The sequence below is a fragment of the Dreissena polymorpha genome, chromosome 1, assembly GCF_020536995.1.
Source record: "Dreissena polymorpha isolate Duluth1 chromosome 1, UMN_Dpol_1.0, whole genome shotgun sequence".
Taxonomy (NCBI): Eukaryota; Metazoa; Mollusca; class Bivalvia; order Myida; family Dreissenidae; genus Dreissena; species Dreissena polymorpha.
Genome location: NC_068355.1, coordinates 168,422,538 through 168,494,626, shown reverse-complemented (window position 1 = coordinate 168,494,626; position 72,089 = coordinate 168,422,538). Strand labels below are relative to the sequence as shown.

The 72,089-nt window shown below is 34.1% G+C and overlaps 2 long non-coding RNA genes across 3 annotated transcripts; one reads left to right on the top strand and one right to left on the bottom strand.

The window, feature by feature from the left end:
* The first annotated feature begins 4,475 nt into the window (after positions 1-4,475).
* On the top strand, positions 4,476-6,602 carry LOC127860286 (uncharacterized). Its single transcript, XR_008039677.1, has 3 exons — positions 4,476-4,785; positions 5,343-5,453; positions 6,073-6,602. It is a non-coding gene; the product is annotated as an uncharacterized LOC127860286 (long non-coding RNA).
* Positions 6,603-43,293: 36,691 nt separating this feature from the next.
* Positions 43,294-67,457, bottom strand: LOC127860276 (uncharacterized). Of its 2 annotated transcripts, none has more exons than XR_008039671.1 (3): positions 67,198-67,457; positions 43,956-44,390; positions 43,294-43,810 (listed from the first exon to the last, which is right to left on the bottom strand). It is a non-coding gene; the product is annotated as an uncharacterized LOC127860276 (long non-coding RNA). The 2 variants fall into 2 exon arrangements; XR_008039668.1 differs by lacking the exon at positions 67,198-67,457 and adding an exon at positions 44,513-44,558 and having other exon boundaries at positions 43,956-44,472.
* Between the last annotated feature and the right edge of the window lie 4,632 nt (positions 67,458-72,089).

Sequence of the window (72,089 nt, the reverse complement as noted above, 5' to 3'; positions counted from 1 at the left end):
TCATGATCAATGCACCTATGAAGTTTCATGATCCTAGGCCTAAGCGTTCTTGAGCTATCATCCGGAAACCATTTTACTATTTCAGGTCATTGTGACCTTGACCTTTGACCTAGTGACCTGAAAATAAATAGGGGTTATCTGCGAGTCATGATCAATGTATCTATGAAGTTTCATGATCCTAGGCATAAGCGTTCTTGATTTATCATCCGGAAACCATTTTACTGCATTGGGTCATCGTGACCTTGACTTTTGACCTAGTGACCTGAAAAAAATAGGGGTCATCTGCGAGTCATGATCAATTTATATATGGAGTTTCATGATCCTAGGCATAAGTGTTCTTGAGTTATCATCCGGAAACCATTTTACTATTTCGGGTCATCTTGGCCTTGACCTTTGACCCAGTGACCTGAAAATCAATAGGGGTCATCTGGGAGTCATAATCAATGTACCTATGAAGTTTCATGATCCTTGACATAAGCGCTCTTGAGTTATCATCCGGAAACCATGAGGAAAACAATATACCCCCTCTTTTTCGAAAGGGGGGGGGGGGCATAATGAGAAAACTGCCCCCCTCCCAGCAGCCATGGTATTCAACTGACCGGAACCACTTTTTAACTCAACTCTAGTATCAAGGAAACAAATGTTCTGAGCAAATTTTATGAAAATTGGGCCAAAAATGTGACTTCTACTGTGTTCACATGTTTTCACTATATGCATATAGAGAAAAATGCCCTTCCCACTGGAGGCCATGTTTTTTCACCGATCCCGACCATTTTCATAGTCGTCCGAGATATCAATAAAACCAATGTTTTGACCAATGTTCATGATGATTGGGCAAAAATTGTGACTTCTAGATTGTTTACAAGGTTTCTCTATAGCCAAATAGGGAAAACAGCCACTATATACATATACAGAAAAATGCCCCGCCCACTGGTGGCCATGTTTTTTCACTGATCTCGACCATTTTCGAACTCGTCCGAGACATCAATTGAACCAATGTTTTGACCAACTTTCATGATGATTGGGCAAAAATTGTGACTTCTAGAGTGTTTACAAGGTTTCTCTATACCCAAATAAGGAAAACTGCCCCGTCCACTGGAGGCCATGTTTTTCAACGGATCGGAACCACTTTTGAACTCAACCAAGAAATCATTAAGACAAACATTTTGACAATGTTACATGAAGATTGGGCATGAAATGTGACTTCTACAGTGTTTACAAGGTTTTTCTTTTTTTTGACCTAGTGATGTAGTTTTTGACCCGGCACAACCCAGTTTCGATCTCAACTAAAATTTCATTGGGACAAAGCTTTTGACCAAGTTTCATGAAGATGGGACAAGAAATGTGGCCTAGAGTGTTTACGAGCAAATGTTAACTGATGGACGGACGGACATACGACGGACAAAGACCGGTCACAAAAGCTCACCTGAGCAATCAGGTGAGCTAAAAAGGGACGTCAACAACAGACAAAGGGCCATTATTCTGACAAAACTCATTGCAGCCATTAAGGTGAATCAACTAGGCAAATTTGAGCAAGATCCATTCAGAAATCAAAGAGGAGTTCAAATTACAATCTTCGGGACATACGTATGTCCTTACTGATTTACAAATGCCATTCTTAATGCCTCCAACTCGTTAAGGCATACAAATATTGCCTCTAGGGTGGTGACTATCTAAATGTTGACAAAGTACACTGTATGATGCAAGCCAGACAATTATTGACCCAGTGCATAGCAATAGCTCCCCTGCAGCACTTTTTCTCAAGTAAGCTTATAAATATGCAAACGATTAGTGTTTGACAAGCTTTTTTCTAAGGGTTTTACCTGATGACCTAGTTTGTATACGCAAGTGATCCAGAACCATAATCAGGGTAGGAAATGTAAAGATAAACATTCTAGCCAAGTTTCATCAGGATAAAATAATAATTCTTTTTTGTTAGAGTGGTAACAAAGTTTTTCTTAGGTTTTACCTGGTGACCTAGATTTTGAACACCCCAGACACTGATTCAAACTTCACCAAGATAATGTCAAGATATAAATTCTGACTTATTAAGACTGAGTCATAAATGTGGGCTCTAGAGTGGCAAAAGTTTTTCTTGCATTTGACCTTGTGACCTAGTTTTTTGATGCACATGACCTTGCTTCCAAAATGGCCACAATATTGTCACACACAAAAAACATTCTAATCAAGATTTATAAAGATTGAGTCATTAACATGGCCTTTAGTGGTAACAAGGTTTTTATATTTTTTGACCTAGTGACATAGTTTTTTGAAGCAGGTAACCCACTTTCTTGCAGACTAGTTGGGGTCTGCGGACAGACAGAAAGGCCAACTTCATAACTGGGGGTATAACAATATAACCAACAGTGTGTTTACAAGGTACATGGACAGTCATAGGAAAGCAACAACACCTTATTAACTTGTGTCTAAGGCCTAAACAAGTTATTTGAATGAAGTAAATGTTATGCAACATTCTCAAAATGAGTATGAAATTGAATCATTTTGCACCATCACACATATCTGTTTAACATGTTACATTAACGTAACTGTTGAGAACAAACTTAAACCCCACTTAAAGAAGACATCTTCACTCATTAACATTTATGACCTTAATTCATCAAAGTTTTCTGGTTTAAATCAATATAACCAATAATTTTCAGGACAGAAATTCACAATCACAATCCACACCATTATTTTCTCTCCGATTCACTACTGTAAAAAGAAGTTAATGTTTATAGAAATTATTCGGTGTTATTCAGCAGTTCAGATGGATTACCATAGATTGATGATAATAATTTTAGATTATCATCAAAACAGTCCCTTTTCTCACTGATAAAACAAAATATATCATGTAGTCCCCGGGTGTACATTGTCCAGGGTAATCATGGAACTTAGGCTGGAAATCCATGGTATAACATGGAATTCCATGGAAATCCCTGGAATTTGAAACAGTTTCCAGGGTTTTCCAGGGTTTTGTTCTAGAAATGTCCATGAAACGTGGACTTTTTTTCCAAGCATTTTCCAGCCTTGGATGGAAAAGCATGGAAAAGGAATGGAAAACGCTGGATTTAGGCTGGATAACCATGGAAAATATTTCCAGATAGCATGGAAAGTGGAACATAGAATTTTTTAAGCATGGAAAAGACTCTAACATTTTCAGCTGACCCTGGAAAAAACTTAGACTTTATAAGAGGAGAAAATAACTTATAAAAATGCAACACATTTTATTCAAAGTAAATCAGAGTTCAACAATTTACACAACATATGAATAAAACATAAAACAATGTGCATAGTTTGGGCAGAAATAGTAGTAGTTATAGTAGTAGTAGTAGTGGTAGAAGTAGTAATGCTGAGGCTGGCAGTAGAATATGTTGTAGGAGTAGAAGTAAAAGTGGTTGTTGTATAAGTTGTATAAGCAGTTAAACTACTGATAATTATACTATTGGTGCAAATTTAAGTGACAGTAGCAGTAGTAGCAGTTATTATTGTGTTGTTGTTTTAGCATTTACAGGAATAGTAGCAGTAACGGTAGCAATAGTAGTATAAATAATAATAACAATACTAGTAGCAGCAGTAGTAGTAGTAGTTAAGGAAGTAGCATTAGCAGCAGCAGCAGCAGTAGTAGTAGAAGTAGTAGTAGAAGAAGTAGTAGTAGTAGAAGTAGCAGCAGCAGCAGCAGTAGTAGCAGTAGCAGCATCAGCAGCATCAGTAGCAGTAGTAGTAGCAGTAGTAGTAGCAATAGTAGTTGAAGTACTAGTAGTAGTAGTAGTAGTAGTAGTAGCAGTAGTAGTAGTAGTAGTAGTAGTAGTAGTAGTAGTAGTAGTGGAAGTAGTAGTAGTAGTAGTAGTAACAGCAGCAGCAGCAGCAGTAGTAGTAGTAGTAGTCGCTGCAGCAGGAGTTGTAGTAGTAGTAGCAGCAGCAGCAGCAGTAGTAGTAGCAGCAGCAGCAGGAGTAGTAGCAGCAGTAGCAGCAGCAGTAGCAGTAGTAGTAGTAGTAGTTGAAGCACTAGTAGTAGTTGAAGCAGTAGTAGTAGTAGTAGCAGTAGTAGCAGCAGTAGTAGTAGTAGTAATAGTAGTAGTAGTAGAAGTAGTAGTAGTAGTAGAAGTAGTAGTAGTAGTAGTAGTAGTATAAGTAGAAGTAGCAGTAGTAGTAGTATAAGTAGAAGTAGCAGTAGTAGTAGTAGTAGTAGTAGTAGTAGTAGTAGTAGTAGTAGTAGTAGTAGTAGTAGTAGTTGTTGTTGTTGTTGTTGTTGTTGTTGTTGTTGTTGTTGTGGCTGTTGTAATAGTAGTAGTAGTTTTGCAGAAGTAGTAGTAGTAGTAGTAGTACTAGTAGTAGAAGTAATAGTAGTAACTTTCAAAGCAATGTCTACAAGTTTTAAATTCTTTAACCCTGTTCAAGGTGTATACACACTCAATATTTAACTACAGTCCATGTTTGCAATTAACAAACTATCTGATAAACCTGTGTGAGTCAGATATGTCTGCTGCTAATCTATTGGTTATAAAATATCACAGCCTTTTCTGATTGGCTGAGTTCAAATACAGAAAGTTTACCTGTTAGATTGAAATTCTGGCGTATTGTAGAAAATTTGCAGGTTAATCTTGTTGTTAAAATGAAGTTAATGTAATGTTCACAAACAGTAGAGTTAATGAGTTTTTCCATTAACAAGAATTTCTTAAAATAATAATGTATGGATATCATTTGGAAAGTGACATGAAATGTTGTTAAAAAGTGATGCATACAAGTGTTTCAGAAGTCTGTCTAGGAATAGAACAACAACTGAAGGTTTGTGCTTTTCATTATTTCTAAATATTCCTTTAAATTTATTCTTCTTATGTCATCATTGTAGACCTTTTTTATGTGACATTTTAGGTAAAAGTATGGCAAATATAGAAGTTTAAAAGCAGCTGTCACACACATTTTCACTAAGTGCAGTTTGCAGCTTGATAAAGGAAGTCCTATGTGGAGATATTAATAAGCTTGAATGTAGTATCGGAAGTTTATAATGCATGGCTAGGGAACTGAGGCTAAGGGAGTTATGTGCTGTGCATGATGAGAACTCAATGCTCATTAATGCTGTTAATGTTTATAAATAAATTAATTAAACCAATAGCATTGTTTTTTAGGTTTCACTGTGCATTTTCATACCAATAGAATTACACATCATTCTAATTATAGCAATAATAAATTTGTACTAATCATACCTACAAATTTTGTTATGCTATGCTTTGTGATGTATTAACTTCATTGTAAGTTATTATTTAAAGACAATTTTACTAAATATTTAAAACAATACTTGAATTATTTGCCATATACATTTTCATTATGTGCTTTAACTGTAGCTGACCAGTTGATGGAAGATACTGCAGAGTTTGGCAGGGAAATAACCCAAGACAGCAAAGCGGCTCTTTTGGCGCATTTACCAAGAGGACTAACATGGCCACAAATTCATGGTAAATATTGTTATGCCCCGGGCTCATATAAGTAATTAAGTGTTAACCACCTGAAAGTATTTTGTCTTTTTGGTATCCAATATTTTGGTCTAGTTTCAATTACAGGTTATTTTTATATGAATTAGCAAATTAGCATATCTTTCATATAGCTATATCTGAATATAAAATTCCTATATATGTTTGAGTTTCCAGATACATGCTAGTGTACCCCGTTTTGGGGCATTTAAGAAAACAACAATATAAATTTCAAAATAAAAGAGAGTCATATAAAAATATAAGTTAAATCACCAATTTATTCACTTGAAAGTCTCAGTTTTCCTGTGTGGTTGCCTGTTTGCAAGTAGATTAAAGCCCGCTTGCAAACTTTAAGAGAATAAATTTCAGTAAATGGAAAAGAAATAATTGCTAACTACTTAGGATCGTAAATGTTCGCTCAAATACAAAAAAGCCAGATGTACCGAATTGAGCAGTGATATGAAATATCTAAAATAGATTAAAATATGAATGAGCATTGAAGTATAGATATTCAATCATATGATTGCTGCACATTTACTTTTACAGATGAATGTAAAAAACTTATGACTTTCTTGTAATATTGTTTGCTTTGTTTTTCTTTCAGAGATCATGCAGGAGCCGTACAGTATAACAGCAGTACAAGTTCTATAAAAGATCCACGACCTACTGAAGCCCAGCTAATTAACAAAAAAGTTTTTAAAAACTGTAATTTTATCCCACCTGGGTACTTATAATTTACTAAGCTGCCTTCACAAGTTTTAGACTTGCAATTATATTTTAAACTGTCACTTGGAAAGTAATACATGTACATGCATTATGTTCTGAATTTCTTTGAACAATAAAATTATATAAAAGTATTTTAATGAAATTGAGCACCTAAATTGCATTAAAGTGAAAGTAGCTGAGAAAAATAGTATCCTTGTGCTCATGGGCAGCTACATATATTGTGACAAACATGAAGTAGCTAAAATAACTTAAATTTTTCATTTTGTTTCTTGTATATCGTTTGTACAGGGTTCGTGAATTGTTACTGTATATTACTTGACTTGCTTGTATTTTGTTACTTTGAATACATGTTGTTAAGGTTGCATTATACTTTTTAACTTTTAAAGTAGCGCCTGTTCTGTTATGTAAGGGCCTAATTTATGATAATGGACCTAGAGGCTTTGTAAGCATGTATTAAACAACACTTGTTTGATCTGAATAATTTGTTAAATAAATGTAACACAATTTGAAATCTGATGTTATATTTTGATGAATTGTGAACAAAATAATACATCGAAGAAACTAAGGCATTATGTTGATTTTTTGTTTTGTTTTAATCTAACCTTAAATTATGATTTATTTAAGCTGTGAGTATTGTATTCATTTAATACATGAATATTGTTTTTAGACCAGAAATTTCTTTTTCTATTCAGTGACCATGGTAAACGCTGGACAATTTTCCATGTTATACCAGGCATCCATGGAATATTAAACAAAGAAAAACCCTGGAACATTTTCCAGGGTTTTCCAGCCAGCATGGAAAAAATACCGTCCGAATACTCCATGTAATCTGGAAAACCCTGGAAAAAAATCCATGGTTTTCCAGATTACATGGAGTATTCGGACGGTATTTATTCCATGCTGGCTGGAAAACCCTGGAAATTGTTCCATGGTAATTATTCCAGGGAGCCTGGAAAACCATGGAAACTATTCCAGGCTATTTCCACATACCATGGACAATTTTCCACCCTTTTTTTAAATATCGCGATGGAAAAGGCTGGAAACTTAGTCCGAATACTCCAGCCTCATATTTTCCATGGATTTCCATGGAAAACCCTGGACAAAGTACACCCGGGTCCCTTGGGCCTCCGTGTCAGTTTTGACCCCAAGGCATGATTTTAGCAAACTTATTTTAGGATCCTGATATCATATGATGTTACAAACTAAATATTAAACACCAAACACTTACGTTTTCAGAGAAGATTTTTACAGCTGTTAACTTTATAAGTCTTTATAAATTATGTTAACGCTGGGACATGGCTAATTTTTTCCCCAAGGGGCATGATTTGAACAAACTAAGAAGATGACCACTAAAAGATTAAAATGCCAATTAAAGATTGTTTACAGTTTGTTTTTGTTTTGTTTTAGCTTTTGTGACCTTCATATGCAGCTGCCCTGGAACAACTTTGAAATAGGCCATACTTAAAAAATTGTTTGTTTGGCGTAACCCGACCCAGGTAAATTTGGGTGGGTCGGTAGGTAGGGATTTTAATTTTTTTTTGTAATTTTTTTCTGACATTGAACTCCGACATAAACCAAACTGAAAGGTAATTATCAAATAAAGCTCAAAGTCTTATGCCTCATGAAAGGAAATTAGTAAAGATTTGTCTGCACCTTCCGTATCACCGCATGTGTATTAATAAGTCTATTTTTTCTATAAAGAACTTCGAAAATATAATATAAATCGACGAAAAATATTTTATCCGAAAACGACAGACCGAAAAATTGTATGCATTTTGCACATGAAATAAAATGTGCATATCGTTTGACTACAGAAAATGAAAACAAGTAACAGGGCAAATACGTAATTAATATACTATGTGGTTGACATATTACTTTACCATAGCATAGTTTGTGAGTAAAAACAACAAAGTAATAATAACATTTTTATTTCAATCAAGAACAGAAAGGTGCAACATGTTACTAATTATTTAATTATCATCCTTTAATTCAGATCAATAGTCGGTAGAAATTTGTAAAGTGATAAGCTTACAAATAATTTATTGAGTGTTACGCTTCTTTTCATTTGCTTATTTTTTATACCACTTTTGCCATCGGCCGTTATATTGTAGGCAGACGACAATATCAACTGTGTATTCCATTATCTGTGCATGAATGACCCAATATTACCCGATAGCGAACTCAATGTTGATTGGCCAGCTACCATATGCGCTTCAAATTATTCATGGAAACAAAGAGAAAAATAGTTTTAAAAAAAACACTCCGGATTAAAATTGCGGATGTTGTCAATGAAATTTAACGAGATTTAAGCATATTCGCAAATTATAATTTTCTTGAGCCAAATTCCCTATACTTTCGCAAATGGCGAACGACAGCGCGAGCCCTGTAATAGTGAGCATTTATTCCAATAATAACACGTTCACAATGCTCGCGCTGTCGTTCGCCATTTGAGTCATTTGCGAAACTATTGAGAAATCGGCTCAAGAATAATCTAAATTGCGAAAATCTAGTAAAATTTCGTTGAAAACATCCGCCATTTTAATCTGGGCTGGTTTTCTATATTTGTCTCTTTGTTTCAATTAAAGTGTTCGCAATTCGAACAGTGAACGAAACCCGGTCTGTACCCGATTAGACATTGCTTGACCTTGTTGTTAATGAAGTGCACATGGTAGCTGGCCAATCAGCATTGAGCTCGCTTACACATGACATGACGTTGTCGAATGAAACGTGAAAACGGGTGGAGCTTTCGGATAATATTGGGTCATTCATGTGCAGATGTTGTATAATTTGAATACACATTTTTAATATCGCCGTCTGCCTCCAAAATAATGACCGGTCGAAAAGTCGTATAAAGAGATAAGCAAATGAAACAAAAACGTGACAATACCCGTCAATAAATATTTCTAAGCTGACCACTGTTTATCTTTCTACCGAATATTTACCGATCTGAATTAAAGAGTGATAATTAAATAATTAGTTACATGGCGATAATATTACACATCTCTGCCGATTGCCAAATTGAATTGAACGATGATAATTAATTAATTTGTTTTCTTACTCCTAAACTATCCTGAACGACAGCAGCGTATTTTTATTAGAGGGATACGAGAAAAACAGGAGCGGTTTAATTGTATTTAAAGTATTATAAATCGCTTATGCATATGTCAAATAAATAGGCGACTCAAATAAATACCGGTACGCGTTTTGTTCATTGCTATCTCCTTGAAAGAGCATTCAATTAAATGACGCAAATAACAGGAAAGGATAAAAAGCGGAAAGGAAAAATTTAGCGGAAAGAAGTTTCGGCGAGCAAAAAAAAATTAGTTTGGAAAGTAACAAAAAAAAATTAAGTCGGGCCGATTTTAGTGGGTCGGTCGGGTTATGCCAAACAAAAGAATTTTTAAGGATGGCCCAAATAGTGTCACAAAAGGATAATTGCTGTGTATTTTCGTCAAAATCTGCACACAAGTTTTGAATGAGTTGTTGTTAGAAAAGTTTACTCATGGCACACAATGTACAATGGCAAAAAGGCAGTTTTCAAAGTGATTGCACAGGTAAGCTAAAAAGGATTATCACAGAAGCTCATCATGAGTATGTTGTGATCATATGAGCTCAAAATGTCATGTTTTGGCCAAAAAAACGGTCCCTTGCTCTGATATTGGCAAACAAGAGGGCCATAGGCGCTAGTTTTTCATATATACATATAAGCTAAACAAGTTACACCCATGGTGAGGCCTATATGTTGACCCTTGGGGCATAATTTGAGGATCTTAGAGGATCACCACAAGATGCTATGTTCAAAATATTAAATCTCAAGAACTTATAATATTTATGGTCCATATAAATCACATTTCACTGGGGCATGGCCATTTTCAATGCCAGGGGCTTTATTTGAGCTATTTGAGTAGAGGACCACTATATGATGATACAAACCAAACATGTAACTCCTGACTCTTGTTGATTCACAGAAGGAGATTTTCAAAGTAGTCTATTGATATACAAATGCAAAAGACAAGAACAATTTGATCATCTGAAAGAGTTCACTCAAGTGTCATCCCTGTGAAGTCTTGTTAAAGTCCGTCAAGCGCTTAAGGAGGAGGTCATTTAAAGACAGATTAATGCATGCACACACCTTACGCATTTACAGACAAAGAAGATCACGGTATCCTCAAAGCTTCCTATTTGCACTATGTGCTTAGTTGAGATATAAATAAACCAGATATGGAGTTGCAAGTTCACCTTCCAGTTTATTTATTTTAAAAGTTTCATAATTTAAGCAGTAATACTTAGCGATACAATAAGCACATATAATAAATTAGATGAAGTGCCAGTAGGACAGATTGACAAGGGCAAAGTACATACACCTATCCCTGTCTATAAGTCGGAATAAACAAGGTCCATAACTGCAGTTAAAATGAACCAAAAAATACAGGTCTTCAAGTTCATGTGCTGGTTTATATGATAGTAAAGTTCATCAATCTACCAGTGATACTTTTTTGAGTTGTGCACATCAAAATATATTTATTTTTTGTGTGTGAAAAGTCAAATCTCTGGTATTGCCAAGCAAAAAATCTTAGTAAACAAGCGATGTGTTTGTGAAACACTATGTCCCCATATATCTGACCTTTCACCTTGAAGGATGACCTTGACCTTTTACCACTCAAAATGTGCAGCTCCATGAGATACACATACATGCCAAATATGAAGTGCTATCTTCAATATTGCAAAAGTGTACATTGAATGAGCGATTTTGACCCATATATTTGACCTTTGACCTTGAAGGATGACATTGACCTTTCACCACTCAAAATGTGCAGCTCCATGAGATACAAATGCATGCCAAATATGAAGTTGCTATCTTCAATATTGCAAAAGTTATGGCAAATGTTAAGTTTGCACAAACAAACCAACAAAAAAACCAACTGACAGGGCAAAAACAATATGTTCCCCACTATAGTGGTGGGGGACAAACTTGTGAATATATTTGTAAAGTTTCATCACCCTAGCATTATTTACAAAAGACACAAGTTCAAAAATGTCATTTTATTATTAAACAAGTGCTGTGTGTTTAAAAGATTAGGCCTCCTACTGCACTTTGAAGCTTTATTTAAACTTTCTAAAGACAGATTCCCCCCAACAGGGCCTTGACACCCATCATTCAATCCTTTAGTGACATTTTAAACGGAAACCAATTAAACATTTAACGTCAAAGTGACCTTGACCTTTGAACTAGTTACCTTAATTTCAATAGGGGTCATCTACTGTCCAAGGCCAATGCAAATGTGAAGTATAAAGCCAATCGGTCAATGCGTTGATAAGTTATTGATCAGAAACAATTTTCACACATATTGTGACATTGATCTTGACCTTTGACACAGTAACCCTAATTTTAATAGGGGTCATCTACTTTCCAGGCCAATGCACATGTGAAGTATCAAGCCCATTGGTCAATTCTTTTACTAGTAATTGATCTGAAATGATGTTCACACTTATTGTGACAATGAACTTGACCTTTGACCGAGTGATTCCAATTTCAATAGGGGTAATCTACTGTCCAAGGCCAATGCACATGGGAAGTATCAAGCCACTTGGTCGTTTTGTTAACGAGTTATTGATCGGAAACAAACTACTCACTGACAGACCAACCGTCAGACCGACAGACAGACTCACCGACTGACCAACATCCAGCAAAACAATATACCCCCTCCTCTTTGAAGGGGGGGGGGGCATAATTAAAACAACAAGACAAAGTTACAGTCCAATGATATTTGTAGGCCCTGGACCAGAACAAAAGTCAGCCTTGATCTGAAAGTCATACAGTAAAATTGACCAACAAGAGCACCGCATAACGCAGGGTTCGACACTTAGGCACGTCCGACAGACATTGTCTAGTAAGATTGGTGGTCCGGCTAGTAAAATTGCGGGCTAGCTTGTCCGACTGGTCGTACATAAAAAATCTATACTGATACATATAACTATAACTAACTGGTGTGAAAACCTTTTTCCTTATTGTGTATAATTTCTCTCATATCCGTTATTTACATCAGAACAAAACTAGCGCATATAAATATATGCAGAGCATTCACATGATTCATCACTATTTTTACACGCGAAGGAGAGCTTCCCGCAAGAATTGCTTGTTTACATTGGTCAAGTTGTCATGAATATTAATAATTTTCTGCAGTGTCGTAAAACTGTACAGCATGTTTTTACGACTTTTATCAAACAAGAGCACCGCCTTGCAGGTGCAGACCGCTCATCTATTTTTCTTTTTAAAGGTGAAGGGACCTATCTCAATTTCAATCACAAAGGAAGGAGGGGTGGAGTGGAGGGGGGTGTATAGTGTGGGGGTGTGGTCATTTATTACATTTTCTTCCAAAAATGCAAAAAAATGCTTTTTTGGGGGGGGGGGGGGTGGGGGATTCTTGGGTGGGATGGTTGGACAGTATTTCAAAAATAAAATAATACAAAAAAATATTTGTGTTTTTTAACCATGTTTAAAAAATATATTTATTTTTTTGGAGGGGGGGGTTCGGGGGGTGGCTTGGGGGGATGGTTTGGGTGGAGTCTATTGTGGTATGTCAGGTAAGAGTTGTTTTGTTATAGTATCAATCAAATCTAGTCATAAATTAAGAAGTTTTGGCAATTTTAGCAAAATTTAATAATTTGACCTTGAGAGTCAAGGTCATTCAAAGGTCAAGGTAAAATTCAACTTGCCAGGTACAGTACCCTCATGATAGCATGACAGTATTTGAAGTTTGAAAGCAATAGCCTTGATACTTTAGAAGTAAAGTGGATCTCAACACAAAATTTAACCATATATTCAAAGTTACTAAGTCAAATAAGGGTCATAATTCCGTAAAAATGACAACCAAAGATATGCAACTTGTCCTTTATTGTCCCCTTAGGATAGTTTGCGAGTCATCCAAGTATGAAAGCAATATCTATGATACTTTATGGGTAAAGTGGACCAAACACAATCTTAACCAAATTTTCAATTTTCTAGTATAAAGGGCCCATAATTCCGTCAAAATGGCAGTCAGAGTTACATAACTTTTCCTGCACAGTCCCCTTATGATAGTTAGTAAGTGTTGCAAGAATGAAAGCAATAGCTTTGATACTTGAGGAATAAAGTGGACCTAACCACAAAACTTAACCAAATTTTCAATTTTCTAAGTATAAAAAGGGCACATAATTCTGTCAAAATGCCAGTCAGAGTTACATAACTTTGCCTGCACAGTCCCCTTATGATAGGTAGTAAGTATTGCAAGTATGAAAGCAATAGCTTTGATACTTAAGGAATAAAATGGACCTAAACACAAAACTTAACCAAAATTTTCTATTTTCTAAGTATAAAAAGGGCACGTAATTCTGTCAAAATGCATGCCAGAGTTATCTAACTTTGCCTGTCCAGTCCCCTCATGATAGTAAGTAAGTGTACCAAGTTTGAATGCAAAAGCATTGATCCTTTATGAGAAAAGTGGACCTTAACGCAAAACTTAACCGGACGCTGACGCAGACGCCAAGGTGATGACAATAGCTCATAATTTTGTTTTCAAAAAATAGATGAGCTAAAAATCGGTATTGTCAATGAAAACATTTTTGCGTAGCAGACAATATAATGTAATTTAAAGAATGGCTTTGTTCCAGTTCGGATTTTCATCCAACAAATCAGTTAGTAAAAAGATTTAGACGGTAAAATTGACAGGAAACGTAAATATGTAGAAAAACGAAAACGACAAATTTATCCTATGGAAAATCGAGTCAGTTCCCATGGCTTGAATTTGATGAAGAATAGCAAGAATATAGTTTTATTTTATTGTTTTACTCTATGCATCAAAATAGCTTTCTGGTGTTCACTGATTATTTACTGATAAATCATGATAAACAGTTACATGATCCAATTGTGTTTATTTGCTATGTCATTTATGGTCTAGTAGACATCAGATTCGGGCTAGTACATTTTAAGAGGAGCTTGCTGATGGTCTTGCTGTAAAAAAAGTTAATGACGAACCCTGCATAACGGGTGCCACGCTCAGCTGCGGTTGCAGTTTTGAATAAATGAAAGCCTGCCAGATTATTTTTTTTAAAGGTCACAGTGATCTTGACCTTTGACCTAGTGACCCACAAATGGGTGTGGCATGTAGACCTCCTCAAGATGCAGCTTCATATGAAGTTTCAAAGTTGTAGATTGAAGCATTTTGATTTTAGAGCCAATGTTTAAAACCTTAACAAAATGTTAAATGCTATGAGAATACCTCGGGTTTTCTCCGAAAACAGCTGAGCTAAAAATCAGTAAAGCATGTGAAAGGGTAACTTCAGAAAAAATCCGGAAAAGTTAAAGGCCCGTACCTTATCAAAAATAAATGGACTGGAACAAAACTCTAATTTGATCTGTAAGTTATTCAGGTAGACCCACACACCAACAATCAGGTAAATATCTCAAAATAAATATATAAATAAATAAAAAACGTCATGCTCTACTCCACATTCTGTAGATGAAATGTGCTTTGAGGTAAATATGCGGTTACCTGAAACCTTTAAATCTGCTAATATAGTGCTACTCTAGTTTCTTCAGTTTTCCAATATAACAAGAGTCAAAATAGACGTTTACATAATTATTTATTGATACAAAGACAAATAATAACTATGTGCAACAAAGAGACTCATACAACAAGTTGTTTGCAACTGCCAGCTTTTCGGTCATTATAGTAGGGCATCTTCATGGGGAATGCATTTCAATGCCAAAAAATGTTACATCCTGAGCATTAACAACAGATCATCTTACTTCTATGAATTAAATAAACACATCCTCCAACAGGTCGAAGAAAATCCATACCTAGGCGTCACAATATCCTCCTTAACTTAAACTGGGACACCCACATCAATAAAATAATCAAGAAAGCTAACTGTACCCTAGGATTCATACGTAGAAACCTCAAACACTGTCCGATCACCTGTAGAAAAACAGCTTACTTAGCGTTAGTCAGATCAACACTTGAGTACAGCTCTGTGGTATGGGATCCACATCTAGCAAAGCATATTGACAAGATCGAGCGCATCCAAAGACAAGCGGCTAGATTCATCACAGGGGATTACCGCTCGCGGGACAAAGGCATCTTCAATGTTGAAAACACTGGAACTTCAAAGCCTACAGGACAGACGAAAGACCAATCGACTCACCTTCCTGTACAAAGTTGTCGGGGGGAAGGTGCCAGCCTTACCTTGTCATGACATACTAACACCAGCAAGAAATAAAAGAAACGTTAAACCTAAATTATTTAATGACTATCAAGCTACAAACATTCTAGAAAACCAAGTGACAAATAATACAAAGTGCTTCAAAACTTTTGTGTGCAAAACCGAACAATTTAAAAACTCCTTCTTTCCCAGAACTGTATTAGACTGGAACAAACTTAGTGACAGTGTTGTGTGCGCGGCTTCCGTCAATAGTTTCAGGACTGCGCTGCTTAATCCACAATTGGACTAGTCTCTCTCCCGTTGCGACCTACGCCCTACAAGGCCCTGCAACGTATCGATTCAGATTCAGATTCAGTAGAGTTTACACACTGTACACATGTGACACACAGCGGCAGTCTCCATGTTTGTTTACAATTTACGTAAATAATACAAGAAAAGTGTTATAAAAGTTTCTAAAATCAGTTTTTCTTGATGTGTACAATGTTCATAAAACTGGATCATTTCTATGAAACTGATGTGATAACAATAAGGAGGTATTTTTGTAACTTCTAAAAATGAATTTCTTGCAATCGTCTGTTCTAGATCTTGACTTAAACTTAACTAACTCTTATTTTGACTTATTGCTGAATGTCATTTGGCCCAAACAGGGTCAGTGACCAATATTATGTTAATTACTAACAATAATTCTGGGCACTCACTGCCAAACTTGGCCAGTCATGTGACTGACCAAATGTTTACCACACGTCATAACAAAAAGAAAAATGAGCGCCTTATTAAGAATAACTATGAAAAATACGAAGTAAGATAGATTAACTTTGATGTGACAGATCTTGCTTTTAACAACAAAGTTAAACTCCCAAGGAAAGGATATTTAACATAATTTTATACAACAAATAGCTACCAAAATTATAAAGTGCCACTAGAAGTAAAAAGACTTTCACAAACTATAAAACATTGGAATGCACTACAAAGAAAAAATAAACTTATTTGTGAAAATAAGACGATTGCGATAAAGTAAATCTTGTGCATGCAACCACTTGAATTAAGCAACCTTTGTCTTATGTGACCACTTAAAATCCCGGTGTGCTGTAAAAATGCCATAGGTAAATATACCAGAGGTAAAAATGCCAGAGGTAAAAATGCAAGATATAAAGTGGTAAAAATGCCAAAGGTAACAAGGGCTGTTTGTAAAACATGCATGCCCCCCATATGGGCTGTCCGTTGTAGTGGCAGCCATTGTGTGAATACGTTTTTTGTCACTGTGACCTTGACCTTTGACCTAGTGACCTGAAAATCAATAGGGGTCATCTGCGAGTCACGATCAATGTACCTATGAAGTGTCATGATCCTAGGCAAAAGCATTCTTGAGTTATCATCCAAAAATCATTTTACTATTTCGGGTCACCGTGACCATGACCTTTGACCTTGTGACCTCAAAATCAATAGGGGTCATCTGCGAGTCATGATCAATCTACCTGTGAAGTTTCATGATCCTAGGCATATGCGTTCTTGAGTTATCAACTGAAAACCATTTTACTGTTTTGGGTCACCGTGACCTTGAACTTTGACCTAGTGACCTCAAAATCTATAGGGGTCATCTGCGAGTCATGATCAATCTACCCATGAAGTTTCATGATCCTAGGCGTATGCATTCTTGAGTTATCATCCGGAAACCATTTTACTATTTCGGGTCACTGTGACCTTGACCTTTGACCTAGTGACCTCAAAATCAATAGGGGTCATCTGCGAGTCATGATCAATCTACCCATGAAGTTTCATGATCCTAGGCGTATGCGTTCTTGAGTTATCATTCAAAAACCATTTTACTCTTTTGGGTCACCGTGACCTTGACCTTTGACCTCAAAATCAATATGGGGTCATCTGCGAGTCATGATCAATGTACCTATGAAGTTTCATGATCCTAGGCCCAAGCGTTCTTGAGTTATCGTCTGACAACCACCTGGTGGACGGACCGACAGACCGACCGACATGAGCAAAGCAATATACCCCCTCTTCTTCGAAGGGGGGCATAAAAATGCCAGATGTTAAAAAAGTAAAATAGAGTTTTGAGCAATATTTTTTAAGGATATTGAGTATTGTACGGAAACATTTCTTATTGAACATGTTATTTTTATTCTACTTGCCTCACTAATAAATTTAGACTATAATTTTGTTGTTGTGCTTTATTCGTTCTGTTTACTGGTTGGATTTTTTTGTTTCTTTGATGAATCGGTCATTAAATAACACTTGTTAAATTCCTTTTAAAAGCTATTTTTATTGATGTAATGGAATCTTTTGATTTTTGAGGCCAATAAATTATTAAAGCAATGTGACAAACAAGCAGGGTTTTGATGGTGATTATGTTTACATTAATTATTAAATGAGGCATGTATTGATACATATAGCTAATTAAAGCATTTTAACTTAGAGCCGATAATATATAGATTTATTACAGAGTAAATTCCCCCCCCCCCCAACTGAAATTTTGTACATAATATTTATCTGCACTTTTTTCTTAATCAATTGCGGATTTTAAACATTCACTTAACCCCTACAATACTCAATATGCTTAAGAATATTGCTCAAAACTCTATTTTACTATATAACATTTGGCATTTTTACCTATGGCATTTTTACACTATACATCTCGCAATTTTACCTCTGCCATTTGTACCTCTGTCATTTTTACCTCTGGCATTTTTACCTCCATTCAAAATGCTCCCCCCCCCCCCCCACCCCACAGGTGGTTAGCGTGTGGCTATGACATTAATTAGTGAAAACATCATTTTGAATGATAAATAATCATAACGAAAAAATTAACTTTTCTGAAAAAAAAAAATTACACAATCAAATATATATATAACAAGGTATGCAACTCAAAATCACCCCAAAACGGGGTGCATCGCCTTGAACAGCCATATCTTCATCAATTGTGCAGCGATTTTCACGATCTCGGTCTTAACGCAGAAATGAATTTCCTTTCTGGAAATGTATATGTCTTGCAATATTTTTACAAATGCTGGGTCAACTTTTAAGAAATAACACGATACACAACACGCATGACCCAGTTATATATTTGATAGTGAAATATTTTTTTTCCAGAATAGTTAATTTTTCGTTATAATATGATTATTTATCATTGAAAATTATGTTTTCACTAATTAATATCATAGCCACACGCTACCCACCTGTGCCCCACCCGAGCGTTTTTACTTTAGTTTGATATTTCATTAAGCAAATTTGCCTAACACAACTAGAGACCGCTGATTTTTATGTATTTTGATCTTGGACTTACCAACTACTTGGGGTTAAATGAGAAAATCTGTTGAATATCGAGGGACAAACTTGATTTCCGCTTTATCCTTACAGAGTGATCGTGGCAGCTGTGAGCAAACATAAGCGGCCAGCGTCTGTCAGTTGTAAATATTGATTTATGGGAATGTAAGCGACACACAGAACGTATGCAAAACTGAAACCACTGAAGCATGTAAGTGGTACAAACAACTTTTGTACTTTAATTGCCAAGTTTGTTGGGTTAATTATGAGATTAGCATAGAACATAGACATATGATATACATCAATAAATTATGTAGTACAAACTGTGATGAAGACTAATAATTATAACAATTATTAGAGTCGCTATTTCTTCTATCAATATTCTGTATTCTCGCTGTAGTTTCCCCTCAAAAACACTTTTAAGTCAAAAGCAACTGTATTCCTTTATATGAAGACTGTATTCATTTATAAGGACACTGTTAAACATCATAGTAAAGTACAGTCAATTTATCATTACCGAATCACTAGCGTAATAAAGTTGAGCTGGTGAAAAACAATAAATGTTTTGATACTTCTTTTATACAAGTTTAATAAAATATTACCTTTGCTGACTGGTAAAGCAAAAATTCTGATTTAAAATGTAGACAATACATTGTGTGGCACGTTTTTTTAGGTCGTGTCAGTTTGGTAAGGACAACTATTTGGCAAAAAGATATCACATTTTTTACAGGTTGAATTACCGAAATCCCCGTTCTGACACGTCGTTGCTTGGATCGGGTATTGCACCCGGTACACGTGTGTATTAGCACCCTACTGTCGTCCCGGCGGGGTGCTCGTTATCGACTGCATCAATACAACGGTAAGCAACAAGTTTAATGATATTAGTATTAATTACTAAGCATAAAGAAAGCATTATAGTACTTTCTTATAGTAGTGATAATAATGATATTAATGTTAATTATTAAGCAAGCATAATTTACATAATTTATAAAAAGAAATAGAATTAAACATTGTTTTATAATTGTGTTAGGTGTGCGTGCCATTGAACGTTGAGTGAAGCGAGAGATCCGAATTAAATTAAACATAATTAAAAACTGATACTTTTCTGTCAGCTTGTTCCATCGCGCCAATACATTCATTGTTTCATAAATTTCATATAAAACAAAACGATTGAAATTATGTCAGAAACCCTATTTTCACATTAAATGACCTTTATAATAACACCAGCAGACCCGAATGAATACACTATACAAATACAATAATAAAACAGGGGAAGTCTACAGTGTGTATTAGCAACCTGCTGGGGCGATCCGTATCTTATTAGTTCATATTGCTTAACTACCGAATAAAATAGTGGGAGTCTACGTTGTGTATTAGCAACCTGCTGTGATGATCTCTATCCTATCAGTCAATACACGGGCAACTAAAATGTATTCGAAAAATAGGATTACTGCCTAAATGACTGATGCTATATTGTTGTGTCCATTAATAATTAGCAACCTGATACAGAATTATTTTTATTCAGGAATAGCAATAGCCATCACTGAAACTACATCAAAAAACGAGCCGATATTTCTTTATTTCCGTTTCGCATCTCCCGCGTCCGTCAGTTTAGAAATGATGTTATTAAGGTGTTACTAAACAGTAAAATACCCAACAGCGGTCGAACGCAGATTAATGCACTTGGCCGCTAGATGAATAATGTTATACAATTATTCTGGGCAAATGTATAACTTCAAAACAGTCTTAGTTGGTGATGTTATTCACGTTCAATAAAAACATCAGTTCTCTTATCAAACTTATACATGTTGTCTGCTAGCCTGTTTTTTAATGGTATATATTACAATACACCATCAGCGACCGAGCGCAGAATACTGAATTTTGTCGCCCAAAAAATTGGATTGCATGAAGTATAAGGTCAAAATCCTATTGTATTCCCCAAAAAAAGCCAAGCACGTCCACTTAACAAAAAAACAAAAAACATTTCTTTATTTAATGTAGCATTTTGCAAACGTAAAGCGCTTTATATGTAACAAAGTTTTATTTTTTCTTTCTGGTTGATTAAAAAAAACAAAAACAAACGAACAATGTATAACATAATTTTTGTACATAATTTTTATTAAAAACTAAATGAATCATTGTTTTATACTTTTGTTAAGTGCGCGTGCCATTGAACATTGAGTAAAGCGAGAGATGCGAATTAAATTACACATTATTAAAAAATGATACTATTATGTCAGCTTGATTTATAAATCATGTTCCAGCGCGCCAATATATTCATTGTTTCATAAATTGTGCATAAAAAACGATTATAATTATGTCAGAAACCCAGCTTTTCACATCAAATGACCTTTATCATAACGCCAGCAGACCCGAATGAATACACTGTATTTATTCCAAACAGGTAAATAACAAATACAATAATAAAACATAATCAAAGTGTGAATGTGGATATTAAGAAATAAAACCTAAATTTACCAAATGTATGCATTAGACACTTATAATTTTATTTTTAAGTGGGGCATTATGGAATATTAAATACAGATTTTGTATTATTATTTAATTATTATTATTTATTATACAGATTAATCGGAACTGCTGATTATCCGGAACTGGTTTACAAACTGTAGTAATTATAGCTAGCATTAGGTTATGTCCGCGTGCCAGTAAACGTTGCGAGAGGTTCGATATACATTACACATCATTAAATTCTGATACGAATCTGTCAGCTTGATTGTGCTAACATCATTATTTCTAATAGTGTCAAATAATATCAAATGCGCGTGTCATTACACGCTGAGTGAATACTGCATAAGCGAGGGGTGTGAATTAAAACTCACATTATTACACTATTATTATTATAAATGTCAGTTTGAAGTGTGCTGACATCTTTATCACTATTGTATCAACTTAGTAACGTCTACGTTTCTTTGTGAAGATACAATGTCAAAATCAAAACAGAGTGTGGGAAGTATAACCGACATTGGAAATGAAATACATCGCATTGGCTGTTAGCACGTGTACGAATATTATTACACTATTATTATTATAAATGTCAGTTTGAAGTGTGCTGACATCTTTATCACTATTGTATCAACTATAGTAACGTCTACGTTTCTTTGTGAAGATACAATGTCAAAACCAAAACAGAGTGTGGGAAGAATAACCGACATTGGCAATGAAATACATCGCATTGGCTGTTAGCACGTGTACGAAGTAACTGACTTGAAATCGAATGATTTCACGCAAATATTTTTCACGCAATGTCAGTCAAACTCTTTTAATGATGAGCGTTTTAAATGTTCTTGATTATTATAAGTTTACTGTATGTCACCACATCTAAGACCACCATCGCCATAACTTTATATGTCTTTTTCTGACAAAATTGGGCTTAATGCATGTGCGTAAAGTGTCTTCCCAGATTAGACTGTGCAGTCCGCACAGGCTAATCAGGGACGACACTTTCCGCTTTTATGGTATTTTTAGTTTCAAGGAAGTACCTTCTGGGTGGAAACGACATATGCACTACTTCGTCGCCTGCGGACATTGTGTCGTCTTTACTAAGGCTACAGACGCAGCTCCACGAAGCCGGAACCACACACGTGCATTTCTGCAACATTTGTGAGCGGGGTTATTTTCCGAAGGACCGTGCAATGACAAAGAAATGTTTTAATGCACAGCAAAACAAAATCAATGACTGTCTAAACAAAAACGCGTGTGTAATAGAATTGAAAAAGATTCGATTTCCAGCAGATTACCACACCGATATGGTGCACATGAATGAAGTTGGCAATAATAAACTCTTTAGGCACATCAGAGGCTTTTTATTTGGACATTAAATATTTCACTGTATTGTCATTTTTGTTTGTTTTGTATTTTGGTATTAAGTATGATTATTGCTTGTTTTGATTTTGAAATAAACGCTTTCTGGCAAATAAGCATCGTCTTAACTGTAATACAAATAAGGCACATTTGACATACAATATGTCCAATAACATATAATATAATAGTTCTTTTTTTCAAGTAATATCAGCCTCGCTATTTTGCGGTTTCAATTGACGTTTTCGTAAAAAGTGACGAAAGCTAACCCTAAAGCGTGTCTATGCTCTTGTGTAGAATTACCGAAATCCCCGCTAAGAGGCAGCGTACGGTGTCAAGAGTGCTTAAAAATTAATAGTAATATCATTATTTGTACATTAACAGTTATGCGATGGCAAGAAACAATCATACCGATGACATAGTGACCCTGTAAAGCGTGAATATGGGGGATTTCGGTACTCGGCGGGGAAATGTAGAATTACCGAAATCCTCCCTTAGAAGCAACTCATGCTGCCAAGTGTGCTTAAAAATTAATATCATTATTTGTACATCAACAGTTATGCGATGACAAGAAACAATCATACCGATGACATATTGACCATATAAGGCGTGAATATGGGGGATTTCGGTACTCGGCGGGCGAATGTAGAATTACCGAAATCCCTGGCCTAAGTGATAATTTTTCAACCTAGGTCACCAAAGGGGATATTGTTGATAGTTTTTTTGTCTTTCTGACTGATTTCTACAATAAGTAAGCAATATAATGATTCTTTTGACTCTTGCAGGTTTGTACAGCGGGGATTTCGGTACCGGCGCGTGTCTATGCTCTTGTGCAGAATTACCGAAATCCCCGCTAAGAGGCAGCGTACGGTGTCAAGAGTGCTTAAAAAATAATATTAATATCATTATTTGTACATTAACAGTTATGCGATGCCAAGAAACAATCATACCGATGACATAGTGACCCTGTAAGGCGTGAATATGGGGGATTTCGGTACTCGGCGGGCAAATGTAGAATTACCGAAATCCCCCCTAAGCGGCAACTTATGCTGTCAAGTGTGCTTAATAATTAACATTAATATTATTTTTTGCACGTAAACATTCAAGCAAAGCCAAAAACCAAGAATACAAATGATATTTTTGACACTTTCAGATGTAAATATGGTGGATTTCGATACTCGGTGGGCGAATGTAGAATTACCGAAATCCCCGCTACAAGTCAATATTTTTCAAAAGAAGTGAGATATTGTTGTTAAGTTTTTGTCTGTACCTCTTCTTTCTAATATCAAAAAGCCAAACAGATGATTTTTTGACACTTGAAGAGCTTTACAGCGGGGATTTCTGTTCCTGATCGTGCTTGTGAAAACATGCACTATGGATTCATACTCGGAATCCCAATAATTATGTATATATTTAAGTTTTTCACTACCAAACATGGATAAAAACAATTTTTCATCAATGAATTGATTGTATTTGGCAATATTCTATCTTAATATCCGCAGTATTTTGATAAATAATAAATATTATTGGGGATTTCGGGGGAATTCGGGGGATTTCTGGGGATTTCGGGGGATTTCGGTAATTACGGGGATTTCGGTATTTCTACACACCCGAAATACAACGAATTGCAGCAACATTTACGACAATGATTTTTTTATTCTGTTTTCATTGGATTTTAAGTGTTTAATAAAACTTGGTACTTTGATAATGATAAGTAGTTATATCTCTATTTATATTGAAAATAGTGTAAATAAACATATTAAATTTGGAATACAGATTTATAGCGCTGACTGTGCACTACGTGTGCGAGGTGTTTATTTTGCGGATCGGCAAGTAGGAATTACGGGTGTTATAAAGCCCTATTTGTCTGCGTGAACAAATTTGATGCTTTAGATGCACACATGCACATCACGTGGAGTTCTTCAAACAGCATTAGATACAGACAGGCACACTATAAGGAGTTCAGAATACAGATTTATGGTGACGATCCTGTAACTTTTATTTACCAGCGTCTCTGCGTCTCTTCGCAAGTTTTTATACGGGTGTTATAGCGTTGGTGAAGTAATGGGCGCCTATAAATCTTTATCCATATGACGTTCACATCGTGCTTATAATGTACGTTAAAATCGGGTAAATTATTGGTCCCTAATGATCTGTGCTCAGTTTACATGACATGCGCTTATATACGCCCATTACCACATAGTTGAACCCTAAAAATATATGCGTCCCAAAATTGAGTGAGCTTGGGATATGCATGGGATAACTCCTTGACTTCTATCTATGGACTATCTGCGCGAATACATAGCGTTTGGGAACTAATGAGGGCCGATTATTCTGCGTCCAGACAACGTTTTTTTTATATCCCGCGTAAACGGCTATATTCGTGTTTAAAAATGATGGTTAACGGTAATCTGCGCCCAGTAACATTTGCATACGGTCGTACGTTCATTATAGAGCATTTAGAACCCTATCAATCTGAGTCGAGAGTCAACAAATTTAGCATAGGTGGATCCAATGGAGGGGGGTGGGGCGAACGCGGCGTACGCCCCCCCCCCAAAGTCTTTCAAGTAAAGTAAAATCATTTGATGTTTCACACTTAGCTAGATCTAATTCACTTATTTAAACCCTTTTTTTTCTTTTTCGTACACAACATTTCCCACTAATCACAGACAAAAATGTTTAACTTTATACTCTCTGTTGCCCGGCGTATAAACTATGCATATTTTGGCATTATAAGAAGGTACTTTGATGAAAGTAAATACAGCCTTAAATGTTCGAAAAGTGGTTGTCAAAGTCACTTTAATCGTATAGCTTCCGGGGGCTTCTGTTGAGTGTGCTTTAATGCTATTAATTGCATCAAATAACTATGTTAATTCGATTGATGTACGTGCATAAAATCTCCGCGTGTTTTATTTTTATATTTTTTTACCATTTTATAACTAACACCCCCTCCCCTCCAAAATAAGCATCAAGACAACGTCCACGTCGTGCTTATACGGTACAATTCGGGTGAAACCAGGGATGGGTCCTTATTTATCTGCGCCCAGTTAATTTCACATGCAGTTATATGGTCTTATTTGCATTATAGTGTAATAAAACCCAATAAATCTGCATCGTATGGCCTAATAAAACCCAATCATCATCGAGTGAATAAATTGAGTTTCTTTATACGGTATCAATTGCATGAAGAAACTGATACACTTATGTTTATCTGTGTCCATAGAATATCCACATGTTATTTTACTGATTTAATAGCGTTGGGGAACACATGAACCCATGCTGGTATGCGTCTAGACAATGATCACATCGTGCTTATAAATCGGGTTTTATAAATGAATGACCCCTATATAGCAGCAACAAACAAACAATCTCATGTGCTTATCCCTTTACCTCTCAGAAATGCTCTTTGACGCATTTGAAGTCCTTAAGAAAATCTTATTAAATTAAGTCCTTTCTTAATATGTTCAAGTTTTAAATGCTTCATTTCCAATCCTTATGTACTGATGAGTATCAAACAGCATAAAACCTAAACAGAGGTTGCTGTTTTGGGTTTATGCTGGTTGCAAAATCAATTTTCACTTTGCTTCTTATGGGGGAAAGGGTTATACGATCTATATTACATTTTAGAAGTTATACATTGTAATTACATTATAATTGATGGAATGTTATTGCCAATGACTTTATGTTCTCTGATAATGTCATATCTTCCTTTTTAATACAAAAATTGTTACAAACAAAAATGCTTAGAACAAGAACAACATTTATTCAGCAATAAAGCTTATACAAGCTCGATGCTTACATTATATATGGATTATACAATTTATAAGTGATGGTAGAAGATAAAGGTTGGACGATATTGTTATGAGCTGGTTAACACTGTATGTTTATGAAGGGAATACACGTTTTCATCTAATATTGCAACTGCATATCTAAAATTTACTAATTTACTAACCAGACATACTATAAGAAGAATTTGCAGTATGGGGACAAACATATTGATACTGAATTTTCAGTTTTTTAATTAATGACATTAACATGCTTAAAAGGAGTACACCTTATAGGTAAATGTTCAATGGGTTAATGTGCGTGATGCATATCTATCAATGTTTAGGGTATAAACCTAAATATATCTAATATGTTTATCATTACATACATAAATACATACATACATACATACATGCATGCATACATAAATATATACAACTTTATATGGTATTTCAATATGAACACACATCTATGAGCTTTAACCATCCTTAGCCACATAAGTGCTGTTGAGTGCAGTCCTATGTTTGGATAAATTTATTTGTTGCGAAAACCTGGACTAGACTTAAAAGGTTACAAATAACAAATAATTACAGCTTTAAGTATTGTTAGATCATCTTTGAAGAGTGTCACCATAACTTATGCGAAAACGACGAATTATGGTTAATTTCACAACTATACACAGATAAGCTGATAACATCACAAAAACTAATTAATTACAGGTTGAAACACTCAATCAATCATACCATTATTTAAAATACATACGTCTCCTTAAATGAAGATAAAGATTACGTTTTAACGACGCATTATTTACACGAACTTCATCTTTAGTATTTACCAATACAAGGTGAAATGGGAGCAATGGTGAAATGGTTTACACACAATCTACACATTTCTGCCATGCACGTCTAAGGCAAACCATCTCGTTTCAAGAAAATCATACCAAGACATCGAATAAACTATGGTTATACGCAAATGCTAAAACATGCATCGATTTTTAATCAAGAAATAATATAAATAAGCAATAAAAGGGACGCAACTATGAACGCTTTTGTTTTGCGGACTAATTACAAAATATAGAAACGGAGAGCGTATTAATAAAAGAAAGGCACAACATTAAATATATAAGGTTCATCAAACCCGATATTTTTTGGTGTATTCTGCAGAATGCGTCTTAAATTAAAGAAGTTAAATCGAACCACTAAACCGTAGATGATATTTATATAAAAAATGCATTTATATATAAACACTTGTTCGATGTGAAAGAAAGCCAAAAATGAAAGTATAACGATTAAAGTGCGAATAAAAGTAGAAATACATTTATAAATGTTAGCAAAACATTACATTTCTAAGCGTTGGAAAATTATTCAATTAACAAAACAATAATAAAATCCCGGTAAAGCAACAACCTCCGGATGATATTATCAAATGTTCAATAGTAAGACATTCAACAGCAAACAATAACCAATGGTTTAATCAATTAATATTCTTGTCTTGGTGCGAAGGGAAAAAGTCATATTTTAAAGAAATTGACGTAAATGATGCCAAGAATTATAGGGGCATACCTGTATATGGATATTTTCACGGATTTTGGCATGTGTTGAAGTTTTAAAAATAAAAATGATAAAATAAATAAAATAATGTAAAAAGTTAAATGTTAACATCGGAATTAAATAGCTCAATAATTAAACAATAATAAAAATAAAGATAAAAAAGTTATCCTTAACTAGTATCAAACAACAGACCATATGAGTAAAAGACTAGAACTTAAACAACTCGCCCATCTGTGATTGTATAGTAAGTAATATGTGTATGTTATACTTTATATCAGCAATCATCGTACTGTCACAAAATATAATGATAACAACAGAACTCGCCAAGTTATTCCTTCGGAATGCTTTAAATGTATTTAAATTTATGTAAATACTGTAATATTGTAGAGCTTGGTAAATGTTCAGTATTACCGATTCCTTGCAAAAACTACAACGAAAATTTTGAAATCTGAAAAAAAATCGATTTCGTCAAATCTATTCACAAGAGGCAAATTAATATCAGACATCAGAATTTTAATATTGTCAGTATTTACAACAAATGTAAATGATAAAGGAAAATTATGTCGCATTTTTCATTTATGAAACAATGTATGACCTTAGCATCTTAGGCTGAAAAGTAATATATGAAAATATAATAACACCATCTTTTAAATTTCGTTTAATGAGATGTATAACTCTGTCAAATGTTATGTATAACTCAAGTCAGAGTTGTCTCCCTTTTTGCAATAACAAAATTAATTCGTTTTCGATTAGATTAATACAATGTTCACATTTTTAAATAACACGTAAAACGCGCATTATTTATTTAAAAAGGCTTATATATAATAATTAAGAAATGAGTGTATCTGAAAACAAGAACTTATCATTATTACGAAATGTATTGTAATTGGTTAGAGTACATCGTTAAACACGTCAAAGCACAATAAATATGATCACATCGCCTAACATTTCCCGAAAAGGTGTTTATATCGGTTGAGCAATTCATTCTTCTTTGCTGCACCTAGAATAAAACATCAAAACATTTATTAATTTATTGTTCTGTGACATTTAATAGAAATATATTTAATACAAAATCTCGTTTTCTCAACTGGTTTTATCACTACAATACATGCATGGTGATGTATTATCTACTTGTTTTCCATAATATGATTTACAATACCGTAGAAGTATGATTAAAAAGTTACAATAATTTATTTTAGGCATGTGTTCATATCTTTCTACTTCTGTATTTTAGCACTTAGTAAACAATCATACTTTTGTATTGATGCAACGTTATCAATGATATAGATTTCAATTAATATTTGCACCCTCTTGTATCACCACAATTTCTGTAGAATTGTTATTTCACTAGAATATGACAAGTTTAAAATATAAAACAAAACAGTACCAATCGCACAGGCAGCTTGCATTGCTCTTAACGTTGACCGATGAATAACAGAACAGCATTCAACATTGGCATTAGTATAGGTGTCCCCTGCAAAGGCTACGAAGATGGCTGCAAAAGCCTCACGTAGGCTCCCCCCAGACTAGTGATGTAAAATAAAATTTGTTTAATAATAAGGGAATCAATCTGCAAGATACAATACATATCGGTATTCACACAGCTAGAAATTTAAGTCGTAACTAGTGGTGCATTTTAAGAATAATTTTCTTTTGTGAATAGCATTGTTTTCTGCTTAAGAACTTATAAGATATGAGAAGTAATAAATTTTGTAAACATTTTACATGCACAAGAAATAAGCATGAAGTAGAGATTTAAGAAAATAAAAATGAAGCAAACACAATAAAAATGTACATTTTGCATGAATCAGAAGAAATTGATAACCAGTGGATTTTGAGCATTGGTGCAATAGTAAGGTTTCTTAAGTATTATGATTGCAATAAAACAATGTAATGACTTATGTAATTGTCCTGCTTGTGGGTAAATTAAATAAAAGAAAAAAACCCACATCCAACCTCTTCAGGGGTGAATATCAACACTTCCTTCAGAATGATAGAAGCAGGACAGTCCATTTTTTTGGAGGGCTGCACTGCATGCCTTGTTTTCTTTTTAGCATATGAGTGCTGCTCACTGCTAACTGTCTTTGTCTGAAAAGTATTTTCATATCTTTACAACTTTATGTACATGAAAATGCATATTTTATCTGATATCACACAGTGTTGAGTTTTGACAACTATTTGGACCAAATTTGTTTAAGAACAGATACTGTAAGTCTAATTTCATCATAATATTAGTCAGTATAAAACAAAATTTTTTACTTTTCATGGAATGATTTGATCAATGTTGGCATTTTACCAAGTCCAAAGAAATAAATCTTATATTTTTATCTGAGCATTCATCAAGACAATAAGAACAAAACTTTATTGTTCTGCAATGAAATCAACACCATTGTAAGAATGGTTTTTAAATCCTCTGTCCATCATTACATGTACATTGTATTTTTTTTCATTAAAAGGCTTACAGGATGCGCTACATTGATGTTTCAAAGTTTATATATAAAAGATTCTTGTACATTTAGCTGATTCATCAGGATCCTATTTTTTAACAAAATTGTTATTAAATACAATGCTTTCCAATTCAGTAAAGACTGATTTATATGAGACATTGCTATTGTATTGTTTATGAAAATAAAGATTCTGCATACTAACAAAGTGCTCAGGTAAGCTAACAAGAACACCGCATAAAAGGTGCCACGCTCGGCTGCAGGTGCAGTTTTGAATGCATGAAAGCTTGTAAGAATGTTTTGTTTTTTTAAGAAGTCACACTGACCGACCTTGACCTTTGACCTAGTGACCCAAAAATGCATGTGGCATGTAGAACTCATTCAGGTGCAGCTACATATGAAGTTTCAAAGTTGTAGGTTGAAGCACTTTGATTTTAGAGCCAATGACAAAATGTTAAGGTTTAGCATGACGCGGATGGCCGACGACACGACGACGGACACGACACCACAAGTTGGCTGTGACAATACCTCGTTTGTTTTTTTTGAAAACAGCCGAGCTAAAAATCAATGACAAGCAGGGAGGGCAAGGTTACCATTTTTCTGTCCAATACCTTCTCCTTTTCCAGTTTTTTCTTCCATGTATGCTTGTCTGTACCATGGTGGCATTTCAGAACCTGATGTCCAAGGCTCACATACATGTAAGGGTTCACCCCATGGACCCAACAAACCTTATGGGAGGATGAAGTCACAACTGAAATTATTCATCAAAAAAGTTTTTATTTATTTTCTGCTTATGTATACACTTTATTTAAAAAAATGAAATTGAACAAAACAATCATAAATTAATTTATTTAATAGGAACAAGAGATGTGTTTGTCAGAAACACAAAGGCCCCTATTGCGCTGCTTTGAATTTTTTTACCTTAGACCTTGAAGAATGAGCTTAACCTTTCACCACTCAAAATGTGCAGCTCCATGCCAAATATCAAGTTGCTATGTTCAATATTTCAAAGTTAATATATCAAAAATTATTTCAATGTTACAAAGGTTAAAATTTTGGGACAGAATGACAGGCGAACAGGCCAAAAACAATATACCCCCGATCATTCGATCTGGGGGCATAAAAATAATTGATTAAGATACATAGAATCACGTTGTTCTTAAAAAAGTAGTACAAAGTTTTCACCTTCATAAGTCTTCATTTTAAAACTTTATTTGATTTTTGAAAGACAATTCATAAGGAATTTTGTGACAGGATATGGGAATGAACAATACTTTATCAATTGGGGAAAAATTATTTCATTTTTTTAAAGTCAAAATATTAATGCAAGTAAAAAGCTATCTGTGAGGCATGCTTTTTTCTATTTACCCGTAGTGATAAATATTCAGGCCACATAAAAGCTTAATAGATTTGATAACGTCTTTACAAACTTATTGTATAAAAATAATTAATCCCATGGTGTATTGCAAACATTTCACCATTTAAGAAATATATGAGTGTGGCAGAATTTATAGGTGCCAGTGTAAATTTAGTATCAATTAAGTAAATGGTGAATAAATAATAATAACATTAAAAAAATAAACTCCACATTTTTTGTGTTGCTCTAACATGGCTCATCTTGAAGGACATACGCTTTTTGGTACAAATTCAATTGATTTATTTATTAACATAGTAATCAAATACTGAGAAAACACTGTTTAATGCCCCTGTGTAGCCATGGCTGTGAATACATGGCTATCATCACCTGGGTATAAATATCCATGCATCCAGAACAGTATTAACAGATTGCACTGCTGTTACTTAATAATAAAGTACACTTTAACACCGTTATTTCGAAGTCGTCGGGACCATTAAAAAAACTTCAGATTAACGATAATTCGAAATAAACATTTGACAGAAGACTTCTTTGATTCTGTAAAAAATGAAACGTTGTGGAATTCACATGGTTCGGTTACACGCTTACTGAAAAGCGTAAACTAGTCAGATAGCAATATATATCCACTTGTAACAAACGGAGGAATAAAACGATTATTTTTCTTGTTTTTATTTTTGTCTTATTACAGAACATATAAAATATAATGAATAGCACAAATTATCAGACACACATACATATTAATACATTTTCGGAAATTAATTAACATTTTTTTTAACTAATACGCGATGTCTCTCTGAACACCGGCGTTCGCGCAGACGACAAAGGTGTAATTATTGGCTTTTGACGAGCCACGACAAAGGTGTGAAATTACGCCCAGTATTTTGCAGTTTTGACTTCAGATTAAAGAATGTTAATAAGGTGCGCATTATAGTGTTGGGACCGACTAAATCACTTGGAATTAACGATTTCTACGGTTTAACGAAGTAAGGATTAACAATGAAATTTTTTAATTGAACAAAGAAGAACCAATATTGGGACCCGAAAAATACTTCGAAATAACGGTGACTTCGGATTATCGGTGTTCGAAATAACGGTGTTGAAGTGTAAATGAAAATAAATGCATGTAGAACAATGTACGCTGAATTGCCAACAGTTGATACAGTCAATACCGTTATTTTCCATTAGAAGTTTACTGTGTTTATTTAAAAGCACTGGGATTATAATTTGTTAAATAATCAGAGCTCAAGTCAATGTATTCAAAATGACAATAATGGAAGGTACTTGTATTTCTCTTCAAATAATAATTGATAATATTTGACAACAATTTCATTAATAATATTCACTCTAGTCAAGGTCTACAAAACGGTAGTGTCAATAATGTAAGGAAAACAAAAATAGAAATGCCGAATTTGTTGGTGCTATAACCGATTATTTAACGATTATACTATCAATTTCATGTTTTTAAATTTGTACTTTTGCATCGTTAAAACAATTAAATAAAAGTATCTTGTTTTCATTGCGATTTCTCTTGTGAAGATTGGCAGACAACATCTTGAAAACTTTGACAAACATGCGGTAGCAGTTTCTTTACAGCAAATTTTTTGTTTCCTAACCATGTTGCCAAATTGTCCTTACATTACTGACTCGACGAAGGTCTACAAAACGGTCGTGTCAATGGGCCCAGTGTCAATATTGTAAGGAAAACAAAAAGGGAAGCTAAATGTGTTTCTTTCAAAACAACTAATTTTTAAAGATTAACATGTCTCTCTTTTCATTCAAATATATTTGAGTTTCTTTCAAACGCCAGCTGGTGACAACCACAACAATCAATGAAACTTTGAAGAATAATTAATGTATGGTTCTTTCAGTTTCAACAGAAATCATTACGTTTAGATATATATGAACTAAATTATACAATGAATTTACCTGAATTCCTATAACTTCGTGCAGCCCTATAAGATCGTGTACTTTTTTATGACGTAAACTTTTAAGCAACATTCGAACGCACGTGCCCGAAATCTATTCACTTTTGTAACGCGAGAATTTACACAGCCGATAAGACAACAATCATGAGGAAAAAAGAATAAATATGATATAAATTGTCAGTTTTTCTGACCTCCTTCCAAAAAAATATCCTAAAAAATGTTTAAAATCTGCACATTTCCTTCATCAGACGGCTATGTTTGTCAATGTTTTGGTGTAAAATGTTTTAAGAGTAGTTGCCATTGGAGGCCCGTCTCGAATTTGTATAGTGCTCTTTGTACTTTGCATTACAATACGATTAAAGTATGCTGTGTATGCAGAAAATTTTACCCCCAAATGATGACACGAGACCATACGTTAAGATCGCGACCGGCCTACTTGGTTTCCGGACGTTTCAACCCCAAGACGTTTCCTCCCCTAGACGTTTCCCCCCCCCCCCCAAGACGTTTCCTCCCCAGACGTTTCCCCCCACTTTGGTTTAAGTGCAGACGTTTCCCCCCAATAAATGTATGATTGTTTGGTTGAAGTTTATTCTTGATTTATTATCAAAATGATTATTTTGTTTATGAAGTTTTCAATTAACTTTATTTATGAAGCAGCTTGTTTGATTATTTTTTTGGTTTAACTGTGAATGGAATGCATGTAAATCATCAGTGTTGAGGAACTGTAGTTGTTTGTTGTTTTTAATCCAATTAATCCAATTAAATAGGGTCAATTGGTGAATTGATTAAATGGTTAAATCACATGTATATTAATTTCAAAACTGTTTTCCTTGTAACAGTTAAATATGATAAATAAATAAACTATATAATTGTCAACAATTTTATTTTTGTTCATGCATTTATATGTATGTATATAATTTAATGATTGGATGTCACTGATATTTTAATTTTCACTAATAACTAGTTCAGACAAATTAAAACAGAATTGCACTTTCCTTGTGCATTATTTTATTATTGGTATAATAAGCAAATGTAAACTTATTGATATTTTTATAATTTTACTCAATAATATTAATTATATTAAAAAGCAACAAAAAACTTTTTTATTTAATGAATTTGTGGAATTTAAGGAAAAGTTACCAATTTTACAAATTAAAAAAAGTATTTTAAATGCATAAATATAAAATATATCAGTTCTACAAACACCAAATCTAAGCAGTTCAGTATCACACTCCACAATATCATGAACACCAACATTTTAAATCTGGTAACAAGTGTCTAATGGTGTTTTAAGTGGAGTAATTCGATGGCCTTAGTGCATTTTTAACACCTTTTTATGTACCAGTTTGGCCACTTTCACATTACTATGCATGTGCTTATTGCTTATATATTGTCAGTTTTGTATATGTAACGATGAACTGTAAATGTTCAAGTTATATGAATAAACTTTCTGTTCTGTTCTGTTCCATATAGAAAACTATCAATTAAGTCAAATCAATCTATTCATTCATAATATTTAATACAGTGATAAACTATTTAAAAACGATTTTTTTGCATAATAATGTGCTAATCTCATCTTATCCCCCTGTCACCTAATCTCATCAATGCTGATTAAAGGGCCTGTATATTGCAGCTGTTATCTTGTGTACTACACTTGCTAATCTAATCAATGCTTGTTTATTGCACCCTAAGTGCCTAATATCTTGTATAATGGTAGGTGTGGTTGTTTTTTTAATTAAGCCAAATGATGAAAATGCTGTCACATTTTTTGGCTACAAATTAAATTAATTTTTAAATTGGAAGGTAAATGGTATTAGTAAATTTCTATGATACACTGATAGTTATTTATCAAAATTATTTTTGAGAACTACAATTCAATACTGGCTGTAATGAATTATAATTTAAATGTCATATAAACAAGGTGTTCGTTTACTCAATTGATTAATACAATAGCTATAATTGTTTAATTTGTAACATACTATTCCACTTACAATGACCATCAAAGGTGTGCTTTTACTCAATTGATTAATACAATAGTTATAATTATTTTAATTTGTAACATACTATTCCATTTAAAATGACCATCAAAGAACATCAAAGCTTTGATTTTACTCAATGTTTCAATGAGCTTAATTAATGCAAGAACAATTTAAGGCACTTATAAAATCAAGTATAATTAGATATATTTAATTGTAAAATTTGTTAGAGGCTTCCCTAAACAACCATATAAAATCATTAATTAATATTTTAATTAGTCAGGACTCAATTAACATCATTTTTTTTTACACATAAAATGCACTCAATTAAATACTAATACTTTATTTTCACTTTATTACAAATAACTACTGCTAATATACATTTACATATTATGCAGACGTTTCACCCCCATTTTGGGGGTGAAACGTCTGGGGAGAAAACGTCTTGGGGGAGAAACGTCTGCCACCCCTCATACTGTGTATTGCGATAAAGGTTCTCGCTGCGTCAATTTGGGATGATGTCACGAAACAACTGTCATTAGAAGGTGGGACAGCCTTTTATGCTCTTATTGTGAATATAATTTTATTAAGCTATTTTCCGTTAGTAAATACACTTTATCTAGACCTCTGAATACAGTTATCACATTTCATATTTCGTTTTTATGAAGACCAGTTTTATTTAAACCATTATTTTCAATACAGTTTATTCACGAAATTCATCTAAAACACATATTTAATACAAATAAACACTTATTCACAAAAAACATATATCGGTTATTATAAACACATGCCAGGGCCTCGCTGTGACGTCATCAAAATCGGTGCACGATCTTATAGGGTAATTCTGTGTGACGCAAACTACGATATACATGAATGTTTAAAGGTACGTAACTCCATTATTATTATCTGTCAACCAACATATTTCACTCGTTATTTGTTAAACAAAAAAAAATCATAAAGTATATATCAAGTTTAGTTATGCTCTAATGATTTTACATGAAAAATATGCCTTTGAAGTTTAATGTGCACGAACTTATAGGTTTAGAGGCTACCAAAGTTTTTGGTGCTATAACCAATTATGTAACGGTTATTCGTTTCAATTTCGTTTCTTTTTATGTACGCTTTTGCATCTTCAAAACAATTAAACAACATTATAATTTTGTCTTCGTTGCGATTTCTCGCGCGGAGATTTTCCGACGCCATCTTAATAAACTACGACCAACTTTCGGTATCAGTCTCTTTACGGCAAATTTTTGTGTCCGTACCTTGTTGCCAAATTGCCCATACCATACTGACTCGACGGTTTTGGTAACACCGGAATTCATGCATTAACGGATCACTTGTAGCCATAACGGATCACGTGATCAAAACCACTTAGGGGGCATCTCAAACGCTATTTGAACGGTCAAAACCTGAATCTTGTACTTGTATAATGTGATTAAAATATTGCATACAGTTGACTTGTTAATAAACAGTGATTCTGCTGTGTTTTATATAGTAGTCTACATATAGCAAGCCGTGGAAATAGACATAGCAAAGTATGCACTATACCGAAATAACACCATTTCAACCTGGCCCATTTTATCCACACATGTTAGAAACGGGAGTTAGTCAAAACGGCCCCTAGTCAAAATAGTCAAAACGGCCCCACTTTGGTCAAAACGGCCCCAAAGACAGTTTTTAAGTTGGTCAAAACGGCCCCATTGTGTAACAAAGAACTTTGTTCAATATTGTATTTATTTGAAGATATGCATGTTGAATAATCAAACATAACAAATGTTGTTAAACATAATAAGTATCAAATAGTTTATAATAATTGTCAAGAAAGAATGAAAAATGAGATATATAAGTAAGATTTCTTTGAAAAAAATGAGTTAATTCTATTTGTATCAAGTACATTCTAACATAACAATTGACAAGAAAGATATTTATGAGTAAAAATATGAGTATTTTTTATAGTAAAACATAATAATTATCAAATAGTTTCTAATAGTTGTCAAACATTATAATTGACAAGGAAGAAAAAAAAAGAGATATATAAGTATGATTTCTGTGAAAAAAAATGTTCTATTTGTATCAATTACATTCTAATAGTTGTCGAACATAATGATTGACAAGAAATAACGAAAATGTTTCAGTGTTTCACACTAGCAACACTGTAAAACAAACGCACAAACGCCCAGCTAAATCAATATCTTGATTGATTTCAGTCATTAATAAGTTCATCACTCATTCATTTCAACTTCCTCTGGTCTCTTGGGTACCACTGGTCTGTAGAACGTACTGCACCTCTTCAAGAGGCCACTCGTGGACAGCGTCCGGTCCTGTATCTGAAAACAAAATTAAAACCATGATACATTTCGTTAAACCATACTTGAAAGAATTAGTTACAAAGATATAAGAATTCTTTTTAAAGAACGAAATTACGCTAAATGAAAAACTGGTATGTGTATCAAACTTTTATAAAAAATAATACATCAATAAAATTTTATTTTGATATCTTCTACTTACTCTTCCCAAGCAGCAAACAACTTGGCCTAAATCGACCGACTGGCTTTCCGCTGGATCTTCTGCAGCTGCTGCTCATTGACAAGCGCAATCATGTTCTCTTCTTCCATCACATCTTTGTGGATGGTTCGGATGAGGGTATAGAGTGGTGGAGCGCAGCCAGTCCGACGATTCAGGCGTCTGTGCCAACCTAAAAATATATAACAGTTAATGAGATTATGAGCATAATGTGTCCATACGTAATAATAATAATAATAAATATAATAATAATAATAATAATATGTAAAATAAAGAAAAAATTACCTTCCACAACATTGTTGGTTCGCACCGTCTGTCCATATACGGACCAGGACTCGACTGGCCACACCGTTGAGTTTATCCATGTGTTGGACATGTACTCTAACAATGGGGTGATGTGCGGCGCCGTGTTCAGTCCGCTCATCATGTCAAATGTCGGACGAATGTGTTCCGCTGGTAGTAGCGGCAGGCAGAGCATCTGTCAAATGAAGGCATAAGTGCCGGTCTCGCTCATGTACTCGGTAGTCAGCCCTAGGCTCTGTAATTTAATAAAATAAAAAAATCAACACAACTAGACATTAATGAATAATTCGAAAATGTGACATTAGAAGCAAACAACCGGAAATTATTTCATTTTAATAAATACTGAAATTATCCATATTAAGTGGTACTAATAAAATATGGAATTATTACCTGAACCACAGGTGGTTAGCGTGTGGCTATGATATTTATTAGTGAAAACATCATTTTGAATGATAAATAATCATATTATAACGAAAAATTAACTTTTATAAAAAAAAAATCACTATAGGTGTGTCTTTACAACTGGAGATTTCATTCATAAAGACTGCATGATCATTGTCAACTGGGTCATGCGAGTTGTGTATCGTGTTATTTATTAAAAGTTGACCCAGCATTTGTAAAAATATTGCAAGACATACATTTTCAGAAAGGAAATTCATTTCTGCGTTGAATAAGACCGAGATCGTGTAAATCGCTGCACAATTGATGAAGATATGGCTGTTCAAAGCGATGCACCCTGTTTTGGGGTGATTTTGAGTTGCATACCTTGTTATATATATATATATATTTGATAGTGATTTTTTTTTCATAAAAGTTAATTTTTCGTTATAATATGATTATCATTCAAAATGATGTTTTCACTAATTAATATCATAGCCACACGCTAACCACCTGTGACCTGAACATGTCTGAACACGGCCTGGCCCCAGTGAAACGCACAGCCTTTCATACGTAAAATAAACTAAATCCTTTAAATTGTAATTGCAGACTTAACTAAGAAAATAACAGAAGTACATTTCATATATATTTTATTCTTCTGATTTTCGATTTCGTTTTGACTATCTGTGGGGCCGTTTTGACTATCTGTGGGGCCGTTTTGACCAAATGTGGGGCCGTTTTGACCAACTTAAAAACTGTCTTAGGGGCCGTTTTGACCAAAGTGGGGCCGTTTTGACCACATTTGGGGCCGTTTTGACCAAGTTCTCGATCATTTTGACTAGGGGCCGTTTTGACTTGGGGACGTTTTGACTGTAAACCTTAGATACAGTCGATTGGTGTATAACTGATAGCTAAGGACTTCGAGTCTCATTTCAACGTAAACACCATGCATTCAGTAATTAAACCATTAAACCTAGATAGACACATGTCTTTCCTATTGAAACATGCCAGCGGTTTTAAATTTCCGAAAAATATTATTTGTTTACAGCGCGAAGTTCATGGTACACTGATTCAGCCATTACCGGATCGCTTAGGTCTTTATCGGATTACATGTGTATCGTGTTATTTCTTGAAATTTGACACAGCATTTGTAAAAATGATTGCAATATATGTACATTTCCAGAAAGGAAATTCATTTCTGCGTTTAATAAGACCAAATTGATGAAGTAATTGCTGTTCAAAGCGATGCACCCTATATTCGGGTCATTTTGAGTTGAATCTATATATAGATTTGATTGCGGAAAATATGTTTTCAGAGAAATCGATTTTTCGTTATAATTTGATTATTTTTTATTAAAAATGATGTTTTTACTTATTAATATCATAGCCACACGCTTACCACATGTGTATTGGACAACTTCAATTGGGTTTATATTTATTTTGAGACAATCCCCACATTCCTGAATACGGGTCACCACATGACCGTTATTCACTAAATCCCGAGTTGCAGCTTTCATGCTTATTTTATATGGTACGCATCAATTTGGTTTCTGAGCATTCTTAATTTTGTAAAGGACACATAATACTAAAATATTACATCAATGAACATTATGTTTACCAAACAAAATCTGCAAAATTCAGGAAACCATTCGTCTGCACTTTTCCTGTCGTCACAAAAACGGTGCGTACATAACGTGACCTTGTTTTGCTTTCGAAAAAAGAAACAGTTGTAAACATTGACACACATCAACAAAAACATGAATCGACTTAACAATGATAGGCTATTTGTATTCCATTAATAGAAAACTATAAATCTTAACATAAATAAAAGTATTTTGCAAAAAACGTTTAAGCTATCCGTTACTCACTAAAATCCGCTATACACCAATCGACTGTAGGTGGCGTACGTGATTTACCTGTTATCAGGATCCTGTTTACGCGTTGACCGATTTAGAACTAGGACTGCGGGTCATGTACATGAGGTGCTGTGATGTTAAGGATTGGTAGTTTGCCTGTGTGGGGTGCGTGTTAGATTTGTATAAGTTTAGTGTACGAGATATATGTACTTAAGTTAGTTCGTTGTTGCTAGCTGTAATATAACAGTAGGTAATTAGTATTTAAAGTAGAATGGTGATAAATAATTACAGAATAATTAATATGTATACTGAAGAATAATATATTAAACGTGAACAATACTATATATTTCCAAGATGAATATTATATTAAACCTGAACAATACTTTAAATTTCCAAGACGGATATTATATTAAACGTGAACAATACCTTATATTTTTAAGATGAATATTATATTAAACGTGAACAATACTTTATATTGTTAAGATGAATATTATATTAAACGTGAACAATACTTTACCGTCCCAAACACTTCGCATTATAAAAAGGACTTAAACGGAGCTGCAATTAAGTTTTGATTTTGTACCACTTCAGTGGCTGCCTGGACAGACTGCCTTAAATGCCTGGACAGATTTCTTTGAAGTAAATTTTTGGAAAGGCTGTCCGTTTGCCCATAAGAGGACCAAGGTATGTTTTTGAATAAAATTATTTTGACAGTTTTGCGGCCCTAGAGACAGGTCTATGATAAATTCTAGTTAATGACCTTGTTATGATTTCAATATCAGAGGGTAGGGATTTTTTCATTGCTCTTTGTCAATTTTTTCTCTCTTAAAACACGATTATATATATTTATTTGATATATTGGGCTCCTGGGCCAATATACTATCCATGGTACGTAACTTCCATCTGTGAGCCATAACACGCAATTTTTATGTCAGTAACAAAATTGGATGGCTTTTTGAGAAATCCCCTCTTACTCATGTAAACAGGACACGCTTGATCCGCTTTGCCCTAATTCTTCATCCTCTTTACGGTGATGCAAAATCTTAAAAACGAAACAAAACTGAAATGGTGTTTTGCAGGCAGAAGTACTACTTAATGGCCTTTAAATATATGCATATGCTTCTTACTTACCAACTTAGTTATAAAATGTGGCCGCGCAAAATGTCAAACCTCGTTCTCAAAACGAGACGGAAGTAAATAAAGTCGTATGTACATGTCACAGGTGGTTAGCGTGTGGCTATGATATAAATTAGTGCAAACATCATTCTGAATGATAAATATTCATATTATAACGAAAAATTAACTTTTCTGGAAAAAAAATTCACTATCAAATATATATATAACAAGGTATGCAACTCAAAATCACCCCAAACGGGGTGCATCGCTGTGAACAACCATATCTTCATCAATTGTGCAGCGATTTCCACAATCTCGGTCTTATTCAACGCAGAAATGAATTTCAATTCTGGAAATGTATATGTCTTGCAATATTTTGTACAAATGCTGGGTCAACTTGTAAGAAATAACACGATACAAAACTCGCATGACCCAGTTGACAATGACCCAATTGAAGTTGTCCAATACACATGTGGTAAGCGTGTGGCTATGATATTAATAAGTAAAAACATCATTTTTAATATAAAATAATCAAATTATAACGAAAAATCGATTTCTCTGAAAACATATTTTCCGCAATCAAATCTATATATAGATTCAACTCAAAATGACCCGAATATAGGGTGCATCGCTTTGAACAGCAATTACTTCATCAATTGTGCAGCGATTTCCATGAATGTTTTGGGTAGTCCAAATTTTTGACGCTCTCAAATATTAAGCTACTTTTTATATGGGTAATATTTGGAGCGTACAAAGGGGGAAAGACCAAATTAATGGTGGGATTTTTTTCTTCTTTGTCTATATTGTTGCGTAGGGATTTTGTGCGCAACATTCAAGCCCCGATATAAGACACTTAATATCAACGGATTGCAATAATATTTACATACCTGTGTAGATATTTCATTTCTCGATAATGTTCCGTAAAAATTATGTAATGACACTTTGAATTTTGCACGCATGAGCAATTTAAATCCAACCACTATTCAATTTTTCAATATCTCTCGATTCGCTCGCTGTGTAGATATAAATCGAAAACACGACCTCGATGTAAAGCATCTGGTTTAAAGTGGAAGAATAAACAGCGTAAAACACAGTTTGCGTTCGTCTGTTGTGGTGCAGCGCGTTACTTAGTAAACCGATGTTATACTTTTCTGGATTAATTTAGCATTGTTTTTTTCTAAATTGACAATTAAAAATTTCTGAAATAAATTACATCTTTTATTTTTATACTGTACATAAATAATATTGATACAGATCGTACAGTATACCGTCCTATGTAACGTAGAATGTAAGTACATAAAATAACACAGACAGAGGTGCGAAAAAGACATGCATAAACACTTGCTGAAACTTAGAACAGTGAATAGAAACTGCACCATATCTGTTTTGAACATATGCTTATTAAATCGACAAAGATTAACATACTAGATCTAGTTAGGTAAAAGTCGGTGTTAAAAGCTCATGTTAAACAAGGGCTGTTTGTAAAACATGCATGCCCCCCTATATGGGCTATAAGTTGTAGTAGCAGCCATTGTGTGAATACGTTTTTTGTCACTGTGAACGGTGGTGGTGGTGGTGGTGGTGGTGGTGGTGGTGGTGGTGGTGGTGGTGTAGTAGTAGTAGTAGTAGTAGTAGTAGTAGTAGTAGTAGTAGTAGTAGTAGTAGTAGTAGTAATAGTAGTAGTAGTAGTAGTAGTAGTAGTAGTAGAAGTAGTAGTAGTAGTAGTAGTAGTAGTAGTAGTAGTAGTAGAAGTAGTAGTAGTAGTAGTAGTAGTAGTAGTAGTAGTAGTAGTAGTAACGAGTCATGATCAATCTACCCATGAAGTTTCATGATCCTAGGCGTATGCGTTCTTGAGTTATCATCCGGAAACCATTTTACTATTTCGGGTCACCGTGACCTTGACCTTTGACCTAGTGACCTCAAAATCAATAGGGGTCATCTGCGAGTCATGATCAATCTACCCATGAAGTTTCATGATCCTAAGCGTATGCGTTCTTGAGTTATCATCCGAAAACCATTTTACTATTTCGGGTCACCGTGACCTTGACCTTTGACCTAGTGACCTCAAAATCAATAGTGGTCATCTGCGAGTCATGATCAATCTACCTATCAAGTTTCATGATCCTAGGCGTATGAGTTCTTGAGTTATCATCCGGAAACCATTTTACTATTTCGGGTCACCGTGACCTTGACCTTTGACCTAGTGACCTCAAAATTGATAGGGGTCATCTGCGAGTCATGATTAATCTACCCATGAAGTTTCATGATCCTAGGCGTATGCGTTCTTGAGTAATCATCCGGAAACCATTTTACTATTTCGGGTCACCGTGACCTTGACCTTTGACCTAGTGACCTCAAAATTGATAGGGGTCATCTGCGAGTCATGATCAATCTACCCATGAAGTTTCATGATCCTAGGCGTATGCGTTCTTGAGTTATCATCCGGAAACCATTTTACTATTTCGGGTCACCGTGACCTTGACCTTTGACCTAGTGACCTCAAAATCAATAGGGGTCATCTGCGAGTCATGATCAATCTACCCATGAAGTTTCATGATCCTAAGCGTATGCGTTCTTGAGTTATCATCCGAAAACCATTTTACTATTTCGGGTCACCGTGACCTTGACCTTTGACCTAGTGACCTCAAAATCAATAGGGGTCATCTGCGAGTCATGATCAATCTACCTATGAAGTTTCATGATCCTAGGCGTATGCGTTCTCGAGTTATCATACGACAACCACCTGGTGGACGGACCGACCGACCGACCTACCGACCGACCTACCGACCGACCGACCGACCGACCGACCGACCGACCGACCGACATGAGCAAAGCAATATACCCCCTCTTCTTCGAAGGGGGGGGCATAATAAAATTACGCGTACACGTTACACCGTAATGCCTTCTTTTGATTGGTTCATATTTAAATCAGTTTCATGACATGGCTACAGGTCAGTGACTGTTTTGCGATTTAAGAAGAAGTTTAACTGAATAATTTATGCCTTTCTAACTTCGAATCGACGATATTTGATGTAAAAATGGACTTCTGAATTAAAACTGAATGAGCTGGTAATGTTATTTTGCAATTTTACGCATATTGATGAAAATTTAAACTTTCTGGTTTCCACCACAAAAAAGGTCCTTCAACGATGAGACGTTCCAAAGAATTTAGCCCATATAAAAAGTATCTCTAAATTCATTGCGCGTCTTATAAATGAGACTATGTTTTGGGGTGATTTTGATGTTTTGGGGTGATTTTGAGTTGCATACCTTGTTATATATATATTTGATAGTGATTTTTTTTGCATAAAAGTTAATCGTTCGTTATAATATGATTATTTATCATTCAAAATGATGTTTTCACTAATTAATATCATAACCACACGCTAACCACCTGTGGCAAAACACACTAAAATTATTGACAAAAAGATGCCCGATTTTGGTAAAAAAATATCGCGATTTAACAAAAATGCCTTGAATATGCTGACTGCAAAGTATCATCTAAAAATAATAACTATTAATCTTGATACGCATTTTTGAACATCAAAGTGATCCGCTATTGGTAATGATCCGTTAATGGTAACTTGACTGTACTTTATTGTTGTATGTACAAAAAAATTATTTTTGCTGTGTTTGTGTATAACTGTATGCAAACCATTTATTGAGAACAAGTGAATAAAAAACACATCATAAGAAAAACATTGTTTTATTTAAATTATATTTAGATTCTTTGGTAACAAAATGTGAACTAATTGTGGCAAAAGAGAAAATAGTACATGGATTTAAAATGGAAGGTCAGCATTCTTCCATGAATAGTCTTCTTTTTTTTAAAGACCATTTTATTAAGAGACCACTTTTGGTTACTCCCTAATTGAGTGGTCTCTTAATACAAGATTGACTGTATACAGTTGCATAATGTCACCAAAATGAACAACTTATAAAGCAGTAAATTGAAAAAGATAAGTGCACTGTCACACCTGGGGTGTATCGATAATGCATGAAAATCTACCAAAAAGATCTGGAAGTGAGGTAGTTGTATAAAATGGCAAAAGGTTATTCCAATATTAACCAATATTGCTAAATTTGAATAGGTGTTGAAGAAAATATTTATCAAAACACTTATTTGCATTATGTTCATCAACTAACTTATGAAGTTTGATAGAAAACTGCCACTACACAAGATTTTCAATATTCAAGATGGCTTAATAATATCAGAAGGCAACAAAAAAGTTGGCCACCTTAGTTGGCCCTTTAAAATTAAACAAACAAGGGATGTGTTTGTCAGAAACACAATGCCCCCTATTGCGCCGCTTTGAAGACATACATTTGACCTTTAACCTTAAAGGATGACCTTGACCGTGACATTTTACCACTCAAAATGTGCAGCTCCATGAGATACACATGCATGCCAAATATCAAGTTGCTATCTTCAATAAAAAAAAAGTTATGACCAAACTTTAACAAATGTTAAAGTTTTAGGAAAGAAAAATACAATGATATTTGACTTTTGACCTTGAAGGATGACCTTAACCTTGACTCTTCACCACTCAAAATGTGCAGCTCTGTGAGATACACATGCATATGCCAAATATGAAGTTGCTATCTTCAATAATGCAAAAGTTATCAAACTTTAATCAAGGTTAAAGTTTTGGGACACACACAATGAATGAATGACAGACAGACAGACAGGCCAAAAACAATATACCCCCGATCTTTCGAACCGGGGGCATAAAAAAGTCTTCAAAACACCAATACTCATTACCATGTATTTTACCCAATGATTGTTTATAGAATGCTACCAATAGGTCATGTTTAATTTTTAGGGGAATAAGATATAGAAGTTTAATAAACTCTGATTCCCCTTGCGAGAGACTTGTCAGGATTGATTGATTTGTCAATTTATTAATACTAAGCAAAATATTAGGTCAATCTCCAGGTAAAAAGTGAGGCCAGGTGATGTTAGTGTACAAGGTGACCTAGTTTTGTAATGAGTGTGTCCCAGATTCGTTCTCTGCTTAGATATTGTCAAGTTGAACATTCTGACCAAGTTTCATCAAGATTGAGTTAAAAATAAGGCCTCTGAAATGATTTTTTTTTTAAATTTAACCTGGTGACCTAGGTTTTGGATGTATGTGACCAAGATTCAATATTGGCTTAAACAATTTTAAGACAAACATTCTTATCAAGATGTTTTATCAAGATTTTGTGTCATCATTGTGGTCTCTAGAGTGGCAACATGGTATTCCAAACATTTAAGAAAGTGACCTAGATTTTGGATGCACCTGACTCAGATTCAAACTTTGCCTAGATATTGTCTAATAAACAATCTTGCCAAGTTTTATCAAGATTGCTACCACTAGAGTGGAAACAAGGTTTTTCTAAAATTTGATCTGGTGACCTTTTTTTTGAACAAATGTGAACTAGACATGGAATGAGTTATATATTGACATAATGACTATTCTGTTCAATAGCACGAATCAGATTATGGAGGGTAACTTTCGTTAAGTATCCGCTAATAGCAGCGATTTGATTCAATTGAAAACAGTTTTTTTTTTCTGGAAAACACCATGAGATAACAAAAACATTGTGACTTAACGTCAAGAATAGCACCACCATATTGTCAGACATAACAAGGAATCCCAGTTAATGACGCTTTAATTCAATAGCAAAGATGAAATGATTGTGTTTTAATATCATATTACACAACTTTAACGATAAATAGCAACACACTGGCGTTGATGGCGGGACATTATTTGTATCTGGAGGGCAAATGTTATTTTATCGGCCTAAGGGTAGATTTTTCATAACTGGAGAGAAAGAGATCGCACGACTTCAAATGAACAAAATAGCGTGCACATTATGTCTAAGTCAACAGATATAAAAAAATTGAGCCACAAATCAACAAACAATTGAAAATAATCATAAATACAGGTAGCAAATAATTGTGATAATTAAAATATTGATTTGCAAATGAAACTGTGCTGTAGATCGAAGATTTTTGACACTATTCAGCTTTAACAGGAGTCAACACAAAACTAAATTAAGTATAAATGGCATGCTTACCTAAATGATAAGTTTAATCCAATGCTTACAACAATAAAGTAACAACACGAAATTGTTTTATAACATTTTTATCGAATGCTAACCATTTTGACCAAAAACAGGATTTAATCATGTCGCAGAAAGCTTTTTTATTCCTATCAGAGTTTACAATTATGCATGGGAAACACACAATTGGAAGTCAGGTTTTTTTTTTTAGAAAAAGGGGAAGACGCTGGATGCTGGGTAAAAGGGGAAAATCGAGCGCGAAAGAGACATATTTGGGGAAAAAATAAAAACTGTCCGTTTTAATGTCTATAACTCACCTACAGACTTCAGGTTTTTTTTTTAGAAAAAGAGGCATGTCTCTGACCTTTTTGTTCTTAAACACATGAACAAGTATGATATTAAAGTCAAAGTCCTAAATAAAGTTGCAGGTGTAGATCTAATAATGGGAAATGTTTTCAACTGGGGCCGGGGAACGATGTCAATATTATGATTTCAATTTCATGATGAATGGGTTGACGATCTAGATCTGCTACAGTATTGGAAGGGAAAGGTGCGGCAGCTGCCGATTGTCAACTTTCACTTTCACAATAATCCGACAGTATTATTCGATGTTGATTACATGTACCTCCGAATCCTGCTGGGTTTCAACGGTTTTTGATGATTAATTCTTAAAAAATGCGTCAACGCAATTAATATTTTCCGAGTCCCAACGTTTTATTTTGTTCGTGTATGAACGCCAATTGTGAGACTTTTTTCTGTTTTAACGTTTGTATCTTGACTTTCACATAACCCGGATGAAAATTCGACTGGTTTCCGGTAATTGATGAAACACCCTCCTCGCGCAAGACCGGAATCCAGTAAAATAGTCACATGTTAATACGATTAGTTGCCCGGTTTCCATGACTTAATTTAAGAGCTATATATAGAATCACTGGGATTCCCAGATTTGAGTGTTCGTCGGGAGAGAGAGAGAGAGAGAGAGAGAGAGAGAGAGAGAGAGAGAGAGAGAGAGAGAGAGAGAGAGAGAGAGAGAGAGAGAGAGCGAGATCGTTGTACATGGTACAAATTGGATAAGTGTCGACTTCCCAAAAGAAAAAAAAAAAAATTCTTTGAGGGTAAAATATTATATTTTGGTGAAAATTTATATTTTTGGAGGGGAAATGGTATTTTTAGGGCAAAAATTCTTGTAGGGGAAGACGCCGAATATCGGCGTCACTTTCTTAGTAAAAAAAACCCTGGAAGTAAACCTTTACCCAGGAGAGCAAGCAGGGTAAGAGGGTGTATAATTTTTTGTTGTGACAGTCTGCCAGCTTGACCAAACTGACACCCTTTTTGCAATGTCAAACAAAGTCTTGATTAAATTATTAAGGTCTTTATGTATAACACTTTATTTTTCTGTAGCTCAATTTATTTTCAGGTTTTGCTAACACAACTAGTATTCTGTTTGTAAATACTGTATACATATATAATATACTTGACTTTGTTTCAACCCATCCCAAATTCAATCCTTAGCAAGGTAAAAAAAGTCAAAAAGTGAAGTTCCACTTAATCAAATTATCTTATTTAGATTAGGACCTTTTTATCAGAAATAATTTATATTTCATTTGTAACTGTCAGACATGACTTAATAAAATACCTGTATAGGTTCTGAAGTTATAGAGATGGAAGTCCAGTTTGATAAATGCTTCCCAGCACAATTACCAACCTGAAAACAAATGCCAAACTCCAATAAATATGATATGATAACACTTTTGTCAAGTTAATTTAAAATTCATAAATGCAAGAAGTTAGAAAGAGATAAAGCCATATTGAAACAATAAAGTGCTCTTTCTGAAGGACTTAATTTGATACTCCACCAATTCTGGCATGATCTTACAAATCAATATTTTAGAACTTGAGCTTCTAAACTGTTTTGCACACAGTTTGATAATTTTAGAGCCATCATTGTGATATATGACATGTCTGATCTCAATCGTTGCCTTAATGTTCATAAGCCTTTTGTTAATGTTCTGAAAATTCAAATGAATATTTGAGCAGTAATTTGAAAACCCATTGCTTGCAATTGTTCATTATAACACAAGTTTGTGAATAGCTCTATTCAGCCTGACTTTGCTCTGTACATACAAGAAGCAGGGTTGCAATTCAGGCAATTAAATGTAACTAAAAACGATAGGTCTATGTAGACATTTAAGAAGTGCTAACGCAAAAATTTGTGAATACACCAACAGGTAAGTAGACATTTTTTTTGACAATAGATTAATGGTTCATTTTTTGTGTTTTAATGTTGCAAGAAAACTTTTGTTAAATAATAATTAACCCTTACCATGCTATTTTGTGTGTTGATATAATTTAATTAAGATATGAGGATAGAATATTCTTATGAACATCCAGTCAGATGAAAAAATTGTTAATTGGATACCAATGAAAGCACTAAATAGGTGGGCCATGAGCCCAAGACGCTTACATGAGACCCGAAGTAACTTAACTATCTTGTGAAAGTGGAGTTCAGAAGAATACAACTTTTGTATGAAACATTAATACAAAAATGTGTATATGTTTCAATGCACATCAGTGCGACACACTTTTGAGAATGGAAAATATTTTGGACAAAGAGAATAGACAATATTTAAAACAAAGAAAATTTATGTACATATTTAAACATTTAGTATTTCATAGCAAAATATTATCGAATATTAGTAGTTTTCCGCACATACCCGAAACACATTCGGAGTAACGGATATGTACGAAATAAGGCGATATTGCACGAAGTTCATTAAAGTGCTAATACCTTAATAGTTAATACTACTAATAAGAATATTATTACGAGTCCCAATCAAACAAACCCATTTGTCCCAGCGATTTCAAACAAGATTATACATGAGGATAATTGTATTAAACCTCACAGAAATCTTATGCTTTACAAAATGAAGCAAAGTCAGAATTTAACTTAACAAAAATAAGAACATAGATAAGTCAACAGGTGAAATTTAACAAATAAGCACTGAGTCATACACACTCGGATAGTGTAGCTCTAGTTAAATAATTAACTTCATGTATAAATAATAATGTTTGTTTCAATTTCTAGAATGAAGTGCCGAAATTGCAAGGAAGCACTTCCAAAGAAAGCAAAGTTCTGCTCTGAATGCGGACATAAAGTTGAAAGAAAATTGAGTCAAGGTATGTAACCTTCCAGGTGAAGAAAATTATCAAGTGTACTATATATTACAAGAAGGCGATGGGCCTTAGACACTCACCTGAGACCTAAAATAACTAAGTTATTCTTTGAGGGTGGAATGCAGAAAAATGAGTTCTTTGTAAAACAAATATACAATTTCTCAGATTTTTTCATTTTCTAACTCGGCTGAGTAATCATAAAATCAAATGTTCTGAACAAGTTATAAGAAGATTTGACATGAAATGTGCCTTAAAGATTGTTAACAAACTTCTCTTCCTATAGACCTATTTTTTTACCTCCCATGACCCAGTTTAAAACTTGGCCATAACATTATTAGGACAAATATTTTGACCAGGTTTCAAGACGATTTGATTAAAGTAGTGACATCTTAGGTATTAACAAAGCTTAACTATAGCCATATAAGGAAAGGTGCCACACCTCCTAGCAGACATAGCTTTTTAACAGGCCAGAACCATTTTCAAGCTTGGCTGCAATATCAGTTAAACAACTGTTCTGACCAAGTTTCAGGAGGATTACACAAAATATGTAACATCTATATTGTAAACAAGCATCATACACATTTGACTAAACTGGGCCGTGATTTTATTAGGAAAAATGTTCTGACTATGTTTCATGAAGATTGGAAATAAGTTTAGCCAATAAAGTGTAAACAAAGTTTCACTAAAGCCACTCTTGAAGCCACATATTCATTAAATTTTAATGAAACTTGGTTAGAATGTTTATTCAGACAATATTTATGCCAGTTTAAATCTGGGTTTATAATGTGCATCTAAACACTAGATCACAACCGTGAATCTTAGAAAAACCTTGTTACTACTCTAGAGGCTATATTTATGACTCAGGGTCACAATGTTTAATAACTCGGTCACTTGCCAAAAATCTCAGAAACATCTTGTTACCTCTCTAGAAGCCACATATATTACCTAATCTTGGTGCAACTTGGTCAGTATGTTTATTTTGAGATTTTCTTGGATAAATCTGAATCTGGGTCAATTGCGTAAAAAGTAAGTCACCAGTTTCAATCTAAATTAAAAACCGTGTTTCCACTTTATCGGTCACAATTATTACACAATCTTGATAAAACATGGCCAGAATGTTTATCTTAACAATAACTGGGAAGTGTAAAAATCTGGTTCAAAAGCTATGACACCTGAGGTCAAATATGAAAAAAAAATAACCACATTAAGGTCAACATTCATCTGTATGAAACTTGGTCAAATTTTATCTTGGCAATATCTAGGGTGAATTTAAATCTGAGCCACGTGCATAAAGAAACATACATTACAAGGTCAAATCTTATAACAACCTAGCTACCACTTTAGAGGCCACATTTATGACTCAATCTTGATGAAACATGGTCAGAATGTTTTTCTTAACAATATCTAGAACAAGTTCGAATTTTGGTACTTTGTGTAAACCCATGGTCACCACGTCATATCTTAAAAAAATATTGTAACCACACTATTGGCCACATTTATTACTCAACCTTTATGAAACTTAGTCAGAATGTGTATCTTTACAATAGTTACGTTGAGTTTAAATCTGGGCCATGAGCGTCTTAAAATAACTAGGTCATCATGTCAAATCTTATACAAGGGCCTAAAGGTCCTTGGTGGCTCACCTGAGACATGTAGGGAAAAACTGTGCAGATGTTGTTAAGTTTTTGTAATAACTGAATTTTATTTAGTTTTTCTCTCTGTCTGACACATATTTGATATTGTCTGATATAAAAATGAGTGTTCACATTTACAAAAAACATAAGTATCCCCTGTGATGGGCCAATTTACCCCATGGGCATGATTTTAACAAACTTAAGACAGTGAATGCGGGCACAAAATATTTGACACCGGGTGGCAGTTTCAGAAAATATGATTTTTTCTAAGTTTCTAAGTATATACACATTCTTTGATTGTGGCCAGAATTGAAACCAGGGACATGATTGGGAAAAAAAACTCAGCAGGGAACCACATTATGATGTTACTTGCCAAATAAATTTATAATCCCCTGGGCACTACCATTTTTGACCACAGTGGCATGGTTTGAACAAAATTGGTAGAGCATCACCATTCAATGTTTTAAACCTTATACCAATCTTCTTAGACTTGCAGTTTCAGAGATGAAGATTTTAAAAGGTTCATTTTAAAAATATAGTTTTAGCTCCAGTGACCGACATATGCCATGGACCAGAACAATTTGGAAAACTTTAAAAAGAGTCACCCAAGGATCATTCCTGTGAAGTTTCATTAAAATCTGCTAAGTGGTTCAGAAGGAAAAGTTGTAAGAATAAAAAGTTAACTGACACATGAACACATGGACTGACAGATGAAGGAAGACCTAAAACACTGTTTCTATAATGATTTTCACAAGCACAATGTGCTTTAAGGTGTACAACAAGAGCACCGCATAACGGGTGCCACGCTTGGCTGCAAAAGCTTGTCAGATTATTTTTTTAGAGGTCACAGTGACCTTGACCTTTGACCTAGTGACCCAAAATGGGCGTGGCGTGTAGAACTCATCAAGGTGCATCTACATATGAAGTTTCAAAGTTGTAGGTGGAAGCACTTTGATTTTAGAGCCAATGTAAAGGTTTCAGCACGACGCCGGCAGCGGCGGACAACGAGCAGGCTATGACAATACCTTCGAAAACAGCCTCGCTAAAAAAACAAGAGCTGTCTCCGAAGGATGACACATGCCCTTGAAGATGTTCTGATAATTGGAAGATGCTTTGATGGAAACATAAGGTTAAAACATGATATTTGTCAGCTATTTATGATATTAGCACCATTAAAAAATGGGTTATGTATTTGGCAAATATTTTACATTTGGCCCATATATGTGATATTGACATGTGAGCTTTTTTGATTTGATGATTCAAGGGCCGTAACTCAGAAGACCCCGGGTAAATTTGGCTGATTATCAAACTTAAACTAGATTTTATTGCCTTACACATTTTTATAAAGTTTGGTGAAGATCCGATGACAATGCTTGAGTTATTGAGCTGAAACTAAAAACACTCAATTTTTAATGATTAGAGGGCCGTAACTCAGAAGTATCTTGGTCAATTTGGCTGATTATCAAACTTGACCTAGATCTTATGACCTTACACATTTTCATGAAGTGTAGCGAAGATCCAATGACATTTGCTCAAGTTATTGAGCCGAAACGAGAAAAAACGCAATTTTTCGATGATTCAAGGGCCGTAACTCAGAAGTGTCTGGGTCAATTTGGCTTATTATCAAACTTGACCTAGATGTTATTGCCTTTCACATTTTCATGAAGTATTGTGAAGATACAATGACAATTGCTCGGGTTATTGAGCCGAAACACGAATAAACTCAATTTTTTGATGATTCAAGGGTCGTCGGAACTCAGGAGTGTCTGGGTCAATTTTATGGAAGGGAAAGACCGCCAATATTATTCATCACAAGAAATGTTGCACATGTTGAATATTCAGCTCATTTGTTCAACAGAGAATTTTTAAAATGCGTAAACAACATTTTAATATCTGTTTCGTACAAGTAGTCATAATAATAAATAAAAGATAATAGATCCATCTGGAAGTAAGTTGATGACAAACTACATTAGCATGTTGCATATTTTCTAAGTTGTACGATCGGTTTAAGAAATCTGCTACAAGTCAGCATCTAACAAGTGTACACTATACAATTGTACAGATTACAAGTTGAGAAATCACAACTCAACTGACTTTACAGTCCAGCGCATTTTTCAACGCATTTTCAAGTCAACCGGTGTTAGGGTACAAATTGTCATTAGTAGTAGCCTGCCTTTGCCTTCTGTTATCATGGAAGAACTAGTTGCAATAATTTAACTCCCAGCTATTGACCCTCCGGGTCGCTGGGTATGTACTCATAAAAGCTCAGAGCATTCAAGAAGAACAAGTGGAAGAACCTACTGTGCAGCTTAACTGCATAGTCTTGATGGGTCCCAGGTAAGGATTTATTAAGATTATGATATATCATCATCATTGGTATATTCATGGATGCAGATAAGGTGTTAGGCACATTGGATCACATAATTAGTGGTTCTCTACCACTTGCTCGCTGTAAACAATTTACATGGTAACAAAATTTAAATGAACAATTCACATATCTTTTATTAATTTAGATTTTTTGAACGTTTAATTTAGGTTTAAACATTAATTTTGATTTGAGATGGAACTGTGTACACTTTCCACCATAGAAGACAATGATTACAAGGATCAAAGACCTATAGAATACATGTATTTTATAGGTCTTTGCAAGGATTGGGGTGTCTTAAAGTGCGTGGGAGAATTATAAAGATCATGACCTCTATATGCCTGTTGTCTGTGGTGAAGTCTGATAATCAACTTGAGATTGGTTTATCACTGGATCTTCATTAGAGTTTGTAGAAATAACTGACATTTTTAAAGGATGTTGCTTGTTTAAATGTTACCTTGTACATCATTTGCATAACTGTGATATGTTTTTTTTTTATTAAAGGGATCTTTTCACGGTTTGGTAAATTTACAAAATTGAAAAAAGTTGTTTCAGAATCGCAAATTTTCGTTTTAGTTATGATATTTGTGAGGAAACAGTATTACTGAACATTAACCATAGTCCAATATAGCCATTATATGTATCTTTTGACGATTTGAAAACCTAAAAATTATAAAGCGTTGCAACGCGAAACGCTTGAATAATTTGGAGAGTTCTGTTGTTGTCGATTTAATTTACGAAACTACGAAGATTGCTTATATAAGGTATTAAATACTTAAACTGTGTATACCCGGCGAAATAGCCGAGAGGGCTAATGCTTTTTTACTTCAGACTAACTCCAGGACTCCGGGGGTCACTGGTTCGAGCCCTGGTACCGGCTACATTTTTTTCCTTTTTTTAATTTTATTCTTGATTTTTTACTGGAGCTTTTAAGATCCAATGTTTACATTTATCAATATAAAGCATTTAATGACAAACTTCAAAATATGCCAAAATCTGTGAAAAGGTCCCTTTAAGAGCTGAAATATAACTTATTAGATTGCATTGCCAAAATATCTATGCATGAATTATGCTCACCAGTAGAAATTGCTTTAACCACAGGACGGAGATTTTGTGTAAAACATTTGTTCAAAGAGGAATCATGTATTGGTCCCCTTTTCAATGTTTATTTTATAAAATAGATTGTTTGGCGTCTGTGTGATATACTGTTTTAATTATATTTGATGGTTAGATTACAGTAATTTATTTGAGGTCGATTCTGAAACAAGTTTTGGCAACTTATATTAATCACACCCGATACCTTATTCCTGTTGGAATCCATCACCATGTTGGTTTCATTTCATTTTAGAAAAGAAGCCAGTGCTTTCCTGCATAGTGGTACGCGTTAACCACAGGTAGCAACTGGTGCCATTTCTGTACCTCTTTGGTATGATGCAGATAAGGATTGAACCCACAACCTCATGCACTCGAGGCAAACTCTACCACAGAGCTGTTGAGGCAGTTTTAAACTGTGGTTTCTTTGTTATTAGCTTGGTTTATTAACAATATTACAGATAATAGACATGTAAAGTACCTAAAAAGTACATATTATTTTTACAGGTCGACGCTTTCCCCAACAGATCAGATAATGCTCCAGAATGGATCCTGGATGCGTAGAAACTTAGAAGTTTAAAAAATCAACCGATAAGGCTGATTGGTTAGCTGAAATCATGCCATGTCAATTAAGCGGTTTAGGTAATAATATAAATTATCATTTAAAATAATTGGAAATAATTGTTGTATGTGTTTGATAACCTTTTTTAATATGTATAATATTGACTTTGATGTCTTGTCAGCCATATAAAAAAAAATTTAATACACAAAAATAATGTTTATGGTGTCAGAGTGGGGTAAAGTTTATTGATGTTTATTTATTGAAAAATTGAACTGTGTGGAGAATTTAACTACTATAGCAATACGACATCAAAACAATGCATTATTAAGTATTTGATGATTATTTTAGAAATGTATTACTTTTAAAATGCTAGGTTATATTGTATGGTAAACAACACTGGACAATAATGGACATAAAATGTAATCATTTTCACTGTGCAGCTGAACTTGTTTTTTGTATTTACTTAAGGGCACTTGTGTAGTAAGATAATTATACCAAAGATTAAAATTCATATGACTACACTGTAATAAGTAGGTTTTATTTATATAAGATTATTTTTTATTTTAAGATATTGGAGGCCATTTCGACCATGGATGGAGTGCAAACTACTACTACACCTATACAATAGAAGATTCAACAAATCATGCAGAGCGTCCTTTTTTGCGCACCACAACATAGAACAGGAATTGACTATAAGAGTCTGATAACAGTCATTAACATGTCAATGTACTCTGAAAAGATGCATAGCCTAGAAAACATCTTTTGCTTGACATGATTTTATATGGTGTGATAAGCATATTTGGTTTGAGGTGCTTACTCATATTCTCTTTATGTTTGTTTACACATCATGGTCATCTATATCACAATCATGGGTTTATATTGCTATTTGTTGTGAAACCACTGTTTTATTAATATGCATAATCAGAGTTCATATGCATCTAATCAATATCAATAATAACATAGAAACAAAAAACATAAATATATACCTCTATTTACACTTTGTTTTGATTATGCAAAAATAAATATAAAATGGTTTGTTTATATAGTTCCTTAAGAGAAAAAGCTTTCCATAGTCCCTGTCTGTCACTGCAGTTGAAATATTAAACTTGCTGCATAACAACACCTTCTGTGTAGTTGGATGGGGTTCATGTACTTCTTAAACAGCTTCGCACCTTAAAACTGGTACATATCTTTTGACAATTCCTTTTCAAGTCTGAAAAACAACAGAAAAATAACACATTTTAATAACGCAAAAATATTAATCATGATATTAAAAAATACAAGTGAATAGGAAGAAAAGCTTATATTTAAAAAAAACATGTTTGTTAAGAAAGATAATAGATAAAACTTCAACTGTGTGGTTTATTTAATATGTTCAGTTTTAAATAAACAAGTTTTAACAATAAACAATTAATTTAGTATTCCATCATGTAAAAATTGGTTCATTTCATATATTATCAGTACAGACTAAAACAATCTAGAAACTTATAATAATTTGTTCAGGTTAATTGCTGGATGTTATTTTAGTATACACTTGCCTTGGACATTTATCACTTTCATGCACACACCAAGTCTTGGTGAACAGGACCATCATCATCATGTAAATCTGCCAAGACAGTTAGGCATATTTGAAGGATACCAAAATGGAATCTGAAACACAACATGTATGTGTCAATTGTTGTCCTGAAATAAATTAAAAAAACTAATGAAATCTGCTACATGAAAATGTGTTATTTAACCCCACACACTAATTAAGTCAAAATCAGCTGAAAAGTGAGACAATTACTTGAGTGCATATACACCAAATTTAATATATTTTCAGTAAAATATCCCACAGTTTCTGATAAAAAACATTTTTGATACATACTTTATGCACAGAAGTTGACTATTTTCGTTATTGCACCAAAATTGTTTACATTTACAATGGTTCCCAGCCCGCAAGCAAGGCATTAATTCCTGGCTAAGACAAAAAATAATTTTGGTGTTCTCACCGCGTGCAGATTTCAGACTTTACAACTATGCAAATGTCAATTTGTAACATCGCAAGATGTAAATATACGCGTTGACTAATCTCAACGTGTTAACATGCTCACAGTGGAAATTGGCAGTTCTTTACTGTTGCAAATTTGTATACTTAAGCATTCACCTTTGTAAAGAAGCGTTTGAGTTGTGACAAAGTTTTGTGCGTTGTGTATGCGATTTAAAAATAAAACTAAATGTATATTTTACATTTTGAACATGTAATTTTTTATTCATTGAACAGTTTTGACAATGCACAAGATGAACATTTGAAATGTCTCCACCTTAAAAATTAACATTGTTGAAAATGTAAACATTAAACATCAAACATTGTTTATTTCAACGGATATTATTTGACATGTATGTATATATATATAATTGCAACATGGAACATATCAGCTGAATATTCAACACGTGCAACATTTCTGGTAATGAATAATATTGGCGGTCTTTCCCTTCCATACAATTTGGCCCATTATCGAACTTGACTTAGCATAAACGAGAAACAAGAGCTGTCCGAGGACAACGCGCTCGACTATTCAAGTGCTTGACAGTATAACGTAAGCCATTATGGAGTAATTGTTCAAATCATTCAATAAGGTCAAGGTAATAGTTCAGGTATATTTTCCACAATCTGTTGAACATTTGTAAAGACATAAAACAAACTAAATAAATTTTATTTCAAGTTTGATAGCAATAGCTTGGGTGGGAAGTTTGGACGGTCTATCAAAAATAAAGTAAATAAATAAAAAAAGGAAAAAAAAACTTTTTTTTTTGGGGGGGGGGAGGGGGGGAGTTGAGAGTGGGTATAATGTGGGGTGTGGTCATTTATAAGATGATCTTTCAAAAATAAAAAAAGGAAAAAAATAACAAAAAATTAGGGGGGGGGGGGGGGTATTGTTTGGGTGGAATCCATTGTGGTATTCAGGTAATTGATTTTTTGTCAAAGTATTAATAAAATCTGATCATAAATAAATAAGTTATGGCAATTTAACTAAAGTAATATGCATATTGTAAATGGAAAAAGGGTCATAATTCTTACAAAATGCTTGATACAGTTGTCTGCTCTTGTTTATAGGTTGGGGTCATGTTGGTAAATAAGTATGCAAAATATGAAAGCAATATGTCAAGGGACATTGAAAATATTTGGGGTGGTACGCAAACTTTAACATTTGCACGCTAACGGGAACGCCGACGCCGGGGTGAGTAGGATAGCTCCACTATATATATTTCATTTATAAAAGTCGAGCTAAAAACCCAATTTTACGATGATTTAAGGGCCGTAACTCAGGAGTGTCTGGGTCAATTTGGCCGATTATTGAACTTGGCCTAGATGTTATTGCCTTACACATTGTCATGAAGTTTGGTGAAAATCTGATGACAATTGCTTGACTTATTGAGCGGAAACTAATGCGGATGGACGGACTAACTAACTAACGGACGGTGCAATTTAAATATGCCCCCAGTACCGCATGTTAGGGGGCATAAAAACTAGAATCCTCATTTATGACTTAATCTTAATAAAAATTGGTCAGAATTTTCATTTTGACAATTTCTAGAAAAAGTTTTAATCTGGATCACATGTATGTAAGAACTATGTTATCTGCTCAAATCTTAAAAAAAGTCTTAAAAATATAGGGTCACTATTAAGATCTCTGGCTTGATGAAAGTCCAAATGTTTATCTTGATAATATCTAGGCTAGAATTGAATGTGGTTCAGATGCACCGAACTGGGTCATAATGTCAAAATACTTCTTAGAACTCTAGAAGCCAAATTGATGGCTCAGTCTTGATGAAACTGTCAGAATGTATATCTTGACAATACTAAGGGCATGTTTGAATCTGGGTCTAGAGGGACAAAAACTATCCATAGATCAACTAGTAATGTCTCCAACATTTGGAGTCCATGCATTCAGGAAAGTCTTAATGACCCTCTTGTTTTTTTGTGCTCTCAAACTTTCCACTGCCTGGAAGGATTTTAATATTTCTTTGTATTATTTGTTCCTTATCAGGGTAACAGGGGAATAAACATTTACCTCGATACGTCAGTCTATCTGTCCTAATCTGGATCCTGCAGTACCTTTACCATTTCTTGAGCTGGGTTGATGAAACTGTTTTGTGGATAGAGTGGTTTTATAGAAATATGCACAGTATTTCATTGTTTTTTCAAACACAAAATGCGGTTGCTTTTTTTAAGGCAAAAAATAACAAGTGTTCGGCAGTCGGAGACATATGCCCCCCTTAACAGGGCTTTGAACTAGTGATCCCAATTTCAATAGAGGTCATCTACTTTCCAAAGCCAATGCGCATGTGAAGTATCAAGCTAATCGGTCATTTCGTTGAGGAGTTATTGATTGGAAACAATTTTCACATTTATTGTGACATTGACCTTGACCTTTGATCTAGTGACCCCAATTCGGATAGGGGTCATATACATGTATTGTCCAAGGCCAATGCGCATTGGAAGTATAAAGCCAATCGGTCAAATCCTTGACGAGTTATTGATCAGAAACGCTTTTCCCACTTATTGTGCCAGTGACCATGAACTTTGACCTAATGACCCCAATTTCAATAAGGGTCATCTTCTGTCCAATGCCAATGCACATGTGAAAAATCAAGCCAATGGGTCAATTGGTTGATGAGTTATTGATCGGAAACGATTTTCACACTAAGTGTGAAAGTGACCTTGACCTTTAAATTGACCCCAATTTCATTTGTGGTCATCTACTTCCCAAGGCCAATGCACATGTGATAAATCAAGCCAATCGGTCAATTTTTTGAGGAGTTATTGATCGGAAACGATTTCCACATTTAGTGTTATAGTAACCTTGAAATTTGACCCCAATTTCAGTAGTGGTCATCTACTGCCCAAGGCCAATGCACATCTAAAGTATCAAGCTAATCGGTCAATTTGTTGACGAGTTATTGATCGGAAACGATTTGCACATGTGAAGTATCAAGCCAATCAGTCAATTCGTTGACGAGTTATTGATCGGAAACAATTTCACACTTAGTGTGATAGTGACCTTGACCTTTGACCTAGTGACCCCAATTGCAATAGGGGTCATCTACTGTCCAAGGCCAATGCACATGTGAAGTACCAAGCAAATCGGTCAATTGACGAGTTATGGATCGGAAACGAACTGGTCTATTCAGACTGGTCTACCAACAGACAGACCAACTGACATCCAGTAAAACAATATACCTCCACTTCTTCGAAAAGGGGCATGAAAACAAAAATCTGGATCATGCAATAATCCAAATATTACTCAAGCTAGGTTAATGAAAAAAAAATATTGTAAATTGAGGGCCATATGGAAAATATGCACATTATTTCATTTTTGTGTTATATCATATTGTGCTTGATATGGTTACAGATACTAAGGTTATATGTCATTCAGACCAATCTTGATCCACTCAAAAAGACCTTAACTCTTTCCCCCATAAGAAGCAAAGTGAAAATGGCTTTTGCAACCAGCATACAAACAGAACAGCCTGCGAGTAACTTGCAGTCTGTTCAGGGTTTTTGTTTGCTTCTCATCAGTATCTAAGAGTTTGAAATGAAGCCTTTAAAACTTCAATCTAGTAAGAAAGGTATTTAATTCAATTTAACTTTCTTTGGGACAAAAACTGCGTCAAAATACATATCTAAGTGGTAAAGGGTTAAACTAGGTTGATGAAACTTACCTTGTGGATAGAGATACATACAGGGAAAGACACTAATTTTTCAATATAGGGAATATGCATGTTATTTCAATTTTGTTTGTCAGTCTGTCTGTCCTTCAGTCAATCTATATGGAAAATCTGGGTCCTGAGATAACTCAAAAAGTACTTAAGCTTCATTTCTGAAACACAGTATGTTGATACAGGGCCTTATGGAGAATATGCTTGGTATGTCAGGTTTTTTTCAGACAAAAAGTGTGGTTATTAAGGTTATATAAATAAATGACAACTATAATCTGAATCCTCTAACACCTTATTAACGCACACACATGTCGTGAATCTCTCTCACTCTGCTTCTCTCCTCTGTGTCTGTCTCTGTCAGCGCATAAATCAGCTGTAATAGTGAGCTTTTAAGTTTATAAATTAACTGCACTCCTGTCATATCTTGACATCTTTGGCACTGCACCAGGTCATATCATTTTCTTCATCAACATGTTGAATGTAATGTCGAATTTCTCAACCAATACAAATTATTTTCAGAAAACTTTGGGGATATGTTACTCGGGGACATTGGTTGATATCATTTTCGGTGCAAATCTTTTTCACTGGCATACCTTTAAAGAAATTTTTTTATTTAGTGCTAAAAAGGGGACAAATCCCTGCATAGGCTTCTTCAAATAGTCATATTTCAATTAATCCTAAATAATAATAACCAGGATTTTTCTAACATACATGATAATACCTCCTTTGCATATACCAAAAGATATTTTATTTCAAAAATGCCTATGAACAATTATAGAACTGAATTTACTTACCCTACCGAAATTCAGCAAAATTTATCGGAAACTTTTCCAAGCACATCCAACTTTTCACATCATATTAGGTTTCCTGGTGTGATCTAGATCCTTTGAAAAACTCAAACAGTATTTAAGCTAGCTTGACGAAACTAAATTAGTGGAAAGACGGCCTAGTGATGACCAACAGAAACAATTGAATGCATACCTCCAACCAAACTGTAGTTATTGAGCGAAAATCATATTTCTTTTTAAAGGAAGACTTTTTATTTTTTAAGTAGGAGTAACCTTTACCTTGATGTTACCACCTCATCTTCAATCCCAAGCTAAGTCTCTTTTCAGGCGTAGGGCAAATTAAAAATTGAGTAAAACATGTGGCCAATATACCGGTAGTGGTAAAAAGGTGGTTATAATAATTGAACATGTGACCTAGTTTTAAGGCACACATGATACAAATTTGGCCCATTCCGGATTTTCGTAATTCTGTGTTGACAGAGTTGTCATTTGTGCGGGACGGTAAACCTACTTCCGGTGTCAATATAAACAATGGGAAAATACTACTGCTGCATTTTTGAATGTCACAATTTTAGCAGCAGAGAATTAAATGTTCTGAGAAAATTAAATTACCCAAGGCATAATATACAAAAGAAGACTGGGTAAGAGCAAATAGACTTATACACATGTTTGTTTGGACCACTTCCTAGATGGAATCGTGCTAAACTCTGTCGACCTTAAGAATCTTTAAAATTAGAATTTACGCCAGCGAAGAGTTTTACAACAGCATAAAAATGCCTGTTTAAGATCGTGGTGAATTATAACATGAATAGGGACAGACAATTTTTATTTCAACAAATTAACGTCTTGTTTGGATGGAGGATATACCAATCTGCAAGTAAACAATTATGTTGATATTTTTATATACTTTTGCGACCCACTTTAACACTGAACATGCGACCCACTTTAACAGTGAACAATGTTGACATCATAAGTAAAGGAGTGAAATAAAGAGTTGTAAGAAAATATATCTTCTGTTGTATTTTAATAAGGTAATTTCCAACAGCCTTGTATAGGTAACTGTTTAGCGTCGCGGTTAAAGTTTCAAGTTACCACTTTGTTGACCCAGTTGTTTCAATCCCTAGTTGGAGCTCAAAATTTTCACATTCCTATTATTAACAAGATAAGTATTGATGCAAAGCATCAAAGGGCATCGGGAATTTCAGTGTAAAAGGCACTCAATGAAGTTACATGGAACACTTATTTTTCTATTGTAAATATTAATATATTGGCTGATTATTTTAAACAAAATAGAAAAAGATACTGGTATAATCATTATCTATGATTTTGTGTTATAACCCCCAAATAACCATTATCTATGATGTTGTGTTATAACCCCCAAATAACCATTATCTATGATTTTGTGTTGTAATTAACCCCCAAATATTTCATAGTTCAAATTATTTACATTGGTTTCCTTTTTTTTACTGGCATCTGTGTGCAGTTTTCATTAATGGAACAGAACTGTGTAGGTTTTAAAAAATCTGCTTCATCTTGTTAGCGTTATTTCATATTTTTCTCAACTTCAAGGGGAGATGATTCTGATCTTATTCTTACGTTGCTCATTTACGATAGGGGTTGAGTACTCATTGATATGAAAACACTGTAAACGTTTGGGGAAAAAATGAATGCAAACTGTAAATTGCATAAAGAAGCTGCATTTCACAATACTTTCAAATTCAGTAAATGATCATAATAGATTTATTGCTCCGATATTCATCATTTTCAATAGGGTTCGAGTAATACTGATATAAAAACACTTAACAAGTTTGGAAAGATTCAGACGAAAGTTGTGAAATCTTTTAAACAAGTGGAAATTCTTTATTTTCTCAAATTTAATAGAAAAAAATTCTGGACTTATTGTCCCGATGTTTCTCATTTTGAATGAGGTAAAAATTCTCATTGATATGAAGACACTGTAAGTTTGGAAAGAATCTGATGAAAAATTGAAAAATGTTGACATAATCACCTAACCAAGCAGTTTTTGACTTTTATTTTTAAATTCAAAGATACATAATTGTGGACTTATGGTCCGATATTGCTCATATAGGGTTTGGGTTGGGTCCTCGTTGATAAAAAAAACCTGTGCAAGTTTGCGAAGAATCTGACGAAAATTTTGGACTTTGAACAAGGATTTCAAAATTTCTTAAATTCTAAGGAAGATAACTATGGACGTAATGGTCGGATAATGCTAAAGGGTCCATACCACCTGGATAGTAATACGCTTCGCGCTCTATATGTAGTTCTTAAAAAACTCCGAGGAGTGCTTGACTCTAGGGAAACGGGTTGCTGGGACACAGCTCCTCCTTGATAAGCGGCTGCTTCCTTTATCGCAACTCATTGTTACAATCAATAATACGTGTCGCGCTTCACGCTCTATCTGTGGTAGGGATAGTAATTAAGCCTATGATAGACAACCATAAAAATACATGTATAATTTATGTGTTGTTTACATTTATTTGTTAATATAAAAACACGCGTATTTTTTATAAGATATTTAAGTAATGTTAGAAATTTTAATTAACATTGTCTTCACGCGGCATCCATTAATTTTAATAAAAATGTCCAAGTGTAGTAAAATGGATTTTAAAATGTCAACATCAAAACAAAAAGTTAACATAGAAAACAAATAAAATAATTTGATTCTACTGGGGCTCGAACCTTGGGCCTCTCACATGTGAAGCAAGCGTGTAACCTCTTCATTACGGAACCGCTTGAAAAATCACCTTCTAACTAAGATATTAATTAGTGACTGTAGTGTAACAGTTATCAATAAAGCAATAAACCGTGTAATCGCTGTCGTCTTGTAAAATTGAAGAAAATAAGCGTTAAAGGGGCCGTCCAACAGATTTTGGCATGTATTAAAGCCTGTCATTAACTGCTTTAAATGCTTTATATTGATAAATTTAAACATTTGAAATAAAAATCTCCAGTAAAAAATAAGAATACAATTTAAAAAAAGAAGAAAAAATGTTAACCTCCACAGGGCTCTAACCTCTGACCCCTAGAGTCATGGAAGCTTGGAGTAAAATGTCTCCCGACTTTACCACTCGACCATCCACGCTCACGTTAAATGCTGAGGTATTTTTTAGCTATATAAGCAATCCTCGTAATTTCCCAAAATATCTATTTGCGTCGAACGACGTTTTAATCTGTTGGACAGTCCCTTTAACCTAAACTCAAACAGCAAAAGTCTGCGCTATTGTTAAAAAAACCACAAAATAAATATATTTTTATTATGTTTTGTTTTTATACAAAACCAGAAAGTTTCATCGGTTCACGTATTTGCCCAGTCCCTGTGATCTTTTATTATTGCCCAGTCCCTGTGATCAGTTATTAATTTAAAGAATAGGCTTTGCATTATTGGCAATAAATGTTGTAGTAAATGTAATAGGCACAAATGCAGTACTTATTTACACTAATTTACAAAATAAAATCACCACTTATAATGCAAGATATTCTGACAACACAAATATATACATTGATCCGTATAATAACGTCTCCTCCCATAAGCGAAAAAAAAAGTATTACATACTAGTCGCCGCACTTCAGTGCGACGCCAACAATCTACAGTCTAATCACGATTACTGAGTTTATGCTAGTTCATTGGGACGATGATGGTTTTTAGACACTTGAAATGTGTCAATATAAATTTTTGTTAAATTTAATATTATTATTATGGACAAACACTGAGTTAAACCCTATCCAAAATCGACGCATTCCTTATAGTCTCAAATCTTTGATGGCATGAGGAGTATATAGAATGAGTTACAATTAGGTATTAGAGGATGACTTAAATGATTTCAATTTCATTTCCCATCTGCATCTGCTTAAAATTTGGAATGGTAAAAAGTTGTCATTTGGTTACAGGGTTAAAGGGTTATTTGCAACAATATGAACATGAAAGTAACTTTTTTAATGTGTGTAAAAAAACAAGGGCTGTTTGTAAAACATGCATGCCCCCCATATGGGCTGTCCGTTGTACTGGCAGCCATTGTGTGAATACGACATTTGTCACTGTGACCTTGACCTTTGACCTAGTGACCTGAAAATCAATAGGGGTCATCTGCGAGTAATGATCAATCTACCTATGAAGTTTCATGATCCTAGGCATATGCGTTCTTGAGTTATCATCCGAAAATCATTTTACTATTTCGGGTCACTGTGACCTTGACCTTTGACCTAGTGACCTGAAAATCAATAGGGGTCATCTGCGAGTCATGATCAATCTACCTATAAAGTTTCATGATCCTAGGCATATGCGTTCTTGAATTATCATCAGAAAATCATTTTACGATTTCGGGTCACCGTGACCTTGACCTTTGACCTAGTGACCTCAAAATCAGTAAGGGTCAACTGCGAGTCATGATCAATCTTCCCATGAAGTTTCATGATCCTAGGGGTATGCGTTCTTGAGTTATCATCCGGAGACCATTTTACTATTTCGGGTCACCGTGACCTTGACCTTTGACCTAGTGACCTCAAAATCAATAGGGGTCATCTGCGAGTCATGATCAATCTACCCATCAAGTTTCATGATCCTAGGCGTATGCGTTCTTGAGTTATCATCCGGAAACCATTTTACTATTTCGGGTCACCGTGACCTTGACCTTTGACCTAGTGACCTCAAAATAGGGGTCATCTGCAAGTCATGATCAATGTACCTATGCAGTTTCATGATCATAGGCCCAAGCGTTCTTGAGTTATCGTCTGACAACCACCTGGTGGACGGACGGACGGACCGACCGACATGAGCAAAGCAATATACCCCCTCTTCTTCGAAGGGGGGCATACAAATCTGTAGAATATAACATACATACAAGGATTGCATATAACAATATGAATTTCATGTATATTAGTTTGGCATTTTATATAAGGGTTTTTCATGTACAGCTTCTTGATTGGTACATACATATAATTGTACAATTTAAATTTTCAATAATTGTACAAAAAACTACCCTTCACATAAAAACTAAATTAAGTTTAAATATAAATTATGTATGTATAATATTTATCAACAAAATGTTGCACATAAGAAACGTTATTAGCACATGCTGAATTACATTGTGTAAATTTAACTGATAATGCAGATTTTACACAATACTTGTGACATAAAGAATATTTATATTATGCATCATGATTTGTTAGGCCATTATGGGAGATATCAGTGAATATTTTCACAAACAGTTCAGACTGGTAATTTTTCATCTGCTTTAATTGTATTTTGTATATTTCAAATGTGTGTTTCATACTATTTACAAATCCATACTTTGTAGAGCTTTTAATTTCCTCCGATAATAAAAAAACATACCGTATAATCTCTAGTCACACTATGTTTAAACCATTCATTTTTTGGATTTGTAATCCTAAGCATTATTTCCTAACAGTTAATATGAATAGGTATGCTTGGTCTACTATTACAAATAATCTCGACAACAAATTTTAAAAAAATGTGGAAAATGGTGTACCAAAATAAGTGCATAGTATACTCTACTTCATTATTACAGAATGTTCATAAAACATTGGCAACAGTTTTCATTTTAAAAATAGGGGATTGTGTTCCCAGAATTAAGATTCTGTGATCTATTCTGCACTGGCGCCCTCTGATATATATTTCCTTAGTTAGATTGAACAAGAGTGCACTGCATAAACATTTTCCCAGTCAATATTAAAGAATTCTGAATTCCATTTTTGAATGACAAACTGGAATGTCACAGTTTTGAATTCAGATTTTATAAGTATGTTTCTCTTCTTTATGGCTTTGTGGTACTATTTTCTTAATGTAAGTTGGTAATTTAGGTCCTTGAGTGTTTTTTTGTCAAAATTTAACCAGTGAATAACAATTTCCTTCGCCTTACACTTATCTCTTAAGCCATGTTATTTTCATGTATATTTCAAAAGAACATACATTGTATATCTATCAAATTTAACCCACCTATGTTACATGCATGACAGTTGAAAGTAACATATACTGGTAATTTTCCCTTTAACAACACTGTTTTAAGTCTTATTATACATAAAATTACATTATTTAGAGCTCATGACATAGGTGATTCAGATATAAATGATCACTTTTTCAATTTTGAACAAAGCTCCATGTTTTTGGTGCTAATAAGAATGTTGGTTTTCATGTATTAAACAATTGTAATAAATGCAATCAATATAGAATTTATGGAACAACATACCAGTTGTTTACTTGTAAAGACCCCTTTAACTTAATTACGAAACAATAAGAGGATTTAATTACAACAATTCTGAAAATTGTGGTATAAAGATATTTCTTATTTTAAAATTGTCCCCTTTTACCACAATTGTGTCTACCATATGTAAACTATTTCTTCTTTGATTGTTCACGTAATAGTTTACAAACATTATCTAGACACCTTATACATTTGTTGTGAAGACATCATTTGAACCATATTGCTGAATGAAAATTTTATTGATAAAAAGCAATGGCGTCTTTTGTTACAATGTTAACAATACAAACAAAAGCTCAGATAGAATTGAAATAAATGAAACTTCCCCCAGATTTGCAATATAAATTTAAAATGTAATAAATTCTTGAATTTAAAAGACAATATTGAATAATGATTCTCTATGTAAAAAACCAAGGTACACATATATATATATATGAAGAACACTACTTCATATTAAGAGAGAGTTAAATTTCACAGGATTAAACCATTAACAGTCAAATGCCTTAATATTAACCGACTGGAAATGAAATAAGAATCTTTAGCAAGCAGACAAATGCTAAATTTATCAACTCCATATTTTGGGGCACACAGTCATTGATCTAGAAGGAGTGCTGTATCCGAAGAACTCAGTCAATTAACGTGGTCATAGGACATTGAAAAAAAACCACAACAATCAACTATGACCAATCACAACACTCTTACACAGTATTCTAAATAATACTTGATTGTATCATTATCATTATTGTTTGTATCCAAAGAAGAACTCGGTCAATTAACATGGTCAGTGGACATTGAAAATAAACATCACAACACTGAACTATGACCAATCACAACACAGACTCACACAGTATTCTATAGAAAATATTTATATCAGAAAACAGTTAAAAACAGCATAATTTATTAATAAAAAAAGAAAAGAAATGTACACTAAACTGGTATGAAAATTGCTCTTAAAAATGTTTCCAGAAACTGATAAGTTATTTGTGACAGAGACAGAAGAATATCAATAAATATTTTAACTAAACACGCATTTATACTGATTATGAATCAATGAAATACCTTACAGCAACGGAATAAATGTTGGGTATCAATTGAATAAAGCAACAGGCACAGTTTTAACAGCAGAAAGCTATTTTCACTAGTTTCTAAACTTTTACTGATGAAAAGGTAAAGGCCGCGAAATCATATGGCAAGGAAGATTTTAAATTTAAAATGCAAATATCAACAAACTAGAACTATAAGTAGATCAATCAATGAAGATATAATTGAATACGTAAGTTTGAATTGAAATGAACAGTAAATATTATGATTTCAGCGATCTGAGGTGCAGAATGTGTGTTTGTTTGGTTTGATTGCCTAGCTGTTTACCCAGTACCGTACCGAATGAACGACAACTCTTGTTCGCCCTTAGTTACAAAAAGACCCAATAGAATGCAAAGGAGCTGAATGTTGGCTTTTAAAACACTTGACCTGGAAACCTCGTTTTTTGACATACAGAATGCAGAGACAAAGAAAGTCTAGATATTGTCAAGATAAACATTCTGACCAAGTGTATTCAAGATTGAGTTATTTATTTGGCTCCTTGAGTGGTAACATGGCTTTCCTAAACGTACATGCTTTTATTCAATTGACCAAGATTTAATCTCTGCCAAGATATTGTCAAGATAAACATTCTGACCAAGTTAAGTCAAGAGTGAGTAAAAAAGGTGGCATCTAGAGAGGTTAAAAGCTCAAAATTGAGGACGCATTGCACCCAAAATAATTTAATGTTACCCCAGGGCAAGGGATGCCTGACATGGAGTAACAACAATAGATAAATTTGAACTTATTGTTCTTAGGTGCACACAAAGAAGTAACAATAAGGAACATCTTATTTTAATCTTCAACATAGTATTGCATCTCCAGACTGCATAAATGGCAAACTACAAAAAGAAGAAATCTAAATTTGGCATTTTTTAGAAACAAAAAACTTTCAAAACCTTTCCACATGCATTACCATGTCTTAGGTAAATGAAAGAGGGCAGGAAATGCCAGCCTGTCAGACAGCCTTGTTGTAGGCACATAGTTTATAGATGTTTTATTCCAAGATCATCTTGATATCTAGAAGGCATCTGCCATGCTCCACCAACATCAGTTATTTAAATGTTTCACAGGGATTGAGGCTTGCAATTCCTAATGAAACATCCACTTTAATGAAAATTAAGGCCTGAATAAAACACATGCATATATATTAACGTCATACTCAATCTGAATTTACAATGACCCAACAAGGCCTTAATAATCATCATTCCATGATTTCATTGCATCCTTAATATTATTTTAATTTGTTGTTTTGAGGAACACATGTATATAGGCACCTACACTGACAACAGGAAGTCTTCCCCATAAAGACAGTATATATGTATATATATATATATATATATATATATATATATATATATATATATATATATATATACAGGCATTTCCCCAGGATTTTGGTCAAGCACAGCGGCAAGACATGGCGGAATGGGGGTTTATTCAAAAGGGTGTCCCTCAAGCTTCCTTGTTTTTCTACATTTTCTTAATCACAATACACAATTCTTAGGATATATTTAATCACTTTTTTCTACATGTTCCCATATACAATACACACTAATTTGGAGCTATGAAAACATAAAAATTTATTTTATTGTTTATTTATTTTTCCTCAATTTATTATATTAAAGTCATATTTTATATAATAAGATAACAAGAAAAATAACAGTAGGCTTTAGAACGCACTAAAATTGATTGAAAAAAAA